This window comes from Carassius carassius, chromosome 6 (genome assembly GCF_963082965.1).
Source record: "Carassius carassius chromosome 6, fCarCar2.1, whole genome shotgun sequence".
NCBI classification, from domain to species: domain Eukaryota; kingdom Metazoa; phylum Chordata; class Actinopteri; order Cypriniformes; family Cyprinidae; genus Carassius; species Carassius carassius.
Window position 1 is genome coordinate 40630556 of NC_081760.1, and position 72089 is coordinate 40702644.

The 72089-nt window shown below is 39.7% G+C and overlaps 3 protein-coding genes across 4 annotated transcripts; 2 read left to right on the forward strand and 1 right to left on the reverse strand.

Annotated features, from left to right (window-relative positions):
- Nucleotides 1–17108: 17108 nt before the first annotated feature.
- LOC132142897 (NACHT, LRR and PYD domains-containing protein 12-like) lies at nucleotides 17109–47305 on the forward strand. 2 transcript variants are annotated; one of them, XM_059553092.1, is made up of 6 exons: nucleotides 17109–18935; nucleotides 21057–21230; nucleotides 37612–37785; nucleotides 37893–38066; nucleotides 44643–44689; nucleotides 46507–47305. In XM_059553092.1, the coding sequence occupies exons 1-6, from the start codon at nucleotides 17152–17154 to the stop codon at nucleotides 47073–47075; spliced, it is 2922 nt and encodes a 973-aa protein (XP_059409075.1). In that variant the 5' UTR covers nucleotides 17109–17151; the 3' UTR covers nucleotides 47076–47305. The 2 variants fall into 2 exon arrangements, with proteins under 2 accessions (XP_059409075.1, XP_059409076.1); XM_059553093.1 differs by lacking the exon at nucleotides 21057–21230.
- A 7309-nt stretch (nucleotides 47306–54614) lies between these two features.
- LOC132142887 (zinc finger protein 501-like) lies at nucleotides 54615–59603 on the reverse strand. The gene is made up of 2 exons (XM_059553078.1): nucleotides 59249–59603; nucleotides 54615–55868 (listed from the first exon to the last, which is right to left on the reverse strand). Exons 1-2 carry the CDS (start codon nucleotides 59421–59423, stop codon nucleotides 54844–54846), a joined length of 1200 nt encoding a protein of 399 aa, XP_059409061.1. The 5' UTR covers nucleotides 59424–59603; the 3' UTR covers nucleotides 54615–54843.
- Nucleotides 59604–63024: 3421 nt separating this feature from the next.
- Nucleotides 63025–64855, forward strand: LOC132142914 (microfibril-associated glycoprotein 4-like). The gene is made up of 7 exons (XM_059553115.1): nucleotides 63025–63119; nucleotides 63617–63626; nucleotides 63741–63791; nucleotides 63868–64077; nucleotides 64158–64251; nucleotides 64312–64479; nucleotides 64567–64855. The coding sequence occupies exons 3-7, from the start codon at nucleotides 63786–63788 to the stop codon at nucleotides 64812–64814; spliced, it is 726 nt and encodes a 241-aa protein (XP_059409098.1). The 5' UTR covers nucleotides 63025–63119; nucleotides 63617–63626; nucleotides 63741–63785; the 3' UTR covers nucleotides 64815–64855.
- Nucleotides 64856–72089: the final 7234 nt, after the last annotated feature.

Consider the following 72089-nt stretch of genomic DNA (forward strand, 5'->3'; position numbering starts at 1 on the left):
TCAAATCAATCAAAAAATATTTACTAGACTGGGGTTAAGATATATGCATAGGCTACACAATTAAATACACCGACTGTTATGAATAAAATCAGCACAGATACATTAGAGATGTGTAATTGTAAAGAGATGTTAAATGAACTGTATATGAACTAGAAGAGTAGAATGAAGTAGTGCAGTAGGTGGCGCTGAACACATTTAACAGACTGAAAGCAGACAAATGGGCGGGGCTTGTGTGTTGTTGTCAACTGAGGTCTCTTGCGCATGCGCGGTCTGCATCACGAGCACACGCCTTTGTGTCGAAACCGAAAGTAGAGTCTCAATACTAACCGAGTGTAAATTCACATTTCCTAGAGTTACAAACGGGCATAAAAACCACATCACGGTAAGTTCAGTTATAATCTTCTGATTTCATCTCATATTATTGTACAATGTGTTCGTTTTCGCGTCGCTTTCACACTAAACTCGAGCTTTAACTTGTAGTGAGTTGTGACGCTTGTAAAATCAGATGATCAGTTCATCTTCAGGATTATAATAATATCAAACTCTAGCGATTATTTTAGTTGAGAGAAATTTACGGATACATTAGTAATTAATAAGCAAAGGTGGGAAAGAAAGTCTTGCTGTGTTTTATTATTAGTTGAAATCATTTATAACTTACAGGTGTGTCACGCGTCACGTGATCTCGGGAGCGCGCTCTGCAGGTAGAACAGGTTTGTGTTCAGCTCCGACAAAAATGAAGGCGTGTGTGTGTTTTTTTCTTTATTTATTTTTCTTTATTCAGTTCCATCATCACACAAAGACACAATGTAAATAGAGGAGCGTTGCACATCTCAAAGCATGCAAAACATAACAGCAACAACTAAAATAAAAATGTTATGCAAACATATACATATAAACAAAACACAATAAAAATAAGAAAATAATACATAAATTAGGGAAGTTACATAGATTTGAAAAGCTTTAGTATTTGTATTGTTTTCATAAGCTTCATATTTTGTGATCTCATGTTAGAAAGGGCTTCAAAATATATTTTAAGATCAGTGTTACAAAATGTAATATATGACGGTTTCTTTTGAATTACTTTTGACTTATGAATATAAAACTTTGCTAAGATAATTAATAGTTTAATAACATAATATGTCTATCAGAAAAATATGGTTTTGATAACAAACCAAAGTATCATGAGGATCTTAATGTTGGACTTTTTTTGTTATGTCTATTTTAAAGTCAACCCAAAGAGAAATAGAAAATAAGATTCAATATCTTCAACAGATACATTACAAAAGGTACATTTATAACAAACACTATGAATATATCTACTAACAACTGCATTTACAGGATAACATTTGTGAATAATTCTGTAAAGTACTTCTTTTACTTTATTATAAAGTTCATATTTATATGATAACATCCAGATGCTGCACCAAGATACACAGTGAGCTTTAAACCATTCTGATTTACATGAAGGACTGGATCCGACATTAAGGGAGTTTCTTATAAAACTGTTATTAATACACTTGTCAAAAAAAGGAGAGACCATTTACAAAAAGTTGGAGATTTACAAATACATTTGTTGGCTTGTATTATTAATATTTACATCAGAGAATTTGGTTGAGATTATTATGCTAATAGGAAGAGCCTTGGTTACTTTGGTTAGTTTTTGTTTACAAATAATATATATTTTGTAATAAATTTATGGTAAGTGTATAATTGACAATTCTTGTCTATAAGCTGTTTTACAATGAATATGTAATGCTGAACACTATTCTCCATAAACAGTGGCTTGTTATTATGAGTGATATTACCATTGTTCATATAAAACACCTGCTAGGAGAAAAACTGTGTTTGTACAAAAGTGACTAATAAAGTAAAGCTTGTTTGTGATAACTGGACAAAGCAATGGGAAGTGTGACAGTTATATAAAGACACTGCAACTAAAAATGTTATCCAAGTTTTCATATAAATGATAAGGGACAATATACTTGTAAATACTTGTTTGAAAAGTTTTTAATCCAATTCATTTTTACATTTTTGTGGAGAGGTTGATATTTTTAAGATGTAGGATCTCACACTTCGACAGATTTAATCTCAATCCAGAGAATTGTGAAAAACTGTCTCGTCATCAGCAAGTTATGATATTTTAATCTGTCTTTCACGAACTGCAATACATTTATCATATTATTAAAACTTGAGCTTCGACCAAGAGAAGAACGCAGAATTTGGACAATCTTGTCTGTTCCTCGATTTATTTCAGATCTAGAAGATGTTCCTTTCACAAGTTTAATAGAAATATTGCTACCACAGTTCATAATTCTTACACTTTTGATGAAATATTGTCAGGAACCAAAGAATTTTAATGAATCAAATATAAATTATGGCTCACTGTATCAAAAGCTTTTCTAAAATCCAGAAAAAGTATTAAAGGGTCTCCATTTTAATAAATTAATATACTGCACTAAATCAATAACTAAACGAATATTAGAGGAAACGTGACGACCTTTCATGAATCCATATTGAGTTTCATCAGTTATCTCATTTAATGCATTTTTCATATGTTTTGCAAAAATTGCTGCCATTATTTTATAATCATTATTTGGGCTGCACGATTCTGGATAAATTGAGAATCACGATTTTTTTTTGGCCCATATAGAGATCACGATTCTTATACGATTCTGAACTAAATAAAATAATGTGTGACAAAATGTTATTGCTGCAGTCTATATAAAAATGTCTAATTAATCTGAATGAATTATTAAACATTTTAATATACACTACCAGTCCAAAAGTCTTTGAATGGTAAGATTTCTTTTTATATATAATTCTCTTCTGCTCACAGAGCCTGTAATTATTTTATCCAAAATACAGCAAAAGTAGTAATGTTGTGATACATTTTTACAATTAAAAAAACTGCTTTCTATTGCAATATATTTTAAAATGTATTTTCAGCATCATTCCTCCAGTCTTCAGTGTCACATGATCTTCAGAAATCATGTAGATATGATGATTTGCTGCTCAAGAAACATTTTTATTATTATTACTATTATCATTATCACAAGTATATAAATTAATACTTTTATTTTGCAAGGATTCTTTAAATTGATCAACTGTGACAAAGACATTTATAACAAGATTTCTATTTCACATAAATGTTGTTCTTCTGAAATTTCTATCAAAGAAACCTGAAAAAAATATATAATAATCTGTTTTAACATAATAAAAATAATAATAATAAATGTGTTTTGAACAGCAAATCAGCATATTAAAATAATTTCTGAAGATCATGTGACACTGAAGACTGGAGGAATGATGCTGGAAATACAGCGGAGCATCACAGGAATAAATTACATTTTAAAATAAATTCAAGTAAAAAGCAGTTATTTTAAATTGTAAAAATATTTCAAAATTGTACGGTTTTTGCTGTACTTTGGATCAAATAAATGCAGGTTTGGTGACCAGAAGAGACTTCTTTAAAAACATTACACATCTTACGGTTCAAAAACCTGTGACTGGTAGTGTATATATCATATATTTAAAACCCCAGTTTTTATATTGGAATGATGAAAAAGTTGTTTAAATCACTGATTCCACGACTCACTCATAAACCTACTTCCCTTGTTTCATTACTGGATGAATCGGCGTTTTTGAACGATTCTTTTGAATGAAAAATTAATTCATTGACAAATAAATTAAGACACTTGTCGCCACCTAGTGGTGAAACAATGCAATCGACACAAACGTTGTTTGAAGCGCAGTTCTTTCAAACGGGGATTTGTTATATTTTGATCGCTGCCATATTGACATCAATGTTTATATCTGAACTATAAACTTCTCCCAGTATTTCTGTGATAATATGAATGACTGTAGGACAGAAATAATACTATGTAGCTGAAAAGACCGTTTGTGAAGATGTTTCTTAACTAAACATGCTAACTGCTTTCTCTGTGTCCGCGACAGTGCGAGCACGGATCTGGATGATCCGGTAAGACTTTGTCAAAGGTTTAATAGACTCGGGGAATCGTTGTCTTAAAGAAATGACATTGAGAGGGTGTCTGAATCGAGATCGCGATCTTTTAACGATTATTTGTGCAGCTTTAATCAGCGTTTCGTTTCTCAAGACTAAACAAGTATTTGCTGTTTCTTTCTCCTTCTTCCATCCGTTTCCTTCCAGATCTTTCAAAGGCTTTTTCTTGAGAAATACACTCTCAGTCAGACTGTATTTATCAAGAAACTCTGAATTTCTACAATTAACATCAGAAATCTTCAAATTTAGTGTTTAAAGTTATAACTCTGGGAAAAGCAGAGGAAATTGTAGTTTGCAAAACATTTTGTTCTCATTCTGAGGAAATGAGTCAAAAGTCAATTCTTGATTTCTGAGTAATTTTCTTATTGCTTCATGTAAATTGTCTAATAAAGTGGTTTCTGTATCTCCAGATGTCTAGGAGAGCTCAATTATTGCACACATTCTGGAGATTGTTATTTTTATTAAAGACTCTGAGGGTGAATCTATCTTGAGCTTTATCATAAATCATATTAAAATCTCACCAATAATTACCTTTGCCATTGAAATTTAGTTGAGAGAATATTTACAATTTCCTCTATAGTGTCCAACAGATTATGATTCAGAGCACAATAATCTTATCCATATTTGTTATATAATATAAACATACTGCTGCTGATGTTAATAATGTAATTCCCCAGTGCTCTTTGACATCACATCAGTTATAAAGAGTTTTGAGCGGGATTCTTGTGAAGAATATAATCTCTGTAATATCTGGAATGACCTTTACATGAAGAGAGATAAGAGATAAGTCCATAGTGCAGTAAGAACAGGAGATAAGAGACCAGAAGCATGTCGAGGGTTTGATCTATCCTCAGGTTAAAGTACAGAGAGCCTGTGAGAAATGACAATGACATCAATTCATGTTCAGCAAGATTCTGGAGAAACCATCTTTCACTTTTATGTCTTTGACTGAGACTCAGGTGAACTCCTTCCACTTCCTGAAACCACTGAAGGAACCAAAGCACAAAAGCAGGAATGATGAAGCTAATGGTGAAGAAAAGTGAAGAAAAAAGTCAAAAGTCAAAAATGATTTGACTGATATCTTTCCCCCAAGGTTTCTATAGATATCGTGATATATCAATATTGTGAATTCTTATGGTCACAATCACAGTGATATGAAAATCTAATATCATGAGATCCCACTGAAAACTGAACTCTGGTTTATTTGAGGATGTGGGAATTTGTCGGTCTGTCATATCTAGGATTACTTTATTTCTTAATGAAGCTCAAGCCGAAGATAATTTAGGTTCTAATTGGGAGCTGCTAAAATATATAAAAGCAAAGTGTGCTTGTGTTCGCTCAAGAAGGAGGAGGTTAAAGGAGGTTTAGTGTTTATTTAGAAAGCCTTTAAAAGAGTATTCTCCCACCGTCTGTGACTCAGGGTGTTATAAATGTGATCCCTAAACCTCAAAAAGACCGCTCTCAGTCGGAGAACTGGTGACATATAAGTCTTCTGAATAATGACTACAAAATATTAGACATGATTTTTGCTAAAAAGAGTAAATGTGTCCTAGATGATATAATAGATGAATGTCAATCAGGCTTTATGAAGGACTTATTTCAAACAATATTAGACTTGTTCTTCATATTTTAGATTAATCAGACTTTATCCTGGATTACAGTTTTCTGCTTTTTCTTGATTTCTATAAAGCTTTTGATTCCATTGAATTTTATTAATGCAGTTAAATCTTTATATAATAATGTCAATGGTTCAATGAATCTCAACATGGTGCTACTCAAAGGTTTAACAGAGAGAGGTTTAACACTTTCTCACCTCATCAGCGGCAAATGACCAAAGAAAATGCCACAATGCAAATGGCTTTACTCAATGTTCGATCCGTGGGAAACAAATCTTTTATACTTAACGATTTTATCTTGAACAATAAATTGGATTTCCTTTTTTTGTCAGAAACATGGTTAAAGGTAGGAGATATTACTCCGTTGGCGACCTTTTACCATTGGGTTACTCCTATTATAATTGCTCCTCTCAAAGCAAAAAGGGGTAAAATTAAACATTTGGAAAACATTAGGTGGAAAAAACATAAACTGCAGGTCCATTGTGAGATATTCAGAGAATCGCTACAGACATTTCAGAAGGCCTCTAGAGACGCTAAACATAAGTATTACTCGAATGTTATCACCCAACATGTGAATGAACCTAAAATTTCATTCAAGATTATAAATTCAGTTATTAACCCTAGGCAAACTAGGTATCCAGATCCCTCTATCCTGAATTGTGAAGACTTTTTGAATTTTTTTAATGATAAAATTGTTGGTCTATATTCTACAATACCGAAACTACCGGTGACTCCGTCTTTTGACCTGGCCGTGCCTTGTAGCACAGAATGAAGAGAATTCGATCTCATTACCCTTCCAGTTTTGGCGGATATTGTTGTACATCTTAAGCCTTCGTCATCTAAAAATGATGTTTTGTCACCTCATCTTTTTAAGCAGATTTTTGCTAGTGTAGGGACTACGGTGTTGAATCTGATTAATAAATAACTGAGCCAGGGCACCTGTCCAGCAGTTTTTAAGCATGCTACAGTTCTGCCATTATTAAAGAGGCCTAATTTGGCAATAGAGGATCCAAATAATTTTAGACCGATCTCAAATGTACCTTTTTTTAGCCAAGAAAAAGTGGTATTTAAGCAGCTACAAGCACATATCACTGTGAATTCAGTTAGTGAGCCATTTCAGTCGGGCTTTAAGTCCTGCCACAGCACTGAGACAGTGTTGGTCAAAGTGTTAAATGACATCTTTGTTTCACTGGATAATGGCGATAATGTTATTTTAATTCTGCTTGACCTTAGTGCAGCGTTTGATATGGTGGACCATGAGATTTTGATCTAGAACTCTGGGTTGGCCTAAAAGGTAATGTTCTCAAATGGTTTAAATCGTATCTCAAGGATATATTTTTTTCTGTTAATATTGGGGGCTGTAATTCTTCAAGATTACATCTTCCTTGGGGAGTCCCACAAGGTTCAATTCTTGCTCCAATTCTGTTCTCCCTATATATGCTACCTTTAGGGGCTATTTTTCGCAAATATAAAGTGTCATTCCATTGCTACACTGATGATACGCAGATTTATTTGCCTATGAGTGAGTTAAATTCAAACTCACGTGACACTTTATTAGCATGCTTACACGATGTTAAGGATTGGATTGCTGCAAATTGTTTAAAGCTTAATGTAAATAAAACTGATGTTATTGTGTTTGGTCCTAGAAAGAATGAGGTGCTGCAGTGCTTGAATGCAACTTCTTTGACTGGTTTTGTTAAATCTAATGTAAAAAATTTGGGATTTGTTCTGGATAGTGATTTAAAGTTGGACAGACAAATTAACACTGTGGTCTGTTAGCTAAGACTAAACCATTTCTATCAGATTTTGAGAGAGCAATTACGTCCATTGTCTTTTCTCGAATGGATTACTGTAATTCCCTTTATCATGGAGTTGATGTTCGAGCACTTATGCGTTTACAGAAAATCCAAAATTCTGCTGCAAAAATGATCAAGTCTGCAAAGAAATATGAATATGTGACTCCGTTATTAATTTCTTTAAAGTGGCTGCCAGTACGACTTAGAATTATTTGTAAAATCCTTGTACTTGTCTTTAAGACCCTGCACAATCTAGCTCCTGTGTATTTGTCCGGTTTGGTGGCAATCTACACCCCCTCTAGATCCCTGAGATCAGAAATTCAACATCTGCTGTGCACTACCAGGACAAAATATAAACATAGAGGTGATAGAGCTTTTTCTCGAGCAGGCCCTAAATTGTGGAATGACCTCCCTCAATCTATTAGATCTGTCAAATCTTTACACATGTTCAAAGCTGTGTTAAAACAACATCTTTTAAATTCAAATGGAGAGCACTTTTAAATGGGTTGATGTTTATGTATGTCTATGTGAGGTGGATATGTCTATCTCTGTCATTTTCTTGTTATTTTTTGTTTAGCTTGTGACTGTAAAGCACTTTGGGCAACGTGAGTTGTATTAAACTGTGCTATATTAATAAATAAACAAAACAAAACAAAACCCGAAAAAGTGTTCTGTCACAGTCCAGTGCAGTAGCGCTGAACACATTTAACATACTGAAAGCAGACAAATGGGCGGGGCTTGTGTGTTGTTGTCAGCTGAGGTCTCTTGCGCATGCGCGGTCTGCATCACGAGGACACGCCTTGTTAAAAACCGAAAGTAGAGTCTCAATACTAACCGAGTGTAAATTCACATTTCCTAGAGTTACAAACGGGCATAAAAACCACATCACGGTAAGTTCAGTTATAATCTTCTGATTTCATCTCATATTATTGTACAATGTGTTCGTTTTCGAGTCGCTTTCACACTAAACTCGAGCTTTAACTTGTAGTGAGTTGTGACGCTTGTAAAATCAGATGATCAGTTCATCTTCAGGATTATAATAATATCAAACTCTAGCGATTATTTTAGTTGAGAGAAATTTACGGATACATTAGTAATTAATAAGCAAAGGTGGGAAAGAAAGTCTTGCTGTGTTTTATTATTAGTTGAAATCATTTATAACTTACAGGTGTGTCGCGCGTCACGTGATCTCGGGAGCGCGCTCTGCAGGTAGAACAGGTTTGTGTTCAGCTCCGACAAAAATGAAGGCGTGTGTGTGTTTTTCTTTATTTTATTTATTTTTCTTTATTTAGTTCCATCATCACACAAAGACACAATGTAAATAGAGGAGCGTTGCACATCTCAAAGCATTCAAAACATAACAGCAACAACTAAAATAAAAATGTTATGCAAACATATACATATAAACAAAACACAATAAAAATAAGAAAATAATACATAAATTAGGGAAGTTACATAGATTTGAAAAGCTTTAGTATTTGTATTGTTTTCATAAGCTTCATATTTTGTGATCTCATGTTAGAAAGGGCTTCAAAATATATTTTAAGATCAGTGTTACAAAATGTAATATATGACGGTTTCTTTTGAATTACTTTTGACTTATGAATATAAAACGTTGCTAAGATAATAAATAGTTTAATAACATAATATGTTTATCAGAAAAATATGGTTTTGATAACAAACCAAAGTATCATGAGGATCTTAATGTTGGACTTTTTTTGTTATGTCTATTTTAAAGTTAACCCAAAGAGGAATAGAAAATAAGATTCAATATCTTCAACAGATACATTACAAAAGGTACATTTATAACAAACACTATGAATATATCTACTAACAACTGCATTTACAGGATAACATTTGTGAATAATTCTATAAAGTACTTCTTTTACTTTATTATAAAGTTCATATTTATATGATAACATCCAGATGCTGCACCAAGATACACAGTGAGCTTTAAACCATTCTGATTTACATGAAGGACTGGATCTGACATTAAGGGAGTTTCTTATAAAACTGTTATTAAAACACTTGTCAAAAAAGGAGAGACCATTTACAAAAAGTTGGAGATTTTGTCGGCTTGTATTATTAATATTTACATCAGAGAATTTGGTTAAAATTATTATGCCACTAGGATGAGCGAGAGATATGCCGCTCTCAAAAGATCTTCTGCTTTACTTTATAAAACTCTTCCTTGAACAGAAAGATCTCTCACCAATCATCAGTTATACCTCTTCTGCATTTTTCAATAACAGGTATAACATTTGAGTTGACCATCAGTATTTTTATAGACTTTGATTCTCAAATAGTTCACCATGCTTTTAACAGGAATATTACATACAGTGGAGAGGTTGATATTTTTAAGATGTAGGATCTCACACTTCGACAGATTTAATCTCAATCCAGAGAATTGTGAAAACTATCACTCAGAACTATCACCAAGAAAAACTGTCTCGTCATCAGCAAGTTATGATATTTTAATCTGTCTTTCATGAACTGCAATACATTTATCATATTATTAAAACTTGAGCCTCGACCAAGAGAAGAACACAGAATTTGGACAACCTTGTCTGTTCCTCGATTTATTTCAGATCTAGAAGATGTTCCTTTCACAAGTTTAATAGAAATATTGCTACCACAGTTCATAATTCTTACACTTTTAATGAAATATTGTCAGGAACCAAAGAATTTTAATGAATCAAATATAAATTATGGCTTACTGTATCAAAAGCTTTTCTAAAATCCAGAAAAAGTATTAAAGGGTCTCCATTTAATAAATTAATATACTACACTAAATCAATAACTAAACGAATATTAGAGGAAATGTGACAACCTTTTATGAATCCATATTGAGTTTCATCAATTTTCTCATTTAATGCATTTTTCATACGTTTTGCAAAAAATGATGCCATCATTTTATAATCATTATTTAGTAATGAGATTTTCTAATAAGAGGATATGTTTTTGACGTTTAGGGATCAGGTGATAACACCTTGTTTAAGTGATGTAAGGATTCTTCATATACCGCTAACAGGAATTCAGATTTATAATTTATAAAAACTATATAATATTCTGATGTAAGCCCATCGTTTCCAGAGGATTTGTTGTTTTTAAGAGATTTATACAGAATTCAGTTTCATTTAGAGAAAGGTCTTGAGATCAATCTGTTTTACTTTCTAAAGACAATGTTTTTGGACTTTTATAATTGTTTTACAAGAATCACATTGTCTTGATGTGTCTCAATAAAAAAGCTCTGGGTCTGATATAGTAGGCTTTCTTGTTGTCTTCACGTGCTTTCTTCACATGTGACCACAGAAGCGATCGTTTGTCCTTTTCTTCTTTGGTCAGATCCTCCACAAATTGAAGCTTGTATTGTTTCAGGAATTTCCTTTTTTTGTCATTCCTCCATATGGCATCTCACATGAATCCTGCTCGGCTGTGGTTTGCCAAGCCTGTGAGCAATGTCAATGACATCAAATCCTTCAATCCAAATCCAAAAGAAACGTTCAAGATCTTTCACTTTTATGTCTTCGTTTGGTTGTTCAGAGAGACCATAGAGACGTAGGCTCCAGCGTCTTCTGTAATGTTCAGCATCAGTGATTCGCTCTTCCAGATTGATCTTGAATCTCAACGTACAGGTGATTTAAGGATGTTTTGAGATTCTCAGTTGAGTTTGAGTTGGTAATTATCATTTGCGGGAGTGAGTCAGTCCTTAGATTAGTTTTCAGGGTAAGGGCAGTGCTAATATTTTCCTGTAACTCAGTTTGTTTCTCTTCAGCATGGGTCTGATTAGTGGAGTATCAGCAGCTGGAGGAGAATTATTGGTAGATCTCCTGAAGATGAATCAGTAGGAGGAGAGTCTCTGGCAGCAGATGAGTAGACATGATCTAATATCACTTTCTTTCCTTTATCTTTGGCGCTCATCGTTGGCTTGTTAGCAAGGCCGTTACGGCTGAATAGATCAGAGTTATCTTTAGTGCTTCCTACACAATGAAATGAACCACTCTTTGACAGTATTGCAAAATTGTTTCAAGATTTCTTTCTTAAAATAAAATAGACGACAAGATGTTTTTCAAAGAGGATAGAAGCACAAACTCTTCAGAGCGTTTCAACATACGTCTGCTTCGGTCTCCATCTTGTTTCGACTCGGCGGTGTGAAGTTGACAGCTTGGTGAATCAGTCCTTGAACGTTTTAACATTTGCTTGTACATTTCAGTGTATTTCATTAAATATTGCATATATTTTTCCGCTAAGCACTTTCTGATCAGTTAGGTGATCTTTTGGTTATACTTTTATTTTTATTTTTTATTTTTGTGTCTGTGAAGTTTACGTGGACAGTTTAACTGTTAACACGGCTCTTTCTCCGTCGTTATTTTTATCTTTCTTGTCAGTGCCGTGACTGAACTTTCAGGAGAACTTTTTGGACTATGACAAAAGATAAAAAACACAAATCTAAATCGATAGATTCATCTTTAAGTCTCGTTGCTTGTGTTATGGTGGACTTTGACTCAGACAAGAGGACCAGGTAAAAATGGGGAAACAGAGACAAGACGACCAGGTAAAATGGGGAAACGGAGACAAGACTACCAGGTAAAATGGTGAAACAGAGACAAGACGACCAGGTAAACCCAGGGAAACAGAGACAAGAGAAGTACAACACAAACAAGGAGTCCAGGAGGGAGGTGGACCGGCGGAGGATCAGGGGGAGGGACGGAGGGCCAGGTCCAAAGGTGGAAAACAGGCAGAGGAAAAAAAACACAAAAACACAAGTCCAGGAAGGACATAGCGTGGCGCCCACCAGGGCGGAGCAGAAGACCGCCACATCTGTGCGGTCAGAACAGTAGCCCCCCAGGGTGGAGCAGAAGACCACCATGTCCGTGTGGTCGAGGCCGGAGCCCCCCAGGGTGGAGCAGAAGACCACCACAACCATGTGGTCGGGACGGGAACCCCACAGGGCGGAGCAGAAGACCACCATGTCCGTGTGGTCGAAACCGAAGCCCACCAGGGCGGCGCCGAAGACCACCACAGTGGGATCAGACTGGTAGAAGAGCAAGTCGGGTAGGACAAGTCTGAAACAAAGAACATGAACATGTTAAGGGTAGCCTCTGTGGCCACAACAGGAACAGTCGGGCGCTCAGAGAGTTCGACTGAGACGTGACGAGCCTCTGGAAGTCCCGCAGAGGCGAGGAGAGACTCTGGTAGTTCAGCAGAGACGTGGAACGGTTCTGTTAGTTCATCAGAGACGTGGAACGGTTCTGGTAGTTCATCAGAGACGTGGAGAGGCTCTGGTAGTTCATCAGAGACATGGAGAGGCTCTGGTAGTTCCACAGAGAAGTGACGAGACTCTGGTAATCCCATGGTATTTATACTGGATTCCAGAAGATCGGTGACTGACTTGACTCTGCTCATGAAGATTATTGGTGACTTGCATTTGTTCATGAAGATCATTGGTGACTTGTATTTGTTCATGAAGATCAATGGTGACTTGCCTTTGTTCATGAAGATCAATGGTGACTTGCTTTTGTTCATGAAGATCACTGGTGACTTGAATTCTCCCATGAAGAACCCCGGTGACTTGACTCTGTCCTTGAAGATCACCAGTGACTTGACTCTGTCCTTGAAGATCATCAGTGACTTGACTCTGTCCTTGAAGATCACCAGTGCCCTGACTTGACTCTGGAAGGTCAACGGTGACTAGCCCTGACTCTGGAAGTTCAATGGTGACTAGTTCTGACTCTGGAAAGTCAACGGTGACTAGTTCTGACTCTGGAAGGTCAACAGTGACTAACCTTAACTCTGGAGGGTCAATGGTAACTAGTCCTGACTCAGGAAGGTCCACAAGCACCTGACTCGACTCTGGAGGGTTCACGAGCACCTGACTCGACTCTGGAGGGTCAACTGGAACCTGACTCGACTCTTGAAAGTCAACTGGCACCTGACTCAACTCTGGAGGGTCAACCGGAACTAGCCCTGACTCTGGAAGGTCAACGATGACTGACCCTGACTCTGGAAGGTCGACGGTGACTAACCCTGACTCTGGAAGGTCAACGGTGACTAACCCTGACTCTGGAGGGTCCATGAGCACCTGACTCGACTCTGGAGGGTCCACAAGCACCTGACTGGACTCTGGAGGGTCCACAAGCACCTGACTCGACTCTGGAGGATCAACGAGAATGTGACTTAACTCTGGAGGGTCAATGGGAACATGACTCGACTCTGGAGCGTCAACGGGAACATGACTTGACTCTGGAGGGTCAACGGGAACCTGACTCAACTCAGGAAAGCCTACTGTAGCTGACATCCTCTGCAGTGGCTCCGGGCTGGCGGCCGCCTTGTGCAGTGGCGCTGGGTTGGTGGCCATCTTGTACTGTGGCACTGGCTCAGCAGACATGGCGTGAACAGTCTCTGGATCGGCAGGGTGACATGAACACTCTTGGGAATCTCTAGGATTTTTGGAAAGCATGGAAAAATAATCCAAAAATGTCTCAGCGGCCATTCTGGGAGTTGGCGCTGGACTGGCGGCCGTCTTGCATCGTGGCACGGGGCTGGCGACCACTCTTTGCTGCGGCGCTGGGGTGGCGTCCATCTTGCCTCGTGACGCTGAGTTGGTGGCCATCTTGTGCTGTGGCACTGGGCTGGCGGCCATCTTGCATCGTGGCACTAGGCTTGTGACAACCTTGTGCTGAGGCGCTGGGCTGGCGACCATCTTGTGCCGTGGCGCTGGACTTGCGGCCATCCTGGGCAGCGGCTCTGAGCTTCCTTTCTCCTTTCCGTCCGCCATGGTGAGACGGCGGCTCCGATCCGTTCCACACGAGCCCAGGGTCGAAGGGGGGCCATGGTGGAGAGCGATGCCGAACCTCCTCTCTACCACTAACTCCCTTGCGACCTCCCCTAGTCCCACGGAAAACTACCAGGCGGGTTCCCTCAAAACCATTCCTCTCCCGCTCGGTGGCTGGGGAGGAAACATGAACAGACATACCGCTGGATCTCAGTGATGGAGTCCCTCTGTGACGATCGCGACCAGTGAAACACAGGGAAAGAGAGAGATCCAATAGAAGGTATTTATTTAATATAGGGTAATCCAAATCGTTGTCAAACACAGCCAAGGTCAAAACCAAAAAGGCAATCCAAAACAAATAAACAAAGGAAAGGGAACTCGGAAAACGAGGGGTCTCGGAGGGCGAGAAGACAATGGGGAATCTCGGAGGATGAGAAGACTGGAAACACGAAAGGTAAGGACTCCATACAGACAACATGGAAAGACAGGTATTTGTAGGGAGGCTAATGACAATTAAGTGAATGCACCTGGTGCAATTAGCAGGAGTGCAATTACTGTGATGACAGGACAAGACTAGTGGAATACTACTGCCTATGGTGAAGTGCCTAAGGGGAAGTGGGCCCACTAGTGGACACCCAGGGAAACAGAGACTAGACAGCGTGACAACACGAAGCACGGGCGTCACTAGGCTTTTTTAGTGGGGCTATAGCATCAGCCAAAAACTGCACACACATTTGCGATCGCCTCAGAGTCAGTCACCTTGAATTTCATCTGAAAACAGCAGCAGATCAGTCTCCTTGTCTTTCAGCGCGCTCTTCAATCCACAGACCGTGGAGCAGCGCGAGCAGACTCAGACACAAACAGAGGACACAAGGTGTGTGTTTATCGACAGATTGTTAAAATATCTGTATCTGTGCAGTTCTTTGGCATAAATACAATTCACAAAAGTTCACGAGGGAGCAATCGGTTTCTCATCTACTGTAAAGTTTTCTCTTCGTTCACCGCTGTTTCCTCCAGCGAACATCTAGCCCTTATACTTATTGAAATATACTTAATCTAATTATACTTACTTTATACATACACTACTGTGCAAAAGTCTTAGTCTTAGGCAGTCTGTTGTCAGACTGCTTGTGCATTCAACAATCTCACTAGATTATTATTAAAATTAATGATAAAATGACTGTTTGGAAATGTAAACTTATATTTCCTACTGACACACTACAGCAAAAAATATAAATAACTCCCTTAAAACCCTTTTTTGGGGTGAAAATACTAATGTGCCAAAGACTTTTGCACAAGTACTGTACTTTACAAACGACATTTTTCTACTTTATAAAGAATGAGCATACAGTAATTCACAGAACTGATTAAAGATAGTGACAGACAGCATTTATCTTAACTAAATATCAGAGTGATTGACAGAGATACAGTAGAAACATTATGTGTGGTTTTGTATTAAACAATGACTCAGATCATGAAATACATTTAGGCTTAGAGTAAGAGAAGCTTGGGAAATGAGAGCATCCAAGGAGCGTGTGAAAGCAATGGATTTATTTTTAATCTTTTTAATGTTCTATAATGTTATCCTTTTTGGGCTTTTTATTTTATTTATTTATTTATTTTTATGTAGAAGTATCGATTCAGGCACCGTTTAGGCACAGGTACTGTTTTGAATGTAATGAAATGGCACCGGTATCAAATAAAACCCAATTGATACCCAACCCTACACAATCGCGGAAAAAAGAATCTGTGAGCTGGAAAACAAAGTACAGGACCTCTCCAGATACAAGAGGAGGTGTAATCTGTGCTAATTTAAAAGTTGGACATTAGAATGCACATTGTACTTTGACGTAAATGAATTAATATTAATTAATAAATTACAAACGTGCTAAATTTAACAATAGTTTTCCCTCAATTGCTCCTTTTGTCTTCAGTCTGAAGAAACAATCACTTGTTTTGGGACTGTACTTACTGTAAAGTGTTCTGGATTAACTTTTCCAATTTTGTAAAAAATATGTATATCCAAACTTTTGTATAACCCCCACAATTGTGTTTTTTTGGTTATTATTTAAATTTAGACCCTTCTCACTTTAAATGTGTTCATTTATTGCATTTATTCATTTTTACTTTTTCATGATGTAACTCATATAAACTAACATAGTTTGCTTTTGAAGCTAATGTCAAATATTCTTTCATCTTTAATTTACCGATTCAGAAAAATAGATTATTACTCAAATAAATGTGAACAGAGTCATAGCTACAAAAAAATAAATAAACATTATCAGTTTGTTGGATATGTCGGCTGGTCACATTACAGCACAACAGGGATTCATGCTTTCAAAAAACCTGATGTCAGATTACAGCAGCATAAAACACACTCGTCTCTGAACAGAGATTCATGATTTCTGTTTTGATTCATTCTCAACAAACACATGAGCACTGAGTTCATCTGCTGATGTGGTCAAAGTGTTTCTGTTATTTGTTCTGTTTCTTCATTGACAGACCTCAGATCAGTTCTTCATCATGGAGATCAGTGAGAGATCTTCATCTCCAGATCACAGCTGTGTGTCTCTGAAGAGTGACGCATCCATGGATTATCCTCTTAACCTCAGTGCTGAACCAGTGACCTCTGACCCCAGTGCTGAACCAGTGACCTCTGACCCCAGGTGAGACACTGTCCAGCTTGGTATCGTGCATTTTAAACATTTAATGTTTTAAAATTAACTTAGTGTCAATATGTAAGACATAAAATGTATGAAAAATACTAGACTGCCACCTGTAATGATTTACATTCTAATTTTGTTTATAGATTAAATCCTGTATTTATATATTTTTTAATCATTTTTTTCCCTCAGCAGTGTGTATAGAGACACTCAGACCAGAGATCCTCCTGAACCAGTGAATGATGAACTACAGAGAGTCAAAGTGCAGCACAAAACCAGCATGAAGAACAAGTATGAGAGATTATTTGAGGGACTGAAACTCCAGGAGAATGAAAGCCTCCTGAACAGCATCTACACACAGCTCTACATCATAGAGGGAGAGAGAGAAGGAGTGAATGAAGAACATGAGGTTTTACAGATGGAGAAAACAGCCAGAACACAACACTCACAAGACACTCCAATCTACTGCAATGACATCTTTAAAGCCTCCGCTGAAGCAGGATGTGAGGAGAAAGAGCAGATCAAGACTGTTCTTACTAAAGGCATCGCTGGAATCGGAAAAACCGTCTCTGTGCAGAAGTTCATTCTGGACTGGGCCGAGGGAAAAGCCAATCAGGATGTAGATTTCATGTTTGTGCTTCCATTTCGAGAGCTGAACTTGATCCCAGATCATCAGTACAGTCTTCACAGACTTCTGCTGGACTTTCATCCTGAACTTCAAGATCTGGACTCACAGATTTATGAGGAGTGTAAAGTTGTGTTCATCTTTGATGGTCTGGATGAAAGCAGAATCACACTGATGTTTTCAGACGCTCAGAAAGTTTGTGATGTGACTGAGACTTCATCAGTGGCTGTGTTGATGTCAAAGCTCATGAAAGGAGAGCTGCTTCCCTCTGCTCTCATCTGGATCACCTCCAGACCAGCAGCAGCCAATCAGATCCCCTCCAAATACATCCACCGTCTGACAGAAATTCAGGGATTCACTGAGCCTCTGAAGGAGGAATATTTCAGGAAGAGAATCAGTGATGAGCATCAAGCCAGCAGAATCATCTCACACATCAGAAGAGCAAGAAGCCTCCACATCATGTGCCACATCCCCGTCTTCTGCTGGATCTCATCCACTGTGCTTCAGAAGCTCCTGGAAGAAGATCTGAGTGCAGAAATCCCTCAAACTCTGACTGAAATGTACATCCACTTCCTGCTGATTCAGATCAACATGAGGAAGCAGAAGTATGAAGAGAGAGATCCAGAGAAACTCCTGCCGTCCAACAGAGAAGTGATTGTGAAACTTGCTGAAGTGGCTTTCAAACAGCTGATGAAGGGCAATGTGATGTTCTATGAGGAGGACCTGATTGAGAGCGGCATAGACGTCACTGACGCCTCAGTGCATTCTGGGATTTGCACTGAGATCTTTAAGCAGGAATCTGTGATTCATCAGAGGAAAGTCTACAGCTTCATTCATCTGAGCGTTCAGGAGTTTCTCGCTGCTTTCTATCAGCTTTACTGCTGTTTAACAGAGAACCAGAAAACACTGCATGAATTCAGAGATCCACTGCTCAAATTCAGTTTATCCAGCTCTGAAGTCTCTCTGTATGATCTACTAAGATCAGCAGTAGATAAAGCTCTCAAGAGTAAGAATGGACGTCTGGATCTGTTCCTGCGGTTCCTGCTGGGCGTCTCACTGGAGTCCAATCAGAGACTCTTACAGGATCTACTGACACACACAGAGAACAGCTCAAAGACCATCAGAGACACCACACGGTACATTAAACATATGATCAAAGATCCAGATGATCCTAATCCTCTCTCAGCTGATCAGTGCATCAATCTGTTCCTCTGTCTGCTGGAAGTGAAAGATCAGACTCTGTCCACAGAGATTCAGGAGTTTGTGAAATCAGACAAACACTCAAAGAAGAAACTCTCTGCTGCTCACTGCTCAACAATCTCCTACATGCTTCAGATGTCAGAGGAGACACTGGATGAACTGAACACCATGAAATACAACACATCAGCTGAGGGGAGAAGAAGACTGATACCAGCTGTGATCAACTGCAGAAAAGCTCTGTGAGTGTTTCATCATCAACTAAAGGATCATATTTAATAATGAATCTGACTCCTTTAAAATAAATGTTCCTGAATGAGAGATTTTCTCCTGAATAAAAATATGTTTGCCAACAGAATCGCAAAGTAGACGAGTGAATTACCCACTGCTTTAAAACCGATATCATTTGGACATTATTCAAGTGAAACGCACAGACACACAAACACATTTAGTAACGATTAATCTTACTGAAAATGGCCGATTAAGCAGTTTATATTCTGAAACATATTTCTATGTTGTGTTCTGTGTGCATTAAATTAAATTTGGATGTAAATGGTCCTTTTCCTGACATATGTAAAACACTGAGCTGTCTAGGGAGCGTCTAATGGATCGTCTTTATGAGGCTGTCGGGCGTCTAGCTTCATCTGTCTTTAGTTTGTTCAGGTTCAGATTCCTCTGCAGTCGTTGTATGTTGTAAAAAAATAAATAAAATAAATAAAAATCCATTCATGTCATGCAACAGCAAGCATAGACTATTAACCGCCAAAAGTGCAGATTCATCACGCGCCAACTTCTTACGCAAATAAGATTGGGAAAGCCTATTAATAAGTCTGATTTTATTTATTAATGTACTTACAATAAATAACAGTAAAATATATTAAAATAACTACATTACATGCATATTTACTTTTGAGTTGAAAACATTATTAATTAACAAATATTTAGTAAAATCTTTCAATCGTTAGGGGAGCAATGATTGAAAATAGTAGGATATTTTGCTAATTACTTATTGCAAATATATGCAGTTATATGCACCTCAGCACTGTAATACATTATAAAGCAGAATGAGTGGAGTCTAAATTGTAATTCAAATTATTAAATGGATGCCACCTTATTGGGCAAAATTTTATTAATAATAAAAGCTTTTCTGATGTGATTTGAAATTTGAAAAGGGAGAAAAAAAGTTTACCAAAAGGCGGATTCGAACCCGAGTCAATCGTGTCAAAAGGAACAGAATGACACACGCTTCACCATCGACACTGAACTTGATGATTGGCAGCTGTCTGTTGTAATGTGATCTCTCTCCTCGTCTCCTCATTGCTCTCCGCTGCTGTTCTGCTTCAGAAGTGATCAGGAGGAAGTAGAAAACAGTCCTTTAGCAGCTCGATTCATCAAATACTCTTCTGCTGTGACAAGCAGCTTCTGAGATCTGTAATGCTATTTTTAGTCTTTTATAGTGAGTAATGAATCTGCAGTAAAGGACACACATCTCATCAGTGTCCTCATTACAACCCATGTTTTTAAACATGTTTATTGTGTGTAATAATCTGTATTTTGCTCTATTAATTTCTGTGAACTAATGCAAAACCTATACTTTAAACATTAATGCTGTCACTCACAGACATAATAAATTAATTCCACAGAACTGTAAATTCATAGATGATGATTAATAGTCAAATAAATAGTAAATGTTAATATAATTTTGAGACTCTTAAACAATCATTTAAAAGATCTTCAGCAGCTGACAGAGAATTAAATTCATCTGTTTTATTCCATCATGCTCTCATTCAGGACTCTTTTATTTCATTAAGCTAATTTGAAAGGATTTGATTTCCACATACGTGACTCAGTGAATTCATCTCTGTCTCTTACTGTGAAGATTAAACTACATATCAAGCATTTATTCAACACGTCTCGTTTGATCTTGAATGACTTTGACCTTGATTAAAGTTAATAAAGTTAATAAAGCAAAGCAAGTTACTGTTCCTGTGAACACCACTGACTCAAACTAATGCAGCTGAAGCAGCAAATAAAGAGAAACGACAAATATTGATCACATTAACAATACAGCAGGAAGGATTTAAGCCTGTTCAACTGTCTGGAGTCTCTCAAAACTTTTATTTTTATACCTCCAGAAAACCTTGCTACATTTAGCAGAATGTTAAATATTGATGAGTTGAATAAACAGTCAGGAGCTCATCTGATCTCAGATATGAATCAATCTGAAAGATTATAAAACATCATATTGTGATTCAGTGTTCAGATTATGTCATCCTCCGTTCCCTGAGGACAGAAAACTCACAACACTCTGTAAATGTCTTTATTGTTTTGTTATTTCTTAAATTATATTTAATCTCTTCTAGATTTTCTGGCTGTAATCTCACTGCTCAGTGTTGTGAGAGATTGTCTTCAGCTCTACAATCCTCAAACTGTGTCCTGAGAGAGCTGGATCTGAGGAACAATGACCTGCAGGACTCTGGTGTACAGTTTATTTCTGATGGACTGAAGAGTCCAAACTGTCAGCTGCAGATACTGAGGTATTAAGAACATATAAGAGATCATTTACAGTTAACTGATCACAGTGTGTGTGTGTGTGTGTGTGTGTGTGTGTGTGTGTGTGTGTGTGTGTGTGTGTGTGTAGATGATCTGACTGTGTGTGGGTGTGTGTGTCTGTAGATGATCTGACTGTGTGTGTGTGTGTGTGTCTGTAGATGATCTGACTGTGTGTGTTTGTGTTTGTGTGTAGATGATCTGACAGTGTGTGTGTGTGTGTGTGTAGATGATCTGACTGATTGTGTGTTTGTGTGTGTGTGTGTGTGTGTGTGTCTGTGTTTGCGTGTAGATAATCTGACAGTGTGTGTGTGTGTGTGTGTGTGTGTCTGTGTGTAGATAATCTGACTGTGTGTGTGTGTGTGTGTGTGTGTAGATGATCTGACTGTTTGTGTGTGTGTGTGTGTGTGTGTGTGTGTGTGTGTGTGTGTGTATTAGTGTTTCACGATATACTGATACTAAAAATGTATCGCGATACCCTGCTTTAGAAAACAGTATGATTCCTCATGTTACCGGTACTTTAAGAATGACCTTAAAGAAGAGCCGTATTTTCTGAGTTGCATCGACGTGCGGCAGAAGGACAGTGTGTGTTAGGGCTGCAACAAACGATTATTTTGATAATCAAATAATCTAACTATCTATAAGAATGATTAATCGACTAATTGTCAATTATTTCACTGATTAATCAAGATAATTTGATTGATTATTCAGCTCTTGCAATTTGTTAAAATACTGTTATACATAACAAATAAATAAAATACGTAGTAATCACTTCAGCTTTGGCAAATAATATTATTTAATTACAATTATTATACAATTAATTTATACAAATAAATATATTTGACACACAAAATGAGATGACAGAGAAACCTTATTTACCATTTAATTACTATATGAAATTTAACTGAACGACTCGTCATTCTGCCTAACATCTCCTTTCGTAAGTATATGATATGGATAAGAAACAAAATAAAGGTAAGTGATTAGATGTTTTATTTTTGGATAAAAAAATTATTCACAATATACACTACCAGTCAAACATTTTTTAACAGTAACATTGTTTTTAAAGAAGTTTCTTCTGCTCATCAAGCCTGCATGTATTTGATCCAAAGTACAGCAAACACAGTAATATTTTGAAAGATTTTTTACTATTTAAAATAACTTCATTTTATTTGAATATATTTTAAAATGTAATTTATTCCTGTGATTTCAAGGCTGACTTTTTTGCATCATTACTCCAGTCACATTGTGAGCGACCACTTGGCTAAAATTGCGTTTAAAACGACGATAGAAATTAGCAAAACCGAGAAAGCGACATGAGAGTCAGGGACGGGCCAGTCGGCAACCACCTGGACCTTAGCTGGATCCATACTGATCCCCTCTTCAGAGATGACCGAGCCCAGAAACGTTACCGAGGACATGTGAAAGGAGCATTTCTCAGCCTTGACAAATAGTCGAGAGAGGGACGTGTTAAAGGTGGTAATAGGGGAGAAGAGACATGGCTCGGGAATGACTGAAAACCCCTCACATATCGTGATATTCCTCCGGTACTCCAGACAATTCCCCTGCTTCCTCCTGAAAAACAGAAACAGAAGACACAGGGGGAACAGCAGAGACTAAACACTCAACATGACATGACAACTTTCCAAGACAAAATGGATCCTTTAGCCCAATCAATGTGAGGATTATGGAGCTTTAGCCAAGGATCGCCTAAAACAACAGGAGTGTAAGGAGATCGAAAAATAAAAAAAGAAATTGTCCCTCTGTGATTACCAGAAATGATAAGAATCAATGGAATAGTCTCCTTCTGTACTCTAGGTAGATTACAGAGAGCGGAAAGCAGTCGAGAAGCCTCCTCACCGTAGGCTGATCGGTCGAAGACCCAGATCATCTCCTCCTTGAAAAGCGCATAGCTGGAGATGCAATCTGTCTCCGCCTCCCAGTTAGCCGTTCCCCATTCTCAAGCCCGGCCAGCGAGAAGGGAGAGAACGTAGGCGACCTTGGCTTGCTCCTTTGCATACATCATGGGCTGTAGGGAAAAACCACCTCGCATTGGGTAAGGAAAGAGCGACATTGTTTTGGCTCACCTGAATAGACTCCGGCGGGACAGGAGGAACATGCGAGGCGGAAGACTGTAGGCACATATTGTGGACCTGGCAGGAAAGCTCGAACATCTGAGCGGCCAGCATCTCGTTGGCGTGTCTGCCGGCGGATATGTCCTCCTCATGCTTGCCTAGAAGGACACCCTGGTGTTCCACGGCAGTCTGGAATGGGCTGCCACTAGCTGAGTCCATGTCTTGGTCAGATGGTCAGGTAGAGAGGACTCAAAAGCGAGATTGACAATTATAGTTCTTTAACGGAATCAAAAAGTCTGACCACAGGTAATCCAAACTGAAGTATCAATAAAGAACGGCGAACTGAAGAAACCAGTGGACTTGGTATAGTAACGTGAACACAAAGCTCCTCAGTGGCAGGGGTGACCAGAGGACTGGTGAGGCTGAGGCACTTGTAGCTCATGAAGAGGCAGACGGTCGGAGAGCACCCAGCAGGTAATCTGTTTAGATAATAGCTTATAAGTGGTGACTGTCAGTTTGTGCACGTATGACAGGATTTTTAGAAAAATTAATACAAGACGTAGTCAGCCAGACAATGAACATTATTAATATTATTAATAATTAATAATTATTATATGATGCAGTCACACTTGTAGCAATATTTGTTAGTTCTGTTTGTTGATTCAGGGTTAGCATCATCTGAGGTCCTCTGAGGGTCAGCATCATCTCTTCTCAGGTGTTCTGGATCCAGACTGGAGCTTGTGTAAATCCTACTTACCACAGGATGTAAATCCCGTGGCAAAACATAGAAACAAATAGAGACATCATTAGCATAGCTGCTGATCCAACAAAGTAAAATGTATTAGTTTAACCCAAGCTAAAGAATAAAAATGCGCATTTGATCAGATGCAACTACACTCACAATTTAAGATACATTATTTGAATGCTCGGTGAAAGAGATGCATTTTTAATCTAGATTTAAACAGAGAGAGTGTGTCTGAACATTAACCCTGAACATTATCACGAAGGCTATTCCAGAGTTCGGGAGCCAAATGTGAAAAAGCTCTACCTCCTTTAGAGGACTTTGCTATCCTAGGAGCTACCAAAAGTCCAGCGTTTTGTGACCTTAGGGAGCGTTGGATTGTAACGTGGTAGAAGGCTAGTAAGGTACACAGGAGCTAAACCATTTAGGGCCTTATAGGTAAGTAATGATAATTTGTAACTGATACGGAACTTATTGGTAGCCAGTGCAGAGACTGTAAACTTTTGTTAATATGATCACATTTTCTTGACCTGGTAAGGACTCTAGCTGCTGCATTTTGGATTACCTGTGGCTTGTTTATCGAAGAAGCAGGACAACCACCTAGAAGTGCATTACAATAGTCCAGTCTAGACGTCATAAATGCATGAACTAGCTTTTCTGCATCAGAAACAGATAACTTGTTTCGTAGCTTGGCAATGTTTCTAAGATGGAAGAATGCAGTTTTTGTAACATGGGAAATATGATTTTCAAAAGACAAGTTGCTGTCTAATATAACACCCAGATTTTTGACTGTAGAGGAAGTAACAGTACATCCGTATAGTTGCAGATTGTAATCTACAAGATTCTGTGTAGTGTTTTTTGGTCCAATAATTAATATCTCTGTCTTATCCGAATTTAATTGGAGAAAATTATTGGTCATCCAATCTTTTACATTTTTAACACACTCTGTTAGCTTAGATAATTTAGAAGTTTCATCTGGTCTCGTTGAGATATATAGCTGAGTATCATCAGCATAACAGTGGAAGCTAATTCCGTATTTTCTAATAATATTACCAAGGGGCAACATGTATATTGAAAATAGAAGGGGACCTAGGATGGATCCTTGTGGCACTCCATATTTTACTGGTGATAAATGAGATGACTCCCCATTTAAATAAACAAAATGGTAGCGATTGGACAGGTAGGATCTAAACCATCTTAGAGCCTGCCCTTGAATACCTTTATAGTTTTGTAATTGATCTATGATTATGTCATGATCTATGGTGTCGAACGCAGCACTAAGATCAAGTAAAACTAGAAATGAGATGCAGCCTTGATCTGACGTAAGAAGCAGGTCATTTTTAATTTTAACAAGTGCAGTTTCTGTGCTATGGTGGGACCTGAAACCTGACTGAAATTCTTCATATATATCATTTTTGCTCAAGAAGGTGCTCAATTGAGCAGACACAACTTTTTCTAAAATTTTAGACATAAATGGAAGATTTGAAATAGGCCTATGATTTGCCTGTTCACTAGGATCTAGTTTTGGTTTCTTAATAAGAGGATTAATAACCGCCAGCTTGAATGGTTTTGGGAAATGACCTAAAGATAACGATGAGTTAAACAAATTGAGAAGCTGTTCTTCTATTACAGGTAAAACTCTTTCAGTAATTTAGTGGGAACAGGATCTAATAAACATGTTGTTGGTTTAGATACAGTGATAAGTTTATTTAGCTCTTCCTGTCCTATATTTGTTTATCTTTGGGTGCGATGGATGAAACTGAAGTGTTAGACGCTGTAGAATCTACATTCCTATTGTATTTCTAATGTTATATATTTTATCAGTGAAGAAATTCATAAAGTCATTAATATTAAAAGTTGGTGGAATATTTGAATCAGGTGGCGTCTGGTAATTTGTTAATTTAGCCACTGTGCTAAATAAAAACCTTGGATTGTTTTGGTTATTTTATATGAGTTTGTGTATATGCTCTGCCCTAGCAGTTTTCAGAGCCTGTCTATAGCTGGACATACTGTTTTTCCATGCAATTCTAAAAACTTACAAGTTAGTTTTTCTCCATTTGCGTTCAAGACTACGAGTTTCTTTCTTGAGAGAGTGAGTATTACTGTTATACAATGGCACAGTACTTTTTTCTCTAACCTTTTTCAATTTGATGGGGGCAACAGCTTCTAATGTATTGGAGAAAATAGTGCCCATGTTGTCAGTGATTTCGTCTAATTCATGTGTATTTTTGGGTACAAATAGCAGTTGAGATAGATCAGGCAGGTTATTTGCGAATCTGTCTTTGGTGACTGGAACAATAGTTCTGCCCAGACGGTAACGCTGAGACATATAGTTAATATCAGTGATATGCAGCATGCACGATACAAGGACATGGTCTGTAACATCATCACTTTGAGGTACGATATCTATAGCAGTAAGATCGATTCCATGCGATATAATTAAATCTAGTGTATGATTAAAACGATGAGTGGGCCCGGTGACATTTTGCTTGACTCCAAAAGAGTTTATTAGGTCAGTAAACGCAAGTCCTAATGCATCATTTGTATTATCAACGTGAATATTAAAATCTCCCATGATTAGCCCCTTTTCAACTGTAACCAGAGGGTCTGAGAGGAAATCTGCAAATTCTTTTAGGAATTCTGTATACGGCCCTGGTGGTCTATACACAGTAGCCAGAGCAAGAGATACATTAGATTTCTTTTGCATGTCTGACAGTGTTACATTAAGCAGAAGTATTTCAAATGAGTTAAACCTGTATCCTGTTTTCTGGGTAACATTGAGAATGTCACTATATATTTGAAAAAACTGCTGACTACTCTTGTCTAACTCAGGTTCGGATTCATAGAACGGCTACAGGGTGTCCGGTCAGAACATTAGGTCTCACACCAGGAATGTACTTCAGGGTGATTTATTGTGCACGAACACAGGAGGGAGGGTTCGGAAGAGTTCACTTTCAAGGGGTGGCCTTTCTTACAGCCGCCCCCAAATTCACAAGGTGAATTTGAACAAGAAGGGCCTTACTAAATTTTGGAATGTCATTCAGTCAAAGGAGGTAGGCAGATTATCTTGGTCACTGGCCCTAGGTAAGTTCTGTCTTTCACTTTGATCTCAGCTGATCTGACTCTGTTATCCTTCCAAGGGAAAACTTGAACAATCCTTCCTACAGACCAAAGTGCACGAGGTAGCTGTGGATCCACAATCATAACAGTTTCACCTATCTGTAGGTTCTCTGTTTCTGACATTCATTTCTGTCTGGTTTGAAGGCTGGGTAGGTAGTTATGGATGAATTGCCTCCAAAAGTGATCAGCTAACAGCTGACTATGCCTCCATTTCCGTCGACTCAGAAGCTCAGAATCCTGGTATGTCACTTGGGGAAGTGAGGCATCCCGCCGCCCCATCAGCAGGATGTTGAGTGTAATTGGGTCAGGGTCAGCAATGTCTGAAGATGTGTAACCAAGAGGTTTGGCATTAAGGATCCCCTCTATTTCAATGAGAACAGTCCGCAATACTTCTTCAGTGACTGTCTGTGCTCCGAGTGTCACTTGCAGGGCTGTTTTCAAGGATCGAATTTCCCGCTCCCAGCATCCACCAAAATGTGGGGCATTAGGTGGATTGAATGTAAACCTAATTTGCTGGCTTGCCAGTTGAGCTTGGAGCAGTGTAGGCATCCCAAAGTTCCCTTTCACCACCTTTGAAATTCGTTCCCTGATCTGACAGGATTTCAAAGGGTTTCCCTCGTCGAGCAATGAAGCGACGGAGGGCCATTAGGAATGAGTCACTGTCCATACTTGTGAGGAGATCAATATGCACTGCACGGGTGGTCATACACTTGAAGATGATCCCCCAATGCTTCTCATTTCGGCGTCCAAACTTTATGAGATAGGGACCATAGCAATCTATACCTGTTGAATAGAAAACTGGCTGGGGAATTCTTAACCTGGCAGGTGGGAGGTCTGCCATCCTGGGGGGATGCGGTTTAGCCCGCCATTTTTGGCATTCAGCGCATTGGCGTTGGTGATGTTTGACTGCTGCTCGTCCTCTTAATACCCAGTATTTTCTCCTGAGCTCCGCAAACACCCTTTCTGGTCCAGGGTGATGCAAACAGTCATCGTAGTCTTTGATAATTAGTTTGGTGAGCGGGTGATGTGGATCAAGGACAATGGGGTGAATGGTATCCTCGTCTAGTTGACTGATTTGTCATAGGCGACCGCCAACCCGAATAAGATTGGTTCTGATATCTAGTTCTGGGGCTAGGCAAAGCAGTCGACTATTGCTTGGTAGAGGTTTACCAGATTTCAAGTGCAATATCTTGTCTGGGAATGATTCTGCCTGGATCTGTCGGAGGGCTGAGAGCTCAGCTTCTATATAGTCTTCTGCAGTTGCAATGGAGGGAGAGCTTTCTGCTGATGGTTGTATAAGAGCTTTTAAGTAGTCTGTGAATGTGCAAAATTGATGAGGATCCGGCAGTGACAGAGCAGTGGTTAACAGTCCACAGAAAGTTGACCTTTTCAGCTCACCATCTTGACTTATGTGAGCTAATGGTGGCATTTCTGGCCAGCTGTCTGTTCTTTGTCTGAGGAATTCTGGACTTTGGTTCCATCTGCTGTCTTTGTTGAGATCAGAGGGAGACTTTCCTCTTGTAATTGCATCTGCTGGGTTGTCGGATGACTGTACGTAATGCCAGGTGTCAGATTCAGTCAAGTCCTGTACTTCTGCCACTCTGGTCCCCACAAACACCTTAAAGCGACAGGAATCTGATAAAAGCCAAATTAGCACTGTGGTGGAATCAGACCACAGTGTGACACTACTGAGTGGTAACGTTAGCTCTGCCTTCAGGACTTTAGCAAGCTGTGAACCTGTGAGTTCTGCACACAGCGCAAGACGAGGGATGCTCTGCTGTTTCTTGGGAGCAACACGAGACCTAGCTGTTACAAAGGCCACCTCCACTTTACCTTGAGGGTTCTCTGTTCTTAAGTAAGCCACTGATCCATACGCCTTCTCTGAGGCATCACAAAAGATGTGAAGTTGCCTAATACTGCTAGAGCAGTCTAGTTCCTTGCTTCAGTAACATCTGGGCAAACTGATATTCTGCAGATCTTCCAATTCACTCTCCCAGTGTTTCCAAGAGTCTAATAGGTCCTCTGGCAGCCTTGGGTCATCCCACTCCCTTTGTTTGTCCCACAACCTCTGCACTATCACCTTGGCTCGAGTGGTGAAGGGTACAATATAGCCAAGTGGATCATACTGGCTGGCAAGGATCTGGTAGATGCTTCGCATTGTGGGCACTTCACTGTCTGGTTTGGGTCGTCTGTAAGAGAGGGTATCTGATTGGCAATTCCAGTGCAGGCCAAGTGTTGATTCCTGAGCTTCTTGGTGGCCTTCGCTGAGCCAGAAGATGCTACTAGGTGACTGAATGTCAGCTGGCAGATGGCTGATAACTGTACCAGGCTTCCTTTGTTCTGTCCACTTGCTCCTGACTAAGTTTGACAACATAACCAGCTTGCACTAGCTTGGCCAGCTCCCCTTGGTATGCTGCAGTTAGAACAGGGTCCCTTTCCAGCCGTTTCTCAATTCCTCTCAACTGTGGCAGGACAGCTTCCTTTGGTGCACAGAGGCGAGGCATGCTCTTGACACAGAGCAGAGGAGTAGCGTATCGCTGGATACCATGAACATCCACTCTCACCGTGTTCTCTTGCTGAAGCTGAATGGACTCTTTGTCTTGGTGTGACCTGGTAATTACCTTTTCACTCTGGTAGGGTAGAACATCCATTTGCCACAGTCTCTCCACATTTGCATACAGGTCATTGACAGGCCGCAGTGAGGTGAAGAATCATTGATCAGGGGAAAGATGACTGCTCAATTCTTCAGTTGGACCCTGCAGTGTCCATCCCAGACGTGTTCTTACTGATGCTGGCCCACCAGGGGGCCCCAGCTGGACTGGTTCTATGGGTGTGAGGAGGAGGGGGCAATCAGAGCCAATGAGTAGAACAGGATGTACCTTGTCCAGCTGTTGTAGAGGTAACCCTGCAAGATGCTTAAATTTCTGTTGCAGGACACTAACTGGGTGTGTATGTTCTGCCAGACCGAGTGCTTTGGCTGTGAAGGCATTACGGATCTTGTAAGCTTTGCTGGGGTTTGGGACACAGTAAAAGTCACTGCCGCCCCGTGAATGACCTGGGTATCCTGTCTCATTGTACGAAGTACAAGGTCCTCTGGCTCCCCCACAAGTCTTAATTTCTGCACTGCATCATGCAGAATGATGGTCCGCTCCGATCCATCATCTAATATGGTGTAAGCATCCATTGCCACGTTGCCATTCTTGATCAGAACCTTAGTCACTTTGAGCAGTACTTTACTTCCGGAGGTTGGTCGGTCAACATATAAAACTGCACTGGAAGGAGCTTCACTTGGCTGAGATGTCTTGACCTGGTCATTGACATCATGTAGTACCATAAGGTGCTTCTTGTTACAGGTTGGGCAGAAAGACTTTAGTGTGCAGTTAGCTGCTTGATGTCCACGACCACAACGCCAGCATCGGTTCTTTGTCTTTATCCAGTCTATCTTCAGGTCTTTGCTTAGAAGCTTGAAGTTGTCACAGCCATTCAGATAGTGTTTATTATTATCACAGTATGCACAATAAGCTCTCACCTTCTCTTCTCTGACTGAAGCTGGTTTAGATGTGGCTGACGACATTGATGTGGAATGTGACTTGTCGGTACCAAGTAGAATGGTGGTTGGTCTGCGAAGCTACTTAGACTCTCTTCTCACCTCTCTGCCACGCACTGAAGATTCCTGCCTTGTATAACAAGCGTACTGGCTATTGTCTTCCTGTACTTGAAGCTCATATTAAGCGACGTCCAGCAAAATAGGAATAGAGACTTGCAAAGGGTGGGTGTACCGCTTGAAACTTGATCTGAGGTCATGTGGCAGTTTACTCAGGAGTCAAGACACATGTGATCCACATTCCAGCTCTACAGTACCTTTGTGGCCAAGCTGCTGCAACATACTGACAAGCGAACGCACCTGCAGTCCGAACATCCTGAAGGCCTTTACATCTCCACTACATATATTAGCTCCATCCATCAGCTCAGCGATTCATTGCAGGGCTAATTGGTGGGGTTGACCATACATCTTATGCAGAGCTTTCACGGTGTCGGTGAAGGGAAATCTGGAGTTGCTGTAAGAGTCTGCCACAAGGAGGACCTCCTCCAGTATCAGATGGTCTATGAGGATTTGAAATTTGAAACGTTCTGTGGCATCGTCAGGCAGGATGTTCTCTAAAGCAATTCTCAGTCTTGAAAACTCCCTAGGGTCCCTAGGGTCAGAAGACGTTAGGCAGGGGATGGTAGGGGCTGGACCTCTGTAGATTTTCTCTTGGGTACATGAGGGTAAGAAATGATCTGAGCTGTATTCTGCATGGGCTGGCCTCCTCCTTTCCTGTGATGGGACCACGGACTCAGGCAGCTGAGGTGGCTGGGAATATGGGGAAGTGTTGGGATACCTGAACTGAGCTGAGTCACTATAATGTGCTGTAAAGGAGGGTCTCTCATGATGGGAGGAAGAAATGTTCATGATTCTCAGATCTTCAGTCAGCTCTGAGCTTTCCTCTGGCACAGCTGGGTGTGGCAGTCTCTTAGTGGCAGATGGTGGCAACCTGCTGCGTGGAGCTGGTATTGGGCGGTATGGCTGTGGAGTCTGAAAGTTAACTGCTGGAGAGTGAGAGCGTGGTGATGGCATTTGTGGAGTGACCGACTCGGATGGAGAGCTCTGCTTCGATTTCAAGCTTTGAAGCTCATGCCATAATGCAGCATTCTGTTGACGCATCTCTTGGAATGCTGAAATGATCTCAGGGAGCTGGCTGGATTGTCGTTGCAAGGCTGCGTTCTCCCTCTTCATCTCCTTTAACATGGCTGTAAGCTCTGGCAGCTGTTTCACTTGCCTTTGCAATGCTGCATTCTCCTCTCTCAGCTTCTCAGAAGTGCAGTCCCATTGGTCAGTCAGTATCCACTCAGAATGTTCTGATGCTTGGCTCACTGGTGAAGTGGATCTGGAATGACCTGTAGCACTTGCTGTTTCATTCTCCAGTACTCCCTGGCAGATAAGTGACCGTGATTGCTGTTGATGAGACCCAGGTCCACTGAGCTCAACGTCTTTGAAGTAGGCTGGAGGGTTAACTCGTCTCCTCGGCCGCACAGCAGGGGCTTCTCTTTCTGGTTGAGACATGTCTGTAGCAATCCACAACCTCCGGCTCGAAGGACCATGAAAAAACTGCTGACTACTCTTGTCTAACTCAGGTTCGGATTCATAGAACGGCTACAGGGTGTCCAGTCAGAACATTAGGTCTCACACCAGGAATGTACTTCAGGGTGATTTATTGTGCAAAGATGTGTGTGGTTCTGTAAATATAAAACAGTACACAAATATGAATAAATGATTAAATACACATTAACAGATCTTTATAACAGTACTTGAATACTCATAAGTAACAGCATTGTAAATTATCTAAATATAATATATATACAAATACGACTCAAAGTTCTATTAAATGATCGCACTACTGCACTGTGCGTCTAGCTCACGTGCCTAACTCGTCCGGTGAACAAGCCCGAACATGTTCCCTGAGATGCGTTTCAAGTCTACGCATTATAGCCTAATATGCAATAAAATTAAATATTCTATTAAACAAAAAACACAGGAGAATTATAACATTTTGTCCACAAGGAAATGTGCAAATATAATAAACAATGTAAACATTTAGGCGGAATGCCGCGGCAGCGGTCATTAATTTCGCTTGTGAACTTATCATACAATGAATTATGTAAATGTACTTACAATTAGTTGCACGCACACATGTATCCACACAATCCTTAAACGGGCCACTTCTAACTAATTTAACTATGAAACATTGACTATAAACACATCCAGCCTCTATACTGTCTTGGTTCTCACTCTGCGGAAATATTTGGAACAGTCCAAATCACGAACACAGGAAGGAGGGTTCGGAAGAGTTCACTTTCAAGGGGTGGCCTTTCTTACAATATTGTTGACCAGTCTGAAGGGGCTCATGCTTATAACAGTAGTTTGGTGGAGTAGACTCATTTAGACCAAAATAATCTTTTGGTTTTATCCAGGTTTCAGTCAAGCAGAGTACATCAAAACTATTATCTGTGATCATTTCATTTACAATAACTGCTTTGGGTGTGAGTGATCTAATATTTATGAGCCCAAACTTTAAAAATTGTTTTTGTTCATTTACTTTACATGTTTCTGGTTTAATCACGATAAGATTTTTTTCTAGATCCTACATTAAATTTATATTTTGACCTCACTATTCGGGGAACAGACACAGTCACAGTACACACTGACAAGACAGGATAGGACAGGATAGAAGTGAAAGAAACTCAGGTCAATACGCATCTGTGACATCAAACAATCTGACAACAAGACAGGGAAATAGAGGGTTAAGAGAAGCCAAGATAATGAGAAGGGATAAGGAACAGGTGGGGGGGAATGAGCCTAATGGAAAGTGAAAACAGCTGTCAGTAATGAAACGTGTTGGTGAATAGAGTGTGTGTGTGTGTGTGTGTGTGTGTGTGTGTGTGTGTGTGTGTGTGTGTGTGTGTGTGTGTGTGTGTGTGTGTGATCAGCAGTTGGAGACAGAGAAAGAGACGGGATCATGACACACATGATCCTTCAGAAATTATTCTAATATACTGATTTGCTGCTCCAAAAAACATTTATTATTATTACTATTATTATTATCATTATGTTGAAAATAGCAGAATATAATTTTTTTCAGGATTTTTGATGAATAGAAAGTTCAGAAGATCAGCATTTATCTGAAATAGAAATATTTTGTAACATTATAAATGTCTATATCAATTTAAAGCATCTTTGATAAATAGAAGTATTAATTTCTACAATAATCCCCTACACCCCAAATAAAAAATAAAAAATAAAAATTATATTGACTCAAGCTTTTGATTGGTAAAGCATATAATGTTACAAAAGCTTTTTTATTTCAGATAAATTCTGATCTCTGGGTCTTTGTATTCAAAGAATCCTGAAAAAAAATGTACTCAACTGTTTTAAATATTGATAATAAAAAAAAAAGTGACGTGACATTCAGCCAAGTATGGTGACCCATACTCAGAATTCCTGCTCTGCATTTAACCCATCCGAAGTGCACACACACAGAGCAGTGAACACACACACACACACTGTCAACACACACCCGGAGCAGTGGGCAGCCATTTATGCTGCGGCGCCCGGGGAGCAGTTGGGGGTTCGATGCCTTCCTCAAGGACACCTAAGTCATGGTATTGAGAGCACTGTACATGCACTCCCCCCACCAATAAATTCCTGCCGGCCCGAGACTCGAACTCACAACCCTTCGATTGCGACTCTCTAACCATTAGGCCACGACTTCCCCCTAATAATAATAATAATAATAATAATTTTGTTGTGTTTTTGTGTATTTCATTATTGAGAGGAAAGCGCGCGTCATATATTTTCTCACATCCAAACACCATTCGGTTCGGCTCGAGTGCGTTTCTCTGAAGCAGCGCTGAGCAAGCGCTGTATCTCTTCTTCTCTCGAATTGCATCGAGGAGGGCTGAATTACAGTCTTGCGCTACAGCGCCACACTGGTCAAACCGCATTATTGCAGACTCTAAATTAGGTCAAATTAAATCAAACGACTACTCGACAAAACAAAAATATTTGTCGACAATTTTTTATTGTTGATAATGTCGACTAATTGTTTCAGCCCTAGTGTGTGTTCAGCTCTGCTTTAGCTCCCTGCATGAACACTGGCCTTGCCAAACTTTATATATTCACGCAGCACAGCATTTCTTAAATAAAAAACTTGCAAGAAAGAGAAAATAAAGTGCGGGATTTGCTTGATGTTAAAAATAGTTAAGGGCAATAAACCTGTGATTTTGGAATGTTGATGTATTCCTGTTGTTACATTATTCTTTGTTAACGCTGTTAACAATAGTTTGCGCAAAATCATCCCAGTACTTTAGTCTGTCTATATACTGTATTTTCCGGACTATAAGTCACACTTTTTTTCATAGTTTGGCTTGTCTTGCGACTTATAGTCAGGTGTGACTTATTTATCAAAATTAATTTGACATGAACCAAGAGAAATGAACCAAGAGAAACGGTCTACAGCCGTTAAATGCGTTAAATGCATAAATGCGACTTATAGTCCAGTGTGACTTATATATGTTTTTTTCCTCATCGTGGCGTATTTTTGGACTGATGCGACTTATACTCAGGTGCGACTTATAGTTCGAAAAATACGGTATCTATAGTTTTCACAGTCTACAGTCATGTCCAAAAATATGGACACCCTTGGTAAATATGATCAAAGGAGGCTGTGAAAATTCATCTGCATTGATAATCCTTTTGATCTTTTATTTTAAAAAATCACAAAATGTATCCTTTCATTGGATAATAAGAATTTAAAATGGGGGGAAATATCATTATGAAATGTTTTTCTCTAATACACATTGGCCACAATTAACGGCACCCTTTTATTCAATAATTTTTGTAATCTTCGTTTGCCAGTTTAACAGGTCTAAATTTTCTCCTATAATGCGTGATGAGGTTAGAGAACACCTGACAAGAGATCAGAGACCATTCCTTCATCCAGAATCACTCCAGACCCTTTAGATTGCCAGCTTCTTCTCTTCAGTTCACTCCTCTCATTTTCTATAGGGTTCAGGTCAGAGGACTGGAATGGCTGTAGCAGAATAGCAGAAGAATCCATGATGCCATGTATCTAAACAAGATGTCCAGGACCTCCAGCAGAAATATAGACCCACAGCATCAAAATACAGCAGTATATTTCATTGTACACATGGGGTACTTTATATCTCTGTGTTCACCAAACCCATCTTGTGTGTTTGCTGCTAAAAAGCTCATTTTTAGCTTCATCTGACCATAGAAGCCATTCCCATTTGAAGTTCCAGTCGTGTCTGATAAATGAATATGCTTTAGTTTTTTTTGGATGAGCTAGGAGAATTCTTCTTGAAACCCTCCCAAACAACATGTGATGATCTAAGTTCTGTGTTTTTTTGTTTTGTTTTTAGAAGGTTTTCTGAAGCCGAGACTAAATTATATTCTGCAATTCTCCAGCTGTGACCCTTGGAGAGTGTTTAGACAATCAAACTCTCCTTCTTACCATGCATTAGGATGATATAGACACACGTCCTCTTCCAGGCAGTTTCGTAACATTTTATGTTGATAGGAAATTCTTAATTATTGCCCTGATGGTGGAAATTGACATTTTCACTGCTCTCTAGCTCTTTTCTTAAAGCCACTTCACTAATTTGTGAAGCTCAATTATCTTTTGCTGCAAATCAGAAATATAGTCTTTGTTTTTTCTCATTTTGATGGATGATAAAGGGAATTTGGGCTTTGTTTTCCCTCGATATTAGGCTCATTCTCCTATTAATGTATTAGATTATAATAATAATAACTATTATTATTTTTATTTTGATTGAACCTTCCTAGCCATTTCACTTCAGCACTGCATTTCACACACACACAAACACACACACACATTCAACGCGCAAGAGAGGATTAGAGCTTGTAGTCACTGAAGTTGTAATGCTTTGACTCGGATAACTCGTTAAATCTGTGAAATGAAACAGATGGAACACGAGGAATGAACTAGCAGCTATGAACTAGCTGTCTTAAATACAGTATATTTTATATTTAACGTTAGTTAAATCAGTCAGTATGTTTTAAAGTATTTTTTTTTCGATTATTGGTGATTCCATAGGCTCTCTCTCGCACACCCGCACGTTTTTAAACATCAAATAGTTTTGCTATTATTTACAAGAACAAAGAGTCTCTCTCTTGCTCCACCCATGCACGATAATATCGTGTATCGTCGATCTCACGGGCTGACGATATGACGATTTGAAAAATGGCCGTATCGCCCAACACTGGTCTGTAGATGATCTGACGGTGTGTGTCTGTAGATGATCTGTCTGTGTGTGTCTGTAGATGATCTGTCTGTGTGTGTCTGTAGATGATCTGACTGTGTGTCTGTAGATGATCTGACTGTGTGTCTGTAGATGATCTGACGGTGTGTGTGTGTAGATGATCTGACTGTGTGTGTCTGTAGATGATCTGACTGTGTGTGTCTGTAGATGATCTGACTGTGTGTCTGTAGATGATCTGACTGTGTGTCTGTAGATGATCTGACGGTGTGTGTGTGTAGATGATCTGACTGTGTGTGTCTGTAGATGATCTGACTGTGTGTGTCTGTAGATGATCTGACTGTGTGTGTGTGTGTGTGTAGATGATCTGACGGTGTGTGTCTGTAGATGATCTGACTGTGTGTGTCTGTAGATGATCTGACTGTGTGTCTGTAGATGATCTGACAGTGTGTGTCTTTAGATGATCTGACTGTGTGTCTGTAGATGATCTGTCTGTGTGTGTCTGTAGATGATCTGACGGTGTGTGTCTGTAGATGATCTGACTGTGTGTCTGTAGATGATCTGACTGTTGGTGTGTGTTCTTGTCTCTTTCAGTCTTGCTGGCTGTAATCTCACTGCTCAGTGTTGTGAGAGATTGTCTTCAGCTCTACAATCCTCAAACTGTGTCCTGAGAAAGCTGGATCTGAGTAACAATGACCTGCAGGACTCTGGTGTACAGTTTATTTCTGATGGACTGAAGAGTCCAAACTGTCAGCTGCAGATACTGAGGTATTAAAAACAGAGATAATTTACAGTCAACTGGTTAAAATGTGTGTCTGTAGATGATCTGACTGTGTATGTCTGTAGATGATGTCTCTGTATCTGTGTGTCTGTAGGTTGTCTGGCTGTATGGTGTCAGAGGAAGGCTGTGGTTATTTGTCTTCAGCTCCGAGTTCAAACCCCTCACACCTGAGAGAGCTGGATCTGAGCTACAATCACCCAGGACAATCAGGAGTCCAGCTGCTCAAACACAAACTGCAGGATCCAAACTATAAACTGCAGATACTCAAGTATGTCAAACACTAATACTGACGTACTGAACATGTGTGTGAATGATGCAGATCTACATTAAATCATGTTTTATTAACAACATTTGGGAGGAGCTTGTTCAGATTAATCAACCAGTTTAGCACAGGTGGAGCTCGTTCTTATAATTAATTCAATTAACATGCTAATTCATATATTACATTTACATGTATTCATTTAGCAGAAGCTTTTATCCAAAGCTACTTACAAATGAGGACAATGGAAGCGATCAAAAACAACAAAAAAGCAATAATATACAAGTGCTATAACAACTCTCAGTTATCTTAAAAACACTACATGAAGCAAGGGCTTTTAAATAATATAATAAATAAAAAGAAAACGGATAGAATAGAAAAAGAATAGAGCAAGCTAGTGTTAGAGGTCTTTTTTTATAATTGTATAATAAATGAAAAGAAAATAGAATACAAAAAGATAAGAAAGATAATGAGATTTTTTTTTTAAAGAATATAATTAGAATAGTTAGTGTTAAAGTTAGAGGTTGAAATCAAGATGGAAGAGATGTGTTTTAAGCCGATTCTTGAAGATGGCTAAGGACTCAGCTGCTCGGATTGAGTTGGGGAGGTCATTCCACCAGGAGGGAACATTTAATTTAAAAGACTGTAAAAGTGACTTTGTGCTTCTTTGGGATGGCAAAATTAAGTGACGTTCACTTGCACAACGCAAGCTTCTAGAGGGCACATAAGTCTGAAGTAACAAATTTAGGTAAATGGGAGCAGAGCCAGTGGTGGTTTTGAAGGCAAACATCAATGCCTTGAATTTTATGCGAGCAGCTATTGGTAGCCAGTGCAAATTGATAAACAGAGGTTTGACATGTATTCTTTTCAGGTCATTAAAAATGAATCTTGCTTCCGCGTTCTGAATTAATTGTAAAGGTTTGATAGAACTGTCTGGAAGACCTGCCAAGAGAGCATTGCAATAGTCCAACCTGGACAGAACAAGAGCTTGAACAAGGAGTTGTGCAGCATGTTCCCAAAGAAAGGATTGATCTTCTTAATGTTGAATAAAGCAAAAACAGTTTCTGAAGGACTAGACAGTTTTAGCAATGTGGTCTGAGAAAGTCAGCTGATCATCAATCATAACTCCAAGGCTTCTAGCTGTTTTTGAAGGAGTTATGGTTGATGTGCCTAACTTGATGGTGAAGTTGTGATGAAACGATGGGTTTGCTGGAAACACAAGCAGTTCTGTCTTGGCAAGGTTGAGTTTAAGGTGATGGTCCATCATCCAGCAAGAAATGTCTGTTAGACAAGCTGAGATGCGAATAGCTACCGTCGGATCATCAGGATGGAATGAGAGGTATAATAATAATTAATTACATTTATATAGCACTTTTCTAGGCACTCAAAGCGCTTACATTGGCAGGGGGTATCTCCTCATCCACCACCAGTGTGCAGCATCCACCTGGATGATGCGACGGCAGCCATAGTGCGCCAGAACGCCCACCACACACCAGCTTACTGGTGGAGAGGAGACAGAGTGATGAAGCCAATCAGCAGACATGGGGATTGTTAGGAGGCCATGATGGTCAGAGGCCAATGGGCGAATTTAGCCAGGATGCCGAGGTCTCACCTCTACTCTTTTCGAAAGACATCCTGGGATTTTTAATGACCACAGAGAGTCAGGACCTCGGTTTAACGTCTCATCCGAAGGACGGAAATATAGTTAAGTTAATATATTATAGTTAAGTGTCATCAGCATAGCAGTGGTATGAAAAGTCATGTTGTGTGTGTATATATATATATATATATATATATATATATATATATATATATATATATATATATATACACAGCCAACTGACCTCCATGACAGCTTTTGCCCCGGTCGCTACAATATCCTAAATCCAACATTTTCCCTTCTGACGATGAGTTTGGATCCCCATCACAACCCACTGGCCCCAAAGCTACTCCTTCCCCATCAGGTCCAGCTGATGAGACCCAAGCTTTCAGCATGATGACTTTGCTTGCCCCTCCAGAAAGACATCCGTCTCACTCACCAGCGTCCTCTTTTGTCTCAGCCACAGCAACCATTCCTCAAAAAGTGGACATTTTGGGGCTGAAACAAGAAGTGATTAATGCACATGTACAGTTTTCCCAGTTAATAACCAAAGTGCAGCTTTAATCTTTGTACGTCTCTTTGCAGTCAGCTAACCCTCCAAAACAGTCATTATAGTCATCAGCGAGCCTGAGCCGTGCTCCAGATTCCTCCACTGCAAAACCTCTTTCTCCTCCCTCCTCTGTTCAGCCTTTTCCTCCATCTCTCTCTACACCTTTCTGTGTCCTGCAGCTCCTGTAACAGATGCTGGCGTGAGGCTGCAAATACTGAAATTCTGTTCTTCAATCCAAATCTCAATTCACTCATTAAGAGCTGGGGGTGTGAAAACTTTTTGAATTTGAAGATCAGGATAAACTGAACTAATTTTGTCTTCTGGGAGACATGTAAGTATGTTCTGTAGCTTCTGAAGGACAGTGCTAAATAAAAAAATATAAATTTAGGGAAATGACAAAAATATACACAAATGTACACTTTCAATGGTTTTCACCCCCGGCTCTTAATGCATGGTTTTTCCTTCTGCAGCATCAGCAAATATTTTAACCTTTTTCCGTGATTTCTGTATTTTCCGACCTCTAATGGACGACCCATGTGATTTGCTTAGATCCGAGTTGTTTATTTATTTTTTTTGAGAGGGGCTTAGGTTGGTTACTGCATGATGATTGAAATCGTGCAAATGTCCTTAAGCTGTTACCTAAATAAACTGTGAAAAGAAACATCATGGACAGAATGATCCTGAGAGCACTGTACACGAGCACCAAACACGAGCAGAATCAGCGCTGTAACGTGTTACTCGACCCGGTGACTTTTTATGAATGACGGTAAGAATTTGAGATTGGTAGTGCTGTCATAAAATTCACAACGGTTGTGCTGTAATTATATAAAAGAGAGAGAAATTAATAATTTAATTCATCATGCATGAAAGTGACAAAAAGTGAGTGAAGATATTTTAAATGATTTTTATTTATTAAATGCATTAACAAATTTAATTAATACATTGCATTAATTAATACATTTTAATTAAAACATAAATGCAAATAAATGCTGTTCATTAAACTTTATAAAAAATCCTGAGAAATAAAGTTCATCATCATTTCCACACAAAATATGAAGCAGTAAAATAGTTTTCAACATTGATAATAATCAGAAATGTTTCTTAAGAGTCAAATAAATTGTAAAGATTTCTTAAAGATCATGTGACACTGAAAACTGGAGTAATGATGAAGAAAACTCTGCTTTGCATCACAGGAATAACATTACATTTAATAATGTATAAAAACCTTTGAACAGAGTCATTTTTATAAATTCATCTATTATTTTCTCTTGTGCCCTTTATGTAAGGTCTTTTATGTCAAATATCTTTTTTTAAAATAGAATAGAAAAGCCCCCTTTAAAATAATCACATTTTGTTTCTTTGCAGCCTGAAAGGTAGACGGATGCAGTTTATTAAATTATTAAATTGTTTTTTTCAATTAAATTAAATTGCAACTAAAATGTGAGTAGTTTTGTCCGTCTCTCTATCTTTCAGGATATATTTGTGCGCACAGACAGTTTTTTTGTTAAAAGCAGCACTTAAATGTTCAGTTCAGTGTATGTTAATGTTAGATATTTTCTTGAGTATGTAACTATTACACACATCTTTAAGACTTGAGGACCAAACGATCAGTGACAGCAACACTGAGCAGAACGAAGCTATCACGCATTTTAAACCTTTTAACAACAGAACGAAAACCGCAAAAATCAGTAAAATGATCAAATACACTCGTCAAGGGCATGAGTTCAGAGGAAAACAACTACAGAGAACAACACAGCCCTGATGAAGATTGAAAAAAACAGCTTAAAGTAGCTACTGACGGTGCCAGACCATTTTACAAATGTGTTTAGTTCAGTGAAAGAACTCAAAGCTCAGAAAAATGATTCATTCATAATTAGTCATGAGAGAAATACACATAACTGGTGTAATATTAGCAGAGCAAGTGTTTCTCAGGAGCTCATGGTGCACAGTGTGTTCAGTTGTACACACACACACACACACACACACACACACACACACACACACACACACACAGTGTGTTCAGTCGTACACACACACACACACACACACACACAGTGTGTTCAGTCGTACACACACACACACACACACACACACACACACACACACACACACAGTGTGTTCAGTCATACATACACACACACACACACACACAGTGTGTTCAGTCGTACACACACACACACACACACACAGTGTGTTCAGTCATACATACACACACACACACACACACAGTGTGTTCAGTCGTACACACACACACACACACACACACACACACACACACACACACAGTGTGTTCAGTCATACATACACACACACACACACACACAGTGTGTTCAGTCGTACACACACACACACACACACACAGTGTGTTCAGTCGTACACACACACACACACACACACAGTGTGTTCAGTCGTACACACACACACACACACAGTGTGTTCAGTCGTACACACACACACACACACATACACAGTGTGTTCAGTCGTACACACACACACACACACACACACACAGTGTGTTCAGTCGTACACACACACACACACACACAGAGACACACACTCTCACAAGTGTTTCTCAGGAGCTCATGGTGCACAGTGTGTTTCAGTCGTACACACACACACACAGACACACACACACAAACACACACACAGTGTGTTCAGTCGTACACACACACACAGTGTGTTCAGTCGTACACACACACACACACACACACACAGACACACACTCTCACAAGTGTTTCTCAGGAGCTCATGGTGCACAGTGTGTTCAGTTGTACACACACACACACACACACACACACACAGTGTGTTCAGTCGTACACACACACACACACACACACACACAGTGTGTTCAGTCGTACACACACACACACACACACAGTGTGTTCAGTCGTACACACACACACACACACACACACACACACACAGTGTGTTCAGTCGTACACACACACACACACACACACAGTGTGTTCTGTCGTACACACAGACACACACAGTGTGTTCAGTCGTACACACACACACACACACACACACAGTGTGTTCAGTCGTACACACACACACACACACAGTGTGTTCAGTCGTACACACACACACACACACAATGTGTTCAGTCGTACACAGACACACACACACACACACACACACACACAGTGTGTTCAGTCGTACACACACACACACACACACACACACACACACTGTGTTCAGTCGTACACACACACACACACACACACACACTGTGTTCAGTCGTACACACACACACACACACACAGTGTGTTCAGTCATACACACACACACACACACACACAGTGTGTTCAGTCGTACACACACACACACACACACACACACACACAGTGTGTTCAGTCGTACACACACACACACACACACACACACACAGTGTGTTCAGTCGTACACACACACACACACACAGTGTGTTCAGTCGTACACACACACACACACACTGTGTGTTCAGTCATACACACAGACACACACACACACGCACACACACACAGTGTGTTCAGTCGTACACACACACACACACACACACACACAGTGTGTTCAGTCGTACACACACACACACACACACACAGTGTGTTCAGTCGTACACACACACACACACACACACACACACACACACACACACACACACACACACACTGTGTGTTCAGTCATACACACAGACACACACACACACGCACACACACACAGTGTGTTCAGTCGTACACACACACACACACACTGTGTGTTCAGTCATACACACAGACACACACACACACACACACACACACAGTGTGTTCAGTCGTACACACACACACACACACACACACACACACACAGACACACACACACTCACACACACACAGACACACACACACACACACACACACTGTGTTCAGTCGTACAGCTGCAGGAGACACTGGTTTTGTGTTTCTCCACTGTGCCAAGAGTGTGTTTGCATCCAGATATTCAGTCAATATGACAGTGTTTTATTAGAGTCAGTTCAGGAGCTTTCAGCTAAATCCCTTTAGGAGCCTTTATTTGTAGGAGACTCTAATCGCTCCGTCACTCGTCTGTGATCCCAAAATCAGCTCACATTGGTTCTGGTTCAATCAGGCAAACCAGCAGACAGTTTTCCAGCCTTTCTTTTCTCATCAGACAGCAAGCACAGCTGCTCAGAAGGGTCTCTCTCTCAGCAGCAGATCCAAGCCCTCGCTCGATGCTCATCAGACGCTTTCAAAAGCTGCAGAAGATCCAATCGATTTCAGATTAAAAAGCCCATCAAACCCTGATCAGCTCTAACTGTTCCTGTCCCAGCGTGGGATATGAGGGAGTTCTCTGGCTGTATTCTGAGCTCGGACAGATATACACCAAATACACACACTATTGACTCAGTCTGATTATATGAGTGTCAACTTATGAACCTGTGTTTGTGTGTTTCTAGTGTGGATCATGGAGGAGAGAAGAGGATGAGAGCAGGACCACGAAAGTGTAGGTCTACACACACACACACTCAAAAAGAGACACACACTAACACAAAGACACACACACACACACACACACACAAACACATACAGAGAGACACACACTAACACAGACACACACACTAACACACACAAACACACAGAGAGACACACACACACACACACACTCAAAAAGAGACACACACTAACACAAAGACACACACACACACAAACACATACAGAGAGACACACACTAACACAGACACACACACACACACACACACACACACACACACAGAGAGACACACACACACACACACACTCAAAAAGAGACACACACTAACACAAAGACACACACACACACACACACAAACACATACAGAGAGACACACACTAACACAGATACACACACACACACACACACACACACACACACACAAACCTTGGGAGAAACCAGGCTCAGTTGGGGGGCCAGTTCTCCTCTGACCAGACGAAACCAGTAGTTCAATTCCAGGCTGCAGCAAAGTCAGATTGTGCAGAAGAATCTGTTTCCTGTGGTCTTGTCCTGGTGCTCCTCTGAGACAAGGTCTTTACAGGGGATCTGTATCTGGGGCTCTAGTTGTCCTGGTCTCCGCTGTCTTTCAGGGATGTAGAGGTCCTTTCTAGGTGCTGATCCAGCATCTGGTCTGGATACGTACTGGATCCGGGTGACTGCAGTGACCCTCTGATCTGGACACAGACTGGATCTGGTGGCTACGGTGACCTCGGAATAAGAGAGAAACAGACAAATATTAGCGTAGATGCCATTCTTCTAATGATGTAGCAAGTACATAGTTGAGCAGAAGAGACTTGTTTCAGATATTATAAATCTTTGAGCAGGGCTCGTATTCACAAAACATTTGATCTTAGAACTTTTTACTGAGGAACAGAGAGAAGTCTTGAGCTCAGAGGAAGGGGGCGGGGCTAGGGATGATGTCAGCATGCTCATTAACTATGCACACAGTGATTGGCTGAAAGTCTGTCAGAGATTAATTCATAGAAATATTGTAGAGCACGGTATTATGTTGTCATATTCAAATAATGGTTTAAAAATAAATGTTAACTGTCACATTCAGATAAATATTTTAAAATGCTACACATTTTTTCCCGCTGCTGCAGAAAGCCTGCTATCATTCCACTTTAACACTGAAACACAGCTTTCACTATATTAGTGAAGACATCTGTGAATAGTGAGGAGATTCTGGACTTTACAAATATAAGCTGAGTCTGAAATCACTCACTCGTTCACTCGTTCACTAACTAAATTCACTGGGGTGGTGTTATTGTCATATGATCTTTTATATTACATCTACCTTATTTTAGAAAATAATATTACTAGCAATAACACTCAACATGACTTTATATTGTAATTATTACAATACTTTAAATATTACGTTGATTTGACATTTTTATATTATCGTCAAATATTAAACTGAGTTATTGCCTACATAACATATTTTAATATGAATAATTGTGTGAAATAAACGTTAAAGCCGAAATAATAAAGATGTAAACATCATTTCTCCTTCAAACTCGCTCTCGCTTCCAGCTCGCCGCTTCTCCGCATTGGATTGTGGGAAATAGTGTGAAATCAGAATGAATTGTGGGTAAAAAGTAGTGGAGGAATGTAAGGAATGACGTGGTTCAATCAGAATTCAGACATCACTACAGAATGAGTGACAGCTGATCTAGTGCACTATATAGTGTATAGGGAGCGGTTTCAGACACAGCTCTAGTCAAAGCTGTAAACACACACACATCTTCAGTGTTGTGTTGTTCTTGATGTTTCTCTCTTCTTGTGTTCAGATGCCTGTGATCTCACACTGGATCCAAACACAGCACACACTCGACTCGTTCTGTCTGATGAGAACAAGAAGATCACACGTGTGAAAGATCGTCAGCCGTATCCTGATCATCCAGAGAGATTTGATGATGCTCCTCAGGTTCTGAGTGTTGAGAGTCTGACTGGACGCTGTTACTGGGAGACTGAATGGAGCGGTGCTGGTGCTGTAATATCAGTGTCATATAAAGGAATCAACAGGAAAGGAGGAGGGATTGACTGTGTGTTTGGATCCAATGACAAATCCTGGAGTCTGTACTGCTCTGATAACAGTTTATCTGTCCGTCACAATAATAACAACATTTTCAGTGGTAAATCTTTCATCCCTTCATCCTGTAAGAGAGTAGGAGTGTATGTGGACGTGTCGGCCGGCTCTCTGTCCTTCTACAGAGTCTCTGACACACACACACTCACACACTTACACACACACACACTCACACACTTACACACACTCAACACCACATTCACTGAACCCCTCTATGCTGGATTTGGGGTTTATTCTTATTCCTCAGTGTCTCTGTGTGATATTAAATGATAGAGAGACTCTTTCTGGTGTTCACATGCACACATCAAATCTCACATCACTACATATCTATTCATTTTTAATTAGTTTTTCATCATCATACAGAAGTTATGACTCTAGATCAGACTCTCATACTGTTCTGAATCTTTAATAAACAGAGTAATATGTGTGCTTTAATATTTCTGTTGTAAACTGCTCATCAAATGTAATAAAAGTCCATTAGTGACTCATTTGATCCTGAACTGGTTTCTGAATCCTGATGTGAACTGATGACAGTATGAATAATCATGAATGTGATTGAGACCAGCAAAATGAAACACAGAGGCTGAATTCAACACATTGGCTTCCTGTAAAGTTTAGAATTGATTTTATGATAGCTGTCTTTGTGTCCAAGGCTTTATCTGATCTTGCACCAAAATATAGTATAAATATAGTGAGCTTCTGATTCCTTACTCTCCTCAAAGAGCACTTCAGTCTAGTAATCAGCTAAGAGCGGGTTGCAGTGTACCAACCATTAAATGTGTGAGACACCAACTCCTCGTTTCCTATCTCTTCCTTTTAATGGACTTACTGAGTTATCCGAGTCAAAGCGTTACAGTCTGTCGAGGGATGCAATTGATAAAGATTTCATGTGTATCCTCTTCACCTGATGTGAGCTCGGCTGTTCTGCATCTGGACTCATAAACTGATAATTGAAGATTTCCTGTGTATCCTCTTCGCCTGACGTGAACTCGTCCGCTTTGCATGTGGGCCAAGTTTGGCTAAAAAGGGGGGTAATGTGTTTTATGAGATAGTGTTATGTTTTAACAAGTAATAAAGAATTGTGTGTAAACTGCCATCTGAGTGTGCTGGTCTCTGCCTTCCCTGACCTTCGAGCGGTTGTTACATTGGTGACAGCGGTGGGATGTAATCCCTAACAATAGTGTAACAACCACAGGTCAAAAAAATGTAATACCAGTTGATAAAATAAAAGTTCTATACACCTAAACAATATAAATATGATTTTTAAAATTTGTGAAATTAAGGGTTTAATTCACATTTAAATAAGATACTCATTAAAATGACCTGAATTTTTCTCCAAATAACAGTTTGTTGGATATGAGATCCAAAAGGAGAAGATTAAGGTAAAATAGCAGATATTTGGAGCATGTTAGTTACTAACATGTAACCGACTTAAATATTTAAAATCATATTGTGCTTATTGTGACTTCTTTCCTCAGCCAGTGGGATGATGACAGTCAGCTGCCAGAGGTCTCAGAAAGAACTGAAGAGATGGTGAGAACTGAAGATATGGTGTTGACGTCCCAAGAGCTGCCAGAGGTCTTAGAAAGAACTGAAGAGCTGGTGTTGGCATCCCTAGAGCTGCCAGAGGTCTTAGAAAGAACTGAAGAGATGGTGTTGGCGTCCCAAGAGCTCCCAGAGGTCTTAGAAAGAACTGAAGATATGGTGTTGACGTCCCAAGAGCAGCCAGAGGTCTTAGAAAGAACTGAAGAGATGCTGAGAACTGAATATATGGTGTTGACGTCCCAAGAGCTGCCAGAGGTCTTAGAAAGAACTGAAGAGCTGGTGTTGGCATCCCTAGAGCTGCCAGAGATCTTAGAAAGAACTGAAGAGCTGGTGTTGGCATCCCAAGAGCTCCCAGAGGTCTTAGAAAAAAACTGAAGATATGGTGTTGACGTCCCAAGAGCTGCCAGAGGTCTTAGAAAGAACCGAAGAGATGGTGAGAACTGAAGATATGGTGTTGACGTCCCATGAGCTGCCAGAGGTCTTAGAAAGAACCGAAGAGCTGGTGTTGGCATCCCTAGCGCTGCCAGAGGTCTTAGAAAGAACTGAAAAGTTGGTGTTGACATCCCAAGAGCTGCCAGAGGTCTTAGAAAAAACTGAAGAGATGGTGAGAACTGAAGATATGGTGTTGACGTCCCAAGAGCTGCCAGAGGTCTTAGAAAGAACTGAAGAGCTGGTGTTGGCATCCCTAGAGCTGCCAGAGGTCTTAGAAAGAACTGAAGAGATGGTGTTGGCGTCCCAAGAGCTCCCAGAGGTCTTAGAAAGAACTGAAGATATGGTGTTGACGTCCCAAGAGCTGCCAGAGGTCTTAGAAAGAACTGAAGAGCTGGTGTTGGCATCCCTAGAGCTGCCAGAGGTCTTAGAAAGAACTGAAGAGCTGGTGTTGGCATCCCTAGAGCTGTCAGAGGTCTTAGAAAGAACTGAAGAGATGGTGTTGGCACCCCATGAGCTCCCAGAGGTCTTAGAAAGAACTGAAGAGATGGTGTTGGCATCCCAAGAGCTCCCAGAGGTCTTAGAAAAAAACTGAAGAGCTGGTGTTGGCATCCCAAGAGCTCCCAGTGGTCTTAGAAAGAACTGAAGAGCTGGTGTTGGCATCCCAAGAGCTCCCAGAGGTCTTAGAAAGAACTGAAGAGATGGTGCTGGCATCCCAAGAGCTCCCAGAGGTCTTAGAAAGAACTGAAGAGCTGGTGTTGGCATCCCAAGAGCTCCCAGAGGTCTTAGAAAGAACTGAATAGATGGTGTTGGCATCCCAAGAGCTGCCAGAGGTCTTAGAAAGAACTGAAGAGACGGGGTTGGCATCCCAAGAGCTCCCAGAGGTCTTAGAAAGAACTGAAGAGCTGGTGTTGGCATCCCAAGAGGTTTTAGAGGTCTTAGAAAGAACTGAAGAGCTGGTGTTGGCATCCCAAGAGCTCCCAGAGGTCTTAGAAAGAACTGAAGAGGTGGTGTTGGTATCCCAAGAGCTGCCAGAGGTCTTAGAAAGAACTGAAGAGATGGTGTTGGCATCCCAAGAGCTGCCAGAGCTCTTAGAAAGAACTGAAGAGCTGGTGATGGCATCCCAAGTGCTGCCAGAGGTCTTAGAAAGAACTGAAGAGCTGGTGTTGGCATCCCAAGTGCTTCCAGAGGTCTTAGAAAGAACTGAAGAGATGGTGTTTGCATCCCAAGAGCTGCCAGAGCTCTTAGAAAGAACTGAAGAGATGGTGTTGGCGTCCCAAGAGCTGCAAGAGGTCTTAGAAAGAACTGAAGAGCTGGTGTTGGCATTCCTAGAGCTGCCAGAGGTCTTAGAAAGAACTGAAGAGATGGTGTTGGCACCCCATGAGCTCCCAGAGGCCTTAGAAAGAACTGAAGAGATGGTGTTGGCATCCCAAGAGCTCCCAGAGGTCTTAGAAAAAACTGAAGAGCTGGTGTTGGCATCCCAAGAGCTCCCAGAGGTCTTAGAAAGAACTGAAGAGATGGTGCTGGCATCCCAAGAGCTCCCAGAGGTCTTAGAAAGAACTGAAGAGCTGGTGTTGGCATCCCAAGAGCTCCCAAAGGTCTTAGAAAGAACTGAAGAGATGGTGTTGACATCCCAAGAGCTGCAAGAGGTCTTAGAAAGAACTGAAGAGATGGTGTTGACATCCCAAGAGCTGCAAGAGGTCTTAGAAAGAACTGAAGAGATGGTGAGAACTGAAGATATGGTGTTGACGTCCCAAGAGCTGCCAGAGGTCTTAGAAAGAACTGAAGAGCTGATGTTGGCATCCCTAGAGCTGCCAGAGGTCTTAGAAAGAACTGAAGAGCTGGTGTTGGCATCCCTAGAGCTGCCAGAGGTCTTAGAAAGAACAGAAGAGATGGTGTTGGCGTCACAAGAGCTCCCAGAGGTCTTAGAAAGAACTTAAGATATGGTGTTGACGTCCCAAGAGCTGCCAGAGGTCTTAGAAAGAACTGAAGAGCTGGTGTTGGCATCCCTAGAGCTGCCAGAGGTCTTAGAAAGAACTGAAGAGCTGGTGTTGGCATCCCAAGAGCTCCCAGAGGTCTTAGAAAGAACTGAAGAGGTGGTGTTGGCATCCCAAGAGCTGCCAGAGGTCTTAGAAAGAACTGAAGAGATGGTGTTGGCATCCCAAGAGCTGCCAGAGCTCTTAGAAAGAACTGAAGAGCTGGTGATGGCATCCCAAGTGCTGCCAGAGGTCTTAGAAAGAACTGAAGAGCTGGTGTTGGCATCCCAAGTGCTTCCAGAGGTCTTAGAAAGAACTGAAGGGCTGGTGTTGGCGTCCCAAGAGCTGCCAGAGCTCTTAGAAAGAACTGAAGGGCTGGTGTTGGCGTCCCAAGAGCTGCCAGAGCTCTTAGAAAGAACTGAAGAGATGGTGTTGGCGTCCCAAGAGCTGCAAGAGGTCTTAGAAAGAACTGAAGAGCTGGTGTTGGCATCCCAAGAGCTGCCAGAGGTCTTAGAAAGAACTGAAGAGATGGCTTTGGCATCCCAAGAGCTGCCAGAGGTCTTAGAAAGAACTGAAGAGATGGCGTTGGCATCCCAAGAGCTGCCAGAGCTCTTAGAAAGAACTGAAGAGATGGTGTTGGCGTCCCAAGAGCTGCCAGAGGTCTTAGAAAGAAATGAAGAGATGACATCCCAAGAGCTGCCAGAGTTTGTACAGGCCATCAGAGGCTTATCTGAGCTGACCCTGGCACACAGACGTTTATTACATTAATGGACCAAGACCAAGCATTTAAAATTGCTTGCATAATTTGCAAAGGTTTGTTAACAACATAATTTTGTCTCTATAAGATTTGTTGATAGCCAGTATAGTATTTTGTGAATTAAACTGTAATATCTTCTCTCTGGATTAAGATCCCAGAAATATTATGAAAAAACTAACAAGTACTTTTCTTGATTTTAAATTTCTAGGGCCCATGAATGATCCTGTTTTTGCAGTTTGCTGTCAGAGTCTCAATGCATGTAAAGTGTGCTTTGACCAGTGGCAGTGAAATGCCAACAGCTGTGTGAAATACAGAGGAGACAACTCAAGACAAAACACCTACAGTCACAGGAATTGATGGTGCATCGTCTGCTTTTAATCTTATCAAAGATTAAATACGGTTGAGACAGCATAATAATAAAAAAGTTATATTATACAAGTACATTATTAGGTATCAATGTTCATGTTATTTTTTATGTACCATGACATCTCATTTCATGGATCATTGTATCAAGGCTCCTTGATTGAAGGGACACTGGACGAGGAAGAAAAGTTGTTTGTGAAAATATAATACTGTTTATGAGAAGTAAACACATTTCATTCAGTGCTTTAATGTATAGCTAAAGTCTATTTTGCCATATAAACCTAGTTCTGAGATCCAATGTTGTGACTCATGATGAAACTAGAAATGTCCAAATCTCCATCCCATCATGCAGCACAGAATGACACTGCTGTTTCTACACTGCTGTGTGTGTCCTGCATTACCTTTCCAAGTCTCCACAATCACTCGCATCACCTCCAGCTCCATCACAGGAACAGTTTTCATACGTACAGGACACTTTACATCTGTCCACTTAAAAGAAATGATGTAAAATACGAAATAAAAGCAGTCAGAATGATGTCCTCTCATACAATAAGTCAATTCTCTTTTCTTCAAACGCTGCTGGTGAAGAGTCTGTAATGGCATTATTTTACAGCATTTCTTGCGTTCTGCTTTTGGCATTAAAGAAGATTCCCGGTCATCAGATGGAAGGAGGATAAATCAAATTGATCCTGTAAAGGGACGATATTAATCATGGTCTTCCCCTCCAGCTGCACATCTGATGGTACTGCCACGGCACCCATCCGACTCTGGAGGAACAAGATTCAGCGCCGCCTGAATAACAAATATTACAAATATGTGCTAAAGTTGTACATATCATTGTCATCTTTTAACACAGTCTTACAAAGTGCTTTCTGGAAAACATTTAAATAAACTCACACGCACAAAATAATGTGTTAAAACTAAAATATATAAATGAACTGATGATCATACTAGTGATGCACTGATGTAAGTTATTCTGGGATTTGTCTGATAATGGAGGTTAAAAAAGCTTCTTTACTTGAGATCTAAACCTGACTTCTGAGAGTCAAAAGCAGAAGAAGATATCCTGAAGAAGGTCTGTTTTGTGTTTGTCCTCACTCACAGAAATATTTCACCCAAAATTTAAGATTTATGTAATTTTATTACATGACAAATTCCCACTTATATTTTTTTCATAATTTTAACACAAATCTACCAAATAAACTTTATACGATTTATTTTCATTAGGATAATAAAACCTATTTATTTTAAATGCATAATCCTCAGGGTTTATGTAATTAGTTTATGTAAAGTGTAATTATTCTTAATTAATAATAAAAAGTTTATTTATTTAAAATACATAAAGTTTATTGTATAAATTGCATAATAATTAAGAGAACTAAATCAGAATAATTAAAAAAGTTAAATAACATTTATTTGAATCATGTTTAATGTATGCTTATATACTAAACCAAATTAAACAATGCATCACATTTATGCAATTGTTTCCCCATCTTATAAAAAAAATAGAATTAGACAAACACAAAAACAACTCTATTAGGTTATTTGTGAACTTACCCACTGTGCAAAGTTACGTCCAGTGGAAAGAGTACCTTGAGGATCTCCTTAATCCTCTCAACACGCCTTCAGTAAAGGAAGCTGAGGCCTTGGACTCGGTGGGCTCATCCATCACCCTGGCTAAAGTTGCTGATGTAGTCAGTGGCAAGGCGAGGGAGGATGAAGTCTGCCACAACTTTCTGGATGTTGCATTGCGTGGTTGCATTGCATTGCGTGGAGTTCGGGAACAGTGCCTTTGGACTGGCAAACTGGGATGGTGGTCCCTCTTTTAAGAAAGGGGACCGGAGGGTGTGTTCCACATGTAGGGGGAATCAAACTCCTCAGCCTCCCCAGGAAAGTATATGCCAGGGTACTGGAGAGGAGAAATCCAACCGAAAGCAGAACCTCAGATTCAGGAGGATCAATGCGGTTTTCCCACTGGCCATGGAACACTTGACCAGCTCTATACCCTCACTAGGGTGCTGGAAGGTAAATGGGAGTTTGCCCAACCAGTCCTCAAGTGTTTTGTGGCCCTTGAGAAGGCATTTGACCGTGTCCCTTGTGGCATCCTGTGGGACGTAATTCGGTATTATGGGGTTCAGACCTAATTGCTACGGGCTGTCCATTCCCTGTATGACCGGAGCTGAAGCTTGATTCACACTGCAGGCAGTAAGTCAGATCTGTTTCCGGTGGATGCTGGACTCTGCCAGGGATGCCTTTTGTCAACGATTCTGTTCGTTAGTTTCATTGAATTTTTATTGTGCCCAGCCTAAGGCACACCTGTGCAATAATCATGCCAATATCCAACAACTTCACACAGCCATTGAAGAGGAGTGGACCAACATTTCCACAGGCCACAATCAACAACCTGATCAACTCTATGTAAGGAGATGTGTTGAGGCAAATGGTAGTCATACCCCTCCCCACCCCAGACCCCCCCATACAGTAAAACTGCACATTTTAGAGTGGCCTTTTATTGTGGCCGGCCTAAGGCACACCTGTGCTAAAATCATGGTGTCTAATCAGCATTTTGATATGCCACACCTGTGAGGTGGATGGATTATTTTGGTAAAGGACCAGTGCTCACCAACACAGATTTAGACAGACTTGTGAACAATATTTGAGAGAAATAGGCCTTTTGTGTACATAGAAAGTCTTAGATCTTTGAAGTTAGCTCATGAAAAAGGGGGGCAAAAACAAAAATGCATTTATTATTTTATTCAGTGTACTCAGTCAAACTTTTGGTTGTCATATTTAAAATTTTCTAATTGCGTAATTGATGACTGTTGGCATTTACATTTTTCATATAATAATCATGACCTTTTTATGTCATGACTTACCAATGCATGATTTTTATCTTCTATTTCAAAAATGGTCTTCCACACACACGAACAATGAAAGCAACTGCCGAAATAAGGCCAAGGCTGAAGTGTCACTCTGATGATTCTGGAGCAGTTTGTTCTTTAGCGTGTTTGTTCTGATGGGTCTGAAAGCTACCTAAATAAGCAAATCTCTCACCACAGATGGAGCAGGAGTAAGGTTTCTCTCCTGTATGAACCCGCTCGTGGACCCTCAGGACGTCTGAGCGAGCAAACGCTTTGTCACATTGTGAGCATTTGAATGGTCTTTCTCCGGTATGAATCCTATTGTGCTTTTGTAAAATATCATACTTCCTGAATCTCATCTCACAAATGTTGCAGTGATACGGTTTTTCTCCCGTGTGAATTCTTTGATGAACGCTCAAATGAGTCGTATTGGAAAAGCTCTTCCCACAGTAGGAGCACAGAAATGGTTTCTCTCCGGTGTGAATCCGCTCATGACACTTCAGAACGCCAATAAAGCGGAATCGTTTGTCACAGTGTTTGCACTGATACTGTTTCTCATCAGAGTGGATTCTCTTGTGTGAGTTTAGACTGCTTGACTCTGTGAAGGTTTTCCCACATTCACTACACTGGTACGGTCTCTCGTTGGTGTGAATACGCACATGTTTCTTCAGATGAGATCCTTGGTTGTAGCTCTTCTCGCAGTGAGGACACTTGAATGGTCTTTCCCCCGTGTGGATTCGCTTATGAGCATCCAGATTTCCTTTTTTGCTGAAACACTTGTCACATTCGTCGCACTGGAAAGACCTTTCCCCGTGTGTCTTCATATGAACTTTCATGTACTGAGCAGTTGTGAAAAAATCCTTCCCGCACTGTTCACAGCGAAACTCCTTCTTCGCTTTGTGCACTTTGTGCTCTTTTGAATGAAGAGTTTTCTCTTCTGCAGTAGGAAAGCAGATGTTGCATCTCTTGCAGCGGAAGTCTTTCTTTTTTGTGTGAGTTCTCTCGTGTCTCACTAAATTACCCTTCGAACTCAATGTTTTTCCACAGGTAATGCAGGGGAAACTCTTCAGCTGCTCTTTTGATGTTGAGACTGTTTCTTTATCTCCATCAGAAGATGAACCAGCAATGGCATCTGAAAGGAACAGAAATTGAATACAACAGTTTTAAAATGGACTTGAACAAAGTTAATCTACATCCACATTTAAACCAGATGTTTTCCGCCATTCTTCTGGTGTAGAGGCTTCTGCTGTGAAGAATCGTTCTCAGAGTCTTGGGGTTTTGAAGCCAGAAAAGATTTCATTATCAAGAGACAATAAAACTGAGAAAGTTATGCAGAACAGTCACTTTCCGTACTGAAGCGGAGATGTTCGCCAGCTTCAGTGAAAGTTACCGTGCCTAGCTTTTTGACTTGTACATTATACGTCACCCCCTGATGTCACCTGTCGTTACGGGATCTTATGGGTTGTGTATGAACGCACACACATATTCCAGGTAATCACTGGCAGTGTGAAAGTGCAAAAATCGAGCGACCCAGGAACAATTGCCGGGACACATTTCCCGTGTATTTTCTGGAATCGCAGTGTGAAAGGGACTCTCAGTGATTGTCAGTGATTTCAGCCACTAGAGGCCGCTCTTGCACTGTATAATGAAAACAGAGCCTTCTCAGCTGCTCCAGCAACGGACGAAATGCGGAAAAAAACTATCGACATGGATTTTTGCCGATGACCGATTGTTCCAGCAATCAACTATCGGTGCCGATTAATCGGCAAAACCGATACATCAGTCGACCTCTACTCACTAACACATATTTATACAGATTTATGAACAATATTTGAGAGAAATATTGTAGTGGGGAAAATATTTATTTAATCCCCTGCTGATTTTGATTAAGTTTGTCCACATACAAAAAAAAAAGGGTTTGTAATTTTTATGGTAAGTTTATTTCAATGCGAATTGAGACAGAATACCAACCAATAAATCCACAAAAAAAAAAAAAAACATCACAAAGGTTAGAAATTGATTTCCATTTCAGTGAGTGAAATAAGTATTTGATCCCCAAGCAAATCATGATTTAGTACTTGGTGCAGAAACCCAAGCTTGTTGGCAAGCACAAAGGTAAGATGTTTCTTGTAGCTGATCACCAGGATTGCACACATCTCAGGAGTGATTTTGGTCCACTCCTCTTAACAGATCCTCTCTAAATCCTTAAGGGTTCTTGACCGTCGTTTGTCAACTGGAAGTTTCTGTTCCCTCCACAGGTTTTCTATATGATCAGTGTTGGGGAAAGTTACTTTTAAAAGTAATGCCTTACAATATTGCGTTACTCCCTAAAAAAGTAACTAAATACGTTACTTAGTTACTTTTTATGGAAAGTAATGTGTTACTTTCACGTTACTTTTTAAATATGAGCAGGGCTTGATTGTTTTTAATATAAGAAGTTCTATTTATAGCAAATGTAAAAGCCCTTTCACACCAAAAAGTGTAATGAATAAACCTCAGGCTGAAGGAAAAGTAAATTCACGAGAAGAAGGTTCAACACTCTTCAGCAATAAAAAAAAAAAACAATGAAGCACAATTGTTAGTAGGGGTGCTCCGATCACGATCACATAGAGCAGCTGTTACTACACAGAGACGTTGTTAACCGAGAAGATGCGCAAATCCACGTTCATTTTCAGCGTTTAGCGAAATCACGCACCTGATGGAATTAACCGCTGATTAGAGAACCGGCTTTACTGACGAGATGCGCATAACGATCGGCCGATCGTGATCGGAGCACCCCTAATTGTTAGTTTATCTCATAAACTCATTTTTTAATTATTAGTATGGTTGAACTGGATCATTAAAGGTCAGCAGCAAAGACACTGTTAATAAAATGGGAATAGATACATTTGTGTTATTTAATATATTTAGTTATTGCAGGTTTGCGTCATATTCTGAGTTTGCATTTCACTGTTTTGATTAATTTTGATGAATACTAAATCTGTTTTGTTTTTTTGTGAGTGGGATGAATTAATGCACATTCACATTTAGTCTAGAACTACAGTAACATGTTCACACAGCGCACACAATGCCTCCATACTTCCGATTTCTCCCAATATGGGAACAGGAGGCTTGTCAGTCAAAAAATGGGAATACAAAGTAACTGGCGTTACTTTTTTGAAAAAGTAATGCGTTACTTTACTAGTTACTTGAAAAAAGTAATCTGATTACGTAACTCGCGTTACTTGTAATGCATTACCCCCAACACTGTATATGATTGAGGTCTGGACACTGGCACGGCCCCTCCATGACCTTCATCTTGAGACACTCCTTTGTTGCCTCTGTGGTATGTTTCGGGTCATTGTCCTGCTGGAAGACCCATCCATGACCCATCTTCAGTGTTCTGGCTGAGGGAAGGGGCTTCTCGTCTAAGATTTTATATTACATGACCTGCCCATTTGCCCCAAGTCGTCCTGTACCTTTAACAGAAAAACAGTCTGTGTTTGACTGTAGGGATGGTGTTTTTGGAGTCATAATCAGCATTTCTCTCCCTCCAAACACGGTGAGTCGAGTTAATGCCAAAGAGCTTTTGGTCTTATCTGACCACAGCACTTTCTGAATGATTATATTTTCTTTGGCAAACTTTAAATGGTCCTGTACATGTGGCTTCACGAGGCAGGGGGACCCTGCGGGCGCTGCAGGATTTTTACCTCATGAAGCAAGATCTACAATAGAGCTCCAAACCGAGGCCAATTGATGGTTGTTTTGTATTTCTTCCATTTGCGAATAATCGCACCAACAGTTGTCTCCTCCTCACCAAGCTTCTTGCTGATGGTCATCTTGTAGCCCATTCCAGTCTGGTGCAGATCTACCATCTTGTGTCTGACATGCTTTGACAGCTCTTTGGTCTTGTTCATGGTGGGAGAGGTTGTAATGGAAGACACAGATTGTGTGGACAGGTGTCTTATACACCTAACGAGCTGACATTACGAGTAACTTCTTCAAGTGACAGCACTAATCTGTGTTCCTCAAGGACACATAACCAATCTGTGGAGCCAGAGTTCTTGCTGGTTGGTAGGGGTTCAAATACTTATTTCCCTCATTGAAATGCAAATCAATTTCTATCATTTTAGGGGGGTGGTTTTAGCGCAGTGGATAAGACACATGCCTTTGGTGTGAGAGACCCGGGTTTGAATCCACTGTGAGACACCAATGTGTATAGCAATTGTAAGTCGCTTTGGATAAAACCGTCAGCTAAATGAATAAATGTAATGTAAATTTATATAATGTGTTTTTTGCTTGGTCTTCTGTCATTATCAATTCGAATAAACCTACCATAAGAATTACAGAGACTTTATTTCTTTTTAAGTGGGCAAACATACAAAATCAGTCTGAGATCAAATAAATATTTCTCCCACTGTGTGTATATATAAAATCAAAAATATGTCACTTAGATTTTTTCCTGTAAATTGTTCAGTCCTTCAGTCTGTGCTGACATTCAAGTGTCATGAAAAACAACAGGATTAAACAAACCTGTGGGAATGAACTCATCATCATCTTCATCTCCATTATTCTCCTCCTCCTCCTCCTCTTCCTCATCAGTGTGTTGTTGTTGTTTCTCTGCGGTGGTTTCTTCTCCTCGGCTCTCGATCAGGTTCCTGCAGTCCACCAGTTTGACGGAGCACATCTTCAGCGGCGTCTGCAGCATCTGCTGTTCTCCAGCGTTACAGTCAGAGGTTTGATCAGTGGATTCATGATCCTGAGCGTCAGTATAACAGAGTAAAGTGAGGCTGAGCTCTGAGTCCTGTGTGTCTCTGGATCCTGAATCCTGAGCTTCTGTCCCATCAGTCTCACGCACCCAAACCTGCTCCACATCCTGACAAACACATCACAGATCAACACAAATACAGAACAAGATATTAACCTCATTACTCAGCAGTTTCACTGAGAGACTGAAGTGAAGGATGAGATGAAGAGCTGCTCAAACCTCTCCTCTTTCTCTCAGCTTTGCCTCCAGTGAAGCCACCTCTTTCTTCAGCTCACTGATCTCTGTGATGAAATCCTCAATATCCAGCATGGACAGATCAGTTCCTACTGATTTACAGCAGATCACATCCACCTGAGCGCTCATGATCAACATCTGAACACAAACACAGCCAGATTACTGACAGAGAGACACATTTATCTGATCAAACTCAAGGATTAATATCAGATTAGCTGCTTCTTCTGAATTACCTTAATTATAGATTTACTTAAATTTACCTTCATTTAATTGTCTTTAAATATCACACATCTCATGTTTAATTAGAAAATATCTTTCATATTTGATGTCATTTTCACACAGTAAATGCTGAAATTATATGTTTATAAGAGTGAATGGTCAAATATCTCATTAGCATAAACTTTATTCTTCATATGAATAAAGTTCACAGCCTTCATATGGCCAGTCAATAATGTTACTGATTCTTAGTTCAAATCATTATAGTTTGAGCTAGACATATATATTTACAAAACATTTCTATGGTTTTCGATTTAACATCTGGGACAATTGTAACACAATAAAATCTAAATATTAAAAGCATTTGATAAAACGTTTCAATTACTTTAATGTAACCTTTATCTTAAAACATATTACGAAGGAAAAAAAAAATTCTTTCAGACAACAAAGTGCCTAAGAAAATTTCATAATGTTATAAACTTGACTTCTGCTTTCTAACAGGACTGTTACAAAAAAAATAATTAACGTTACCTTTAAGACGTGCTTTCACCTGCTGGGACTGAGGAATAAAAACACGATATATTCTGCTCGCTTCTCTGTATCACTGAAATCATTTAAACCTTCAGCTACTAAAATACCGAGATACGAGGAAACACCCCACACAGTCATAAATCCTTAAAGCACAGTATGATATTAAAATCACAAACATACACCGGCTGAAAGAAAACTCTGCGTTACTTCCGTCGCGCGCTCTTCGCGGGTGTCGCACCAGCATGTGACGCACTTCCGCCGCCTGCTGGATTGGAGCGCAAACATCGCTGGTTCAGTTTACTGAAGAACCCGATGAGTAGGACACTACAATGACAGACGTTATTATTAGTTTAACCTGTTTTTTATTACATATATGAAATACTATAGTAAAATATTTAACTGCACAGCTGATAATTTACCGATGCTGGATTTCTGCGAATCAGGGGAAACCCCAAACCAATTACTGCCCCCTTACCTCCACCCTTGGCCTCACTGAATAGTGAAGCGACTCCAATGCGCCCAAGATTTATGTGAAAAGAACCCATTTGCACCACATGTGCCATGGTAAATCATAAAGATGGCATAGCCTACTAAGTCAACACATTAAGACATATAAAATCATAAGTATGACATGGAAAGTCATCATTTCAACTTTTGAATCACATACATATTACTAAGTTGGACTGAAATGGTATATCTTAACTTCAGTAATTTATTTCGATCATTTCAAATTGTTTGTCATAATTATTGCTTCTACCATTTTTAATATATGTCATAATTTCAGTTTGACAAGCTGAATACTGAAGCGTATACTGGAAATGCAAACTCCTTCCCTGGATGAAAACCATTTAATGGTGTTTTCTGGTTCGAAGTGGCTTGACTTCTCTTCAAGCCAGGACTTGTCTTGACTGATCCAGTGTGAGTTAGTGGACAAAGACGGGGAAATACGCTGGCAGTATAGGAGGAAATTAAAAGAGATGCAGTTTCAGATGTGATATATAGTTTATACGACAACGTGTCCTAAGAGGAAGTCTGTGTTTGCCCTCGGCTGGCTTTTGTGTCTTTAGGAAAATTAATCTTAACGTCCAATGTACTGTTTAACATACACGAACAGACATGTTTCCTAGATCCATGTTTTCCTTTCTAATTACCTGACATCCTCAATGTTTGGTCTTCAGTAGATCTGATGTTTGAGTGGTAAACATTTTGCCACACTTTCTGTATTTGAGTCTACATGGCCATTTATTTGTTTTAATTAAAAAAGTTGTGTTTTTCTCTGAAAGCAAAATTTATTGCTTTGAGCTGTCGTTGACTCCCAAAAAACCAATATGATATTAACTGCAGTCCTGACACATTCACACGCAAAGCTGGAGGTCATGTGATCTGTAGTTAGCTCTTTAATTCAAGACCAAAACCCATAGCACTTACACAGTAACATAAAATGAGAACAAACTAATATTTCTGCAGAATTTACTGTGAATCCATCCCTCGATCACAACCTGACTAAACATCAACTGCAACAGCAATGAAAATAACCTTTCTAAAGCTGGAGAACTCTTTTTTTTACATTGCTTTCTTTAATTTGGTGGTTTAATCAGAGAAATAGTGTGAAGGTTTTAAAGCAGGATGTTTTTCAGAGGAACATTGTAGGCCTGTCTGTGTTCCCCATTAGTTTCCTTACTGTGCTAACAATTAAGTAATCACTAGATCCACGTTTCCCTCTCAAAATACACACAGAATAAAATGTACAGATGAAAACAAAAAAAGTGTAAGGTAATTACTATACAACAGAATTAAATATTAAAGCCCAGCTAACAGGGAACATAGGAACAAACGTTCTTCAGGGTACAGTAATAAAACATTTTTGTAAGTTACCAGGTCTTTACAAGTGTTCTCAAAATGTTTGCACAAAAAAAAATTCTGAAACACGAAATCATATTTTTCTGAAACATTTTACTTGGCATTACTCGGGTTATGGTTGAGTCAATCTGTCCAGGCATCATGAAGACAAACATCCAACTTCAATTATAGAACTATTAAATACTCATAAATTTCCTCTTTTCTAATATGTTCTTCGTTTGAAAAGAAATGGGAATATATTCAAATTGAGGTCAGCTGCTCCTAAAGCACAATTCAATTACTTGACATTCTTCCAGTAACGTTCAAAGAATGTTTCCTCAAAATCCTGTTTTTTTTCCAGAATGTTCTCATTCAGAAGTAACATTCCCATAATGTTAACAGAAGGATGAAACATATTTTGTTTGCTGGGTTTACTATCATATATTGTATTTGTCCAGCTCAACGAGACAATCTGTGTGCAAGTAGCCAGGTTTTGTGAGTGTGGCAGAGGCAATTTACACTTAATATAAACTTTAATAAAATAAATAAAATTGTTGTGGCTGTACTGACCTTTGTTATTAGCGATGATGTGCAAGTTAGTCTGTAAATTGTCAGGATGGGTTATTTACAAATGTAAATAGAGACTCCTGTATTTAACTTGACAATTTTTTTATTTTTATTTATTTTACTACTGGTAATATGACAGTTAATATTGTAGTTATACATAGAGAGCTTCATGGTGGACATTTACATAAAGATGCAGAGGGGGAGTCTGACAATCTGACAGATATAAAGAGAGTTTGTCACAGTGTCTGGGTTGTGTTCCCTGGGTTTCCACTAGGTGTCCTCCGGTTCCCACGGTGTGTATCATAATATCACTTCCTGTCTCCTTATTTGGACACCTTCCTCCTTGATTAGTTAATTGATTGTTCCCCACCTGTCTCCAGTTTCCCCATTATCCTTTTGTGTATTTATACCCGGTCTGTCTGAGTCTTTGTCACGGAGTCCTTGTTGAATGTTAGTTATTCACGGCCATCGCCCTGCCCTGCCCTGCCCTGCCCTGCCCTGCCCTGCCCTGCCCTGCCCTGCCCTGCCCTGCCCTGCCCTGCCCTGCCCTGCCCTGCCCTGCCCTGCCCTGCCCTGCCCTGTCTTCGTGTCTTGTTTTTGTTCTGTTTGGATATTCTGGTTTTGACCCTACCTGGACTGTTTACCCCTTTGGATTACCTCTTAAATAAAGGACTTAGCTGCAATTGGTTCCCTCTCCTGTGTTTCCTTGTAACACCGATCATGACATAGTTTGTGTCAGACTGAAGAACACAAACGGTGAGTTACTGCTTTATTCCTGATTTATCTCACAGAATATTCAGACATTTATACAGCTTTTAGAAAACAGACACATGGCATATAATAGGAATTGTTTCTATTATTTTCATCTAGATAAAGCCGATCTCTGCTGTGATCTACTGGGAAGAGATTGAGAAGATGGCAGTAAGTTCATCAATAACTTTACAATACTAGAGATGTTTTCAGTGTGATGTTCATCTCTTTCTCTCTGTCTCTGTAGATGTTGGTGTTTTTAGCAACTCCTCTCTCTGTTGCTCTGGTGAGCGGATGCAGTCAGGCTAAAGTCATGCCAGTTGATTGTTCTGGCCTTTATAAATCTGGACAAACAGTCAGTGGGATTTACTCCATCTATCCAGCAGGAGACATTCCTGTCTGGGTTTACTGTGAGATGATCTCAGGTGGGAAAGATGAAGACAACGGAGCATGGACGGTACGAATGTGACTCTAGATCATCAAACACACATCAGCACATTCATTATGAATCATATATTCTATATAAACTCATCACAGGTGTTTCAGAGGAGAATGGATGGCACTGTGAATTTCTATCGACCGTGGAATCAGTACAAGAGAGGATTTGGGAATGTGGAGGGAGAATGTTTGTGTGTGTGTGGATGCTCATGTCCAGTGTTTGGTTGAACGTGTTCTTCGTGTGTATGATCAGGGCTGGAGAACATGTACCAGCTGACAAGCAACAGGACATACATGCTGAGAGTGGATCTGGAGGACTTCACCGGGAGGAAAGGTTTCGCTCTGTACTCGTCCTTCTCTGTGGGTCCTGAAGCTGATGGATATAAACTGCAAGTTTCAGGATTCAAGGATGGAGAAGCAGGTAGGACACTTTCATTCACGTTAACAATCACACTCAGAAGAGTAAATGTGCACCTGATGTCCTTAGTCATGCTGTTCCTCTCTGCAGGCGACTCCATGACCAGCCATAATGGACAGAAGTTCACCACCTTTGACCGAGACCAAGACACCTATGAAAAAAAACTGTATCTTGGGGCATTTTGGTACAATAACTGTCAAGATGCAAACCCCAATGGTGTGTATTTATGGGGAGATGATCCCACCCTTTTCGCTGTTGGAAATGTTTGGTACACCTGGAAGAACAATTATTCTGTTGCTATGAAATCCATCAGCATGAAGATCAGACATGTGTCTTAGACATTTGAAGAAACCGTACAATGTTTCTCAGAAACAAACAACAATACAATCAAATGAAGGTTTAAGGTTTTCTTTTCCTCTGTGAACTTGGTAAATCTGTTGTGTTGGGTAATCTAATACAGTTTCTTTTTTCGTTTTGGGTCACTTATTTGAATATACACTGGAAACAAATCAACAAACATCAATAAACTTCAGCAATGAAAGGCTTTTTTGTGTTGATGTGAATTACTTTTGTTTTTTCACAATATATATTATTTTCAAAATAGATACCAAAAGTAAATGAGGAATTCCAAGAATTCAATTGTTCACAATCTGATAATCTTTCTCTATAAATTCATCCCTATATATGTAAATGAACAACATGTACTGTTCTTAACACAGACATCCCCATTTATGATAACAAAAGTCATCATAGTTTGTATGTTTTGTTAATAAAAACATATACTACAGTTCCTCTGTTTCAGGTAGCAATATGAAGCCAGGCCACAGCAGTTGAACGTGTCACATATCTAATTTATTAACAATTCTTAAAACGCATACATCTGGGACTAATCACTCTACTTCTCTTCTAACTCTCACCCCTACCTACTTATCCCGAATCGTGCTAGTTTCCTCTAGTGGCCTCCGTAATCCACCAATCTGTACGTGCTTGGACCTACTTGTTTCTTTTTTTTTCACAGGCTGTGTGAACTTTGAATGTCCATTGGGAAAAAGCGTTGGTTTCTGAACACGCATTCAATCCCCACCTTAAATGTAGGCACCCGAGCCCTTCCTTTTCCCATGTGTTACTGGAGTGAGATTTAAACATGATAAGTTTGGATCTTATTTTTCTACCATACAACAGTTCAAACCGTGAAACCCCAGTCATGTGGGGTAGAATGATAGGTCTGCAAAAAATACAAAATCTGCTTGTTTCCATGGTCACCTCTGAAGAATGGCCATTTGCACACAGTCCTTAAGAAACTTATTGAATCTTTCCACAGCTCGGATGGTATACAGACATCTTAGTGTGTGTGTGATATTCTGTTCAATCTAAAAAAGCAGTAAAGAGAGGTAAGTTGCAGACATTCAGGCTTTCAGAGTCTGCTGAAAATTCATTCAGGAATCGAATTACTACAGATGTCGTACTGGAATGCATAAATGACACTTCAGGCCATTTTGGGTAATAGTCATGATAGCATCTACAGTTATAAACAGCTGTCTCAAAGGGTCCTACTATGTCTCAACCCAACTTCAACCATATAGCATCAGGAAGAGGCCCTAGCTGCAATGGAGAAGCAGTAGTCTTGGCCATTATATCTGACTCTTGGTACAATTAAAATGCTGCAATCTGAGTTTGAACCATAACATCCATTCCTGGAAACCAATTAAGCTTAGCACTTTTCTACAGCCCACATGCATGCCAAAGCTTTTTTCCCACTGTACAGTAGCATTCTTGCTCTCAGCTGGAGTTGAGGATCTGGAGGCAAAAGCGACATTCCGCACTGTGTTGTCTGGATGAACTTGGGTGAACACTGCACCAAGACCATCAACTTACACATAGAGATAATGGATGTAAGTCAGGATAATACAAAGCTAATGGTGGACTTGCTATAGGATCAAAATCTAATACTTTAAGCTAATGAGCTATTTGATCCCGGAGAAATTAAGTATGATGCGCTTTCTAGCTTTTTGTGTACGTTGTTTACTTCCTTCATTAGAAATGAACACTCCTTGCATTTTATCATGATTCAATGTAGCACAAGCCTCCTTCAGTTCTCCTTGTGCTCCAATAAAGTTAGTCCCATTATCTGATCTTAGATGCATCACTTGTCCTCTTCTGCTAATGAAACGTCGTAATGCATTAATACATAGATCATCCAGTGTCAAAACAAGACTCTTAGGCTTTGCTGTGACTCTTTATCCTTCAGACTGTACACCACTGTCCTGATTGTTCTTTGGATGACCAGCATTTGTAGCCTTCTGCTCCTTTACCAAGTGATTTTTTTCCAGCAAGATCATTTTCAACTTGAGAAACCAGGCCACCACTACTTTGAGCCTCCTCCACTCAGAAAAGTAAGCAATTAGTTGATCAGTAGGATTAGACACTTCATTCACAGTAATGACGTTTACTGTGGTTTCTCGTTTGACCTCTGTGTCATCAAAGTCTATTGAGACATTTAGTGTGTTTATTCGTCAATACTGCTCATGCAACCACAAGAAGGCTGGACTTTCAAGCCACCTGCTGTTCTTCAGAAAGTTTCCAACCTTTCCTCTTGAAGCAGTGTCCTTAGAATGGGCATATCTCCATTGTGAGGGTTCAACTGTTTCTCTACTGGTTGCAATCCTGTTAGCTACGAATGTATGGAAATGCTTATCTTCGTTGTGAAGGTACTTCAGTACTGCTGTACTGTCAGTCCAGAAGACTGAATCTTCTAACTGGATATTCAATTATTCTTTCAGCATTGCATCCACCTTGGTAGCAAGCACAGCTGCTGTCAACTCCAAACAGGGAATGGTAACAGCCTTCAGTGGTGTTACTCTGGCTTTACCAAGTAGAAAGTCAATGTGAATACAGTTCTCATGATTTAACATTCTGATGTATGTTACTTTATCATATCCATTTGTACTGGCATCAGCAAAATGCTGTAGTTGAACGTGCCTAAGCTCTCCAAAATCATTAGGCTTAATACACCTGTCCACAGTGAATGCAGCTAGTGACCCCAGATCCTCCAACCATCTCTTCCGCTGTCTTAGGATGTCCTGTGGTATGGCATCATCCCATTCACAACCTCTCCTGCAGAGTTCTTGTTGCATCATTCTAGCAGACAACATGACTGTGCAGGAACCAGAGGGTCATACATGGAGCTGGTGATCGAAAGCATGCCACGTCTGGTAAGAGATTGCTGTTTTACCTCTAACTTAAATTTGAAAGTCTGTTTCCATACTCCATTGTAGGCCCAATGCTGTTTCAAGTGGGAGTTTATCTCTGTCTAAATCTAACTCCTTCAGGTCTTTAGCCCTTTGATCCTTTAGCCCTTTAGCCCTTTGATAGTTTGCAACAGTGCACGACTACTACTGATCAGTTTTTCCAAAATAAATCCCCCATATAGATCATCCATGTAGAAATTTTGCTTGACAGATTTAATCACATGAGCTGGAAACTCATATTGATTGTCATCTGCAGTTTTTCTCAGTGCTTAACTTGCACAACTCAGAGAGGAAACTGCACCAAATAAATGTACAGTCAATCTATATTCAACAAGTTTCTCAGAGATGTTTCCATCTGTTCTCCTTCAGCCACCTTCACTTGATAGAACATACCCTGAATGTCACCCATAAAAGCTATGGGCTCCTGTCTGAAGTGAGTGAGAACTCCAAGTAAAGAGCTGGTAAGGTTAGGACACTGCAGAATTTTTTTGTTTAATGAAGTTCCTTGAAATGTAGCTCCACAGTCTAACACTACACAAATAGATCCCTTTCTTGGATGGTGGACACAGTGATGAGGGATGTACCATATTTTCCCAATTTCACAGTGCAGCTGTTCTTGAGGTACTTGTTCTGCATATCCCTTGCTGATGACATCATGTATCCTACATATTCTTGATGAAAATCATGGTTGTTGAGAATCTTTTTCTTTAAGCTAAGGACCGTTGCTTTGCCACAGCAAAGTTGTTAGGTAGATGGACTTCATTGGTCTTGAAGTCAAGTCAAGTCACCTTTATTTATATAGCGCTTTAAACAAAAAAGATTGCGTCAAAGCAACTGAACAACATTAATTAGGAAAACAATGTGTCAATAAAACAAAATTACAGTTAAAGGCAGTTCATCATTGAATTCAAAAACCCTTTAACGGATTTGGATATTAGAAGCATATTATTATGTTATGTGTAAGCCAGGTAAAAGAGATGGGTATTTAATCTAGATTTAAACTGCAAGAGTTTGTCTGCCTCCCGAACCATGTTAGGTAGGTTATTTCAGAGTTTAGGCGCCAAATAGGAAAAGGATCTGCAGTCGCCATTGATTTTGATATTCTAGGTTTTATCAAATTGCCTGAGTTTTGAGAACACAGCGGACGTGAAGGATTATAATTTACCAAGAGCTCATTCAAATACTGAAGTGCTAAACCATTCAGGACTTTATAAGTAAAAAGCAATATTTTAAAATCTATACGATGTTTGATAGGGAGCCAGTGCAGTGTTGACAGGACCGGGCTAATATGGTCATACTTCCTGGTTCTAGTAAGAACTATTGCTGATGCATTTTGGACTAGCTGTAGTTTGTTTACTAAACATGCAGAACAACCACCCAATAAAGCATTACAATAATCTAACCTTAAGGTCATAAATGCATGGATTAACATTTCTGAATTGGACATTGAGAGCATAGGCCGTAATTTAAATATATTTTTGAGATGGAAACATGCAGTTTTATAAATGCTAGAAATGTTGCTTTCTGAGGAAAGATTGCGATCAAATAGCACACCTAGGTTCCTAATTGATGACGAAGAACGGACAGAGCAGCGATCAAGTCTTAGACAGCGTTCTAGGTTATTACAAGCAGAGTTTTTGGGTCCTAGTCAAATTTAAAGTTCTAGTCAAATTGTACATGAATGCTAAGGGCATAACATTTGTATTTGTATTTGTATCGATTGTTTTTAAGATCAAGAACTAAAGATGCTGAAGTTAGGTATAAAAAATATAAAAACAAATTAGTTGGAATCATAAGAAGGCAACAAAAGGATTACTACACTAAATTGTTAGACAAAAAGAAAAATAGTACAGAAGACACATGGAGCATTATAAATTCTGTAATGCAAAAAGGCAAGGTAAAAACAAAATTTCCAAATAACTTTACAAAGAACAATGTTGATATTTGCAATAAAACTTAAATTATAAATGAATTCAATAATTATTTCGTAAATATTGGCCCTACTTTATCACAACAAATTCTAGATGGAAACACCAATGGTGGCACAGCACCAGATAAAGCTGGCAGTGTTTTTCTTGAAAGTATACAAGCGAGTGACATATTGACAATTGTCCAGAAGTGTGCTAATAAAAAAAATCTAATGATTATACTGATATGAATATGGAATTGATAAAGCTAATTATAGATGTAATTATTGAGCCCTTTACCTAAATCTGTAATTTGTCATTTACTTCAGGGATATTTCCAGACTGCATGGAAGTAATTCCACTGTTCAAAAAAGGAAATAAATAAGAATTTTCTAATTATAGACCAATATCATTACTTCCACAGTTCTCTAAAATTATTTTTTTTTAAAGTTATTTGCGATCAGACTGAATAAATTTCTAAATGAATTTAATATTTTAAGTAACAGCCAATATGGGTTTCATCCTAATCACTCAACTGCTACAGAAATTATGGAACTAACTGAAGAAATTACCAGTTACCAAATTATCTTTGTGGATCTTCAAAAAGCATATGATACGCTGGACCACAAGATATTGTTGCATAAATCATATAAATATGGTATCAGAGGTGTGGCACACCAGTGGGTTACCAGCTATTTAAAAAACAGAAGTCAGTTTGTTGAAATTGACAACATAAAGTCTAATAATTGTAACATAACTTGTGGGGTACCACAAGGATCAGTCCTAGGACCTATACTTTTCTTCTATATGTAAATGACATTGTGTCTGTGTCTCAGTTATTTAGGTGCATTCTGTTTGCGGATGACACCACTTTGTTCTATTCAGGAAAAAATATAAAATATGTCCTACATGTCATAGAGAATGAATTTCAGAAAATTATGAAGTGGTTCAATGCCAATAGATTGTCCCTAAATATTAGCAAAACTTGCAAAAATTGATATTTTGTAGTTAAAAAAAATGTCGAAACATCATTGTTTAGAAATTGAAAGGGGACATGAGATTAAGTTTCTAGGTATTATAATTGATGAACATTTGACATGGAAATCACATATTGATAATATTAAAGCAGGGGTCACCAATCTCGGTCCTGGAGGGCCGCTGTCCTGCAGAGTTTAGCTCCAACCCAAATCAAACACACCTGAACCAGCTAATAAAGATCTCACTAGGCATACTGACTTTCAAACAGGTGTTGGAGCTGGTTGGAACTAAACTCAGCAGAACAGCGGCCCTCCAGGACCGAGATTGGTGATCACTGTATTAAAGTAAAGGTATCCCAAATAATAGGTGTGCTGCATAAAGTTAAAAATTCGCTAAATAAGAATTGAGTGTTTTAAGGCTTGTCTAAAAACTCATTTTTATTCTTTGGCTTTTAACTGCGCGTGAGTTGTGTGGTCCTTTTGTGGTATCTATTATTTTTATCTTTTGTATTCTATATATTTTAATAGCTTTGTATGAGTCTTTTGTGCAGCACTTTGGAAACTTTGTGCTTGTAAAATGTGCTATAGAAATAAAGCGGATTGGATTGGATTCATTAAGTTGAAGTGGATACAGATAAGTTAATACTGCGGAGTAGCAGATCAACTTTATCTAATTTTGTGTTTTGATGTCTTAGAGAAAGAGAGGCTGTATGAGACAGCTTAAATGCACTGGAACTGTAAATGATTTTGTGTTTATATAGGGGGTAAACATTATAAGTTTTTTACTTCTTTCTGCTTCTTTCATTCATGTTAAATGCTGTTTTTGCTGTTTTTGTTTTTAAGTGAATGAAAAATATAACAAAGAAAAAAAAACATCATAGTACAAACATTTTAGTCCACAAAACGTCTCCGGTTACTATCGTAACCTCGGTTCCCTGAGAGGCGGGAATGAGACATTACGTCATGGGAACTCCTCCCTTTTCCACTTTTGCTGAAATCTTATTGGCTAACGGCAGCTGGGGGCAGCTGGCCAATTGACGCGAAGCATGCAAATACTGACAGGTTCGCGGGCAGTATAAATTGCATGGGCGCGAAAATTACGTCAGAATCACGACTGAACGCTAGCACAGCTGATCAAAAAGTGACCACGGCGGCTAACGTAATGTCTCGTTCCCACCTCTCAGGGAACCGAGGTTACGATAGTAACCGGAGACGTTCCCTGTCGAGGCGGGAACTCAACATTACGTCAGCTAAGACGTATATGGGAACTGTATAAAATCCCGCCGTGAGAGCAGTTAAGATAAGCCCTGAACGGAGTCAATCACCCCCACACATAAGCAGGACAGTTCTAGCCAATGGCCGTGTCGCTAAGAGTGCTTGCATCTGATAGGCGAAACTAGACACATGAGACATCAGCTCCGACCCTAACGAAATTTGCATATCTTCATGCAATAAATGTGAAGCCCGCACTAAACAGGGCA

Coding starts and splice junctions, on each gene's coding strand:
- LOC132142897 (XM_059553092.1), top strand. CDS start 17,152: ATGAAGAACAAGTATGAGAGATTATTTGAGGGACTGAAACTCCAGGAG. Junction 37,786..37,892: donor TGTCAGCTGCAGATACTGAG/GTATTAAAAACA, acceptor GTGTGTCTGTAG/GTTGTCTGGCTGTATGGTGT. Junction 38,067..44,642: donor TATAAACTGCAGATACTCAA/GTATGTCAAACA, acceptor GTGTGTTTCTAG/TGTGGATCATGGAGGAGAGA.
- LOC132142887 (XM_059553078.1), bottom strand. CDS start 59,423: ATGCTGCAGACGCCGCTGAAGATGTGCTCCGTCAAACTGGTGGACTGC. Junction 55,869..59,248: donor TGATGAGTTCATTCCCACAG/GTTTGTTTAATC, acceptor TGTTCCTTTCAG/ATGCCATTGCTGGTTCATCT.
- LOC132142914 (XM_059553115.1), top strand. Junction 64,078..64,157: donor AAGACAACGGAGCATGGACG/GTACGAATGTGA, acceptor AACTCATCACAG/GTGTTTCAGAGGAGAATGGA. Junction 64,480..64,566: donor ATTCAAGGATGGAGAAGCAG/GTAGGACACTTT, acceptor TCCTCTCTGCAG/GCGACTCCATGACCAGCCAT.